This window comes from Tiliqua scincoides, chromosome 1 (assembly GCF_035046505.1).
Source record: "Tiliqua scincoides isolate rTilSci1 chromosome 1, rTilSci1.hap2, whole genome shotgun sequence".
NCBI classification, from domain to species: Eukaryota; Metazoa; Chordata; class Lepidosauria; order Squamata; family Scincidae; genus Tiliqua; species Tiliqua scincoides.
In genome coordinates this window covers 66,922,673-66,994,273 of record NC_089821.1, presented here as the reverse complement: position 1 = coordinate 66,994,273, position 71,601 = coordinate 66,922,673, and the positions used below count along the sequence as shown (strand labels likewise).

The 71,601-nt window shown below is 44.3% G+C and overlaps 3 protein-coding genes across 3 annotated transcripts in view; 2 read left to right on the top strand and 1 right to left on the bottom strand.

Annotated features, from left to right (window-relative positions):
* Positions 1-5,888, top strand: part of SMTNL1 (smoothelin like 1) — a 15,657-nt gene extending 9,769 nt beyond the window's left edge. The window contains exons 7-9 of the mRNA XM_066637993.1: positions 2,004-2,155; positions 3,027-3,235; positions 5,478-5,888. Coding sequence (XP_066494090.1) covers positions 2,004-2,155; positions 3,027-3,168 — 294 coding nt within the window. The 3' untranslated portion in view covers positions 3,169-3,235; positions 5,478-5,888. The remainder of the gene's footprint in view (positions 1-2,003; positions 2,156-3,026; positions 3,236-5,477) is intronic.
* Positions 5,889-13,127: 7,239 nt separating this feature from the next.
* On the bottom strand, positions 13,128-16,514 carry UBE2L6 (ubiquitin conjugating enzyme E2 L6). Its single transcript, XM_066635046.1, has 4 exons — positions 16,346-16,514; positions 14,437-14,532; positions 14,062-14,248; positions 13,128-13,929 (listed from the first exon to the last, which is right to left on the bottom strand). The coding sequence occupies exons 1-4, from the start codon at positions 16,373-16,375 to the stop codon at positions 13,775-13,777; spliced, it is 468 nt and encodes a 155-aa protein (XP_066491143.1). The 5' UTR covers positions 16,376-16,514; the 3' UTR covers positions 13,128-13,774.
* Positions 16,515-23,584: 7,070 nt separating this feature from the next.
* On the top strand, positions 23,585-58,351 carry SERPING1 (serpin family G member 1). The gene is made up of 10 exons (XM_066633196.1): positions 23,585-23,665; positions 24,045-24,117; positions 34,481-34,630; positions 46,573-46,698; positions 48,559-49,003; positions 50,424-50,561; positions 51,233-51,436; positions 53,673-53,812; positions 55,468-55,687; positions 57,737-58,351. The coding sequence occupies exons 2-10, from the start codon at positions 24,058-24,060 to the stop codon at positions 57,985-57,987; spliced, it is 1,734 nt and encodes a 577-aa protein (XP_066489293.1). The 5' UTR covers positions 23,585-23,665; positions 24,045-24,057; the 3' UTR covers positions 57,988-58,351.
* The last annotated feature ends 13,250 nt before the right edge of the window (positions 58,352-71,601 follow it).

The following is a 71,601-nucleotide window of genomic DNA, read 5'->3' as shown; positions in this document are numbered from 1 at the left end:
AACAACAGGAGCTCAGTACATGCCCCTCTTTAGTTCATGACCCTGCTGTTTCCCAGGGGATGAAGGTAGATAACTTTATTTTCCTGGTTGCAGGAGAGGGAGCACAGGGAAGGCTGCTGGAGACAAACTTGAGTGAATCAGCAGCTTTTATGAGACACTGAGGCCACAATCCTATGCAAACTTACTTGAGAGGAGGTTCCATTGAACTCAGTGGGACTTGTTTCTGAGTAAACAGGCACAGGAGCAGGCTTTAGAGTGTTGGTTTTAACTGCAGAAGCTTCACTGTCCAGGGTTAAAGATGGTAGACTTGTGCCACCTCCTCACGCTGCCATTTAGATGCTGCCACCAATCTGTCTAGATCGGCTTTATCATCTTTGGCTTGGTTTTATATAATGTCGCAGGCATCACCAGGGACAGTTCTAGTCTCCGTTTGTCTTTGATGAGCAGGTTCTACCATGTTCATCCCAGGGTGGATCACCCAGTACATACAGGTGAGTTTCTAACAGTGGCAAAAGGCCTGGATGGAAGGTGTAGCAGAATAGCAGCTCCTGGGAAATAGGTGGGTATCTACCACTTTTTGTACCATCAGTATCCTTTCTTAGTGATAGAAACTAAGAGATAAACAAACAGCCGCACTGCAGGCCATTCTGATGATACTTTCTGCAGTTTTGGTCTGAGCTGCTGACAGCTCGTTGACCTCACAACAATGGGTCCTTCTGATGCTCATTTTCATCCTGAGAGTTAGTACAATGAGAATGGACCATAAATCAGGCAGATCCTGATCTGTTTCTTACTGTAACTTGTCAGTGCACCTTAGCCTCAGTCTTGTTGGGATAAAAATACTGTCTGTGCACAGCTGTTTTAAAGATTTCTAGGAGAACATACACAAAGCACTTCAAACACTCTAAAAATGCTATGCAAGTGCTAAGAATTACTTTCCTCTTTTCGTTACATCTCCACACAAACAGTGTTATAGTGGGCTGTCCCTCAGGCTGTGTTGATAACTGTCTGCTTGTCTGCCACCCTGAAATATTGGTTGCAGTTCCTCAAAATAATAGCACAATGATGCACGCACGCACACACAATATCAGAATTGTGCAATCACACCAAAAACAGCAGCAGAGAAAAATAAAACTATGAGCCAAGGATGTAATCCTTAGCACTCAGAGGCAACAGTCACAATGTCTGGTTCATGGTATTTCCAGCCACACGTTTCAAAATTAAAGATTGACATGTGTTGTTTTTATTATATTATGATGTGTTTTTACTGGAATGGAAAAAACTAATTACAAAGAAACATTCATGTATCTTTCGAGTTAGATTATTCTGTTCCAGGCTTTTGTTTCAAAGCAATAATTCAAGGTACTGTATTCCCACAATTGACTACCAAGGGAAAAGGGTTATTTGAAATGCTGCTTAAGTGCTAAAATGCTTCAGCAGACATTTAAAAAAATGACATTCCAGTCATATTCATGGATTTTAGACTGAGCTGTGCTAAGCAGCAATGTCACTTTGCATGTTGCAGTATTAGTAAGATCTCTCATCACTCATTTGTAACATTATGATTACAAATAAAGTCTGCCCAACCAGCATAGTTTTAACCACTGCATTGCCCTGCCCACAGCAATCCCTAGCTGTTCTGCTTGTAGAGAGATCCATGTTCATATGTCTCAGACCAGAGAGCCAGAGCGGTGTTGTGCGAGAGTGCTGGTTTGGATGTTTAAGCTCCCTCTCAGCCTTGAGCAAGCCACTTTCTCTTAACTCAATCTCCCTCACAGGATTGTTGTACAAACAAAAACAGGAGATACCTCCAAGCAGCTAAGGGTGGTGTATACAGAGTTAGGGAGGGATACAAATGTGATTATTCATAGGAATAGTGCAGCGAACAAGTGTAGACATAATTTCAGCAGTAAGGGCCTGTGGCAACTGATGTGTTTGAGGAAGCACAAGGAAAAGATCTAGGTCAGCCCTTCCCTATCAGTGTGCCTCTTCCTTATTTGTAGCACGTGGACATCCAGAACTTCTCCACCAGCTGGAGCAGTGGCATGGCCTTTTGTGCCCTCATCCACAAGTTCTTCCCAGATGCCTTCGACTACACCACTCTTGACCCAGCAAAGCGCAGAGAGAACTTTATCCTGGCCTTCACCACTGCTGAGTGAGTACTTCTGGTATTCCAAAGCCCCACAACTATTGGACTGGGCTGGCTGTCAGTGCCCATTCACACTTTACAGGGCATCAGATGGTCACTGCTAGCATTTTTGCTGCAGTAAACATGGAAAATGTGAAGGGGAGAAATACGTCTTGCAACAGAGTGAACATATGCCAAGGAACTATAGCCAACTGTGGCACCCTGGAGAGCATCTACTACTACTACTACTACTACTACTACTACTACTACTACTAATCTACTGCAGAGCATTTGGGGACATATCTCTCTCCTTCACATCTAACTGCATACTGCATCAAATGCTGGTCAACCACTGGAGTACCTGCAATGCTGCAAAAAGTGTTAATCTACCCAGAATTTCATCCTTCAAGAACAATTTTGACCTCTGAAGAGGTGTGCTGAAAATGAAGATAGCCTTTGAACAGCCAGCTTAGGGACCAATATTGGAGAAGACAGTGGTCAGCACAGAGCACTTTAAGAAGGAAAGATATCATAGGCAGGCAACTAAAAGCAAATTTTAGAGCTGCCTCTCAAGTGGATTAGAACTCCAGTAGAACAGATTAATTGGCCTCTCAAATGCAGAACAGTTCTCCTTGCACCTCCCCATTCTCTTGAGGAGCAAAGTGGGAACCGAACCAGCATCAAAAGACAAGGGGTCCCTATTAGGGCTTTCTGCTCCCTTACTGATGAGGAATCATGGGTTATGCAGCACTAGCACTCTCCTTTCATCTGAGCCGGCTCTACCAAGGTGGGGTTTCACTATTGTTGGGGTAGAGGGCTGTGCCCAGAACTTGCAGAATCCATGGACCTGAGAAAGGTATCCAGCTAACTCAATTGCTCTTTGACAATCTGCTTTTAGGCAGCTCGCTGACTGTGCCCAGCTTTTGGAGGTGGATGACATGGTGCGCATGAGTGTTCCTGACAACAAATGCATCTACACCTACATCCAGGAGCTCTATCGCAGCCTGGTGCAGAAAGGGTTGGTGAAGACGAAGAAGTAATGATGATACAAGGCAGGCTTATCCCCAAGTCTGCTTGGAAACAGCAGAGGAACGTTAGGTGGAACAGGTGAGGGGAACTCCATGGATCTCATCACTGAGTGAAGAGAGCTACCTAGAAATTCTATGGCCACATTCTATGGAGGATAGTAAGTTATATAGACAGGATGGTGGACAGAGCCCGTTGCAATATGCCTCCATGAAGAACCCTAGTCACTAAGGGTGCAAACCAAACCAACTTTCCTGCCCCAAGGTAAGGGCAATGCAGCCCCAAGGCAAAGGAACAAACATTACCTCAAGGAGACCTCAGTGTATGCCACCCTACTGCTGGATGCAGCATATGCCCCATTGGCACAGCTGTGTCCGTGTGGAAAACTTGGTTAGGATTTGGGCCTAAGTGCATGCAGAAAAGTTCATGAAGGACACCTCAAACAAATCAATGCTTTGATATAAGGCTGTCAGACGTTAGGCCTAGAGTTTTCAGGTCCTCAGTGAGGCCTGCATAATCCCTAATGCAGTACATGCCACACAAGTTGCTAGCTGCTGGGCCTACTACTCACACTCACACACATAAACTGGTGGGGGTTAATGCAGTGGCATCACTAGGATTCGTGTCACCTGGTGCGGGAGGCCTGTGTGTCACCCCATGTAGTGGGTGGGGCAACGCCCCAGATGGTGGGTGTGGGGATGTGCCATCGCCCCCAGGTTTTTTGGCTGTACCTTTTGTTATAACACAGATATTTCAATATGGTTTGTTTCATTGCATTCTGCATGAAATTACACATTGATTGATATATAACATGATGGTCTTATTCCTCCAAATTCTGATTTTAGTGATTTTGAAAACTTGTAGAGTCTCACACACACATCCATGTCAACTTACTAACACCTTATTGCAGCAATTCTCAAACTTTTAGCACCAGGATCCACTTTTCAGAATGACAATCTGTCCAGGACCCATTGGAAGTGATGTCATGGCCAGAAGTGACAACATCAAGCAAATTAAAATAAATAATTATAAATAATTAAATTAAAATAAAATAATTAAATAAGGGGGAGCCAGTTCTGTTCCACCAAGTGAATCTACTCTGAAGTAAGTCCTATTGTGGTCAATGGGGTTTACTCTCAGGAAAGTGTGGGTAGGATTGCAGCCTGTGAGCCCAAGCCTATGCATGTCTACTCTGAAGTAAGTCCCATAGTGGTCAATGGGGCTTACTCTGTAGTCTGCCTGCAATAACCCCCCAAAAAAGAATCAGTGAGATTTCCAGCCTTTCCCAGTGCCCAGTTTAAAGTTCTTCTATTTCAGGCATATCAGAATAAAAACCCACCTGGCTTTGCAAGTGTAAAATAGAAAATGTTCCCCTTACCATTCAAGCCTCTTTTTTGTTTTTTTAGGGGGGGGGGCTGCCTTCTGGAGCAGCTCCATCGGATCAGGACCCTTCTGGTGTCCTCACATTCCCCTTTGCCTGGCCTGACCACCAGCCAAGGCAGGTCTGCCTACTCATGAGTAAACGTGGCCATGAGGCTGCTTTCTTTCCATAGGGCTCCATAGACTGGGAGGGAGGCAGCTGGGAGGGAGGAACCTCCTTCTCCATGTTTTTGGGGGCTGCACTCATTGGATGAGGACCATTCTGACGTCCTTGGAGCCTCTCAGCCTGCCTCAACTAAGGCAAGCCCGCTTACTTGCAAGTAAACACAACCACGTGGCTTCATTTTGGGCTCAGACTCGCAGCTGGGAGGGGGGAGATTCTTGGGTGTTTTGGGGGGGCTGCATTCATTGGATCAGGACCATTTAGGTGTCGTTGGATTCCTCTCAGCCTGCCCTTTCTGACAGACTATGGCAAATACGCCTACTCATGAGCAAACGCGCGATATGGCTCACTTTCACTTTCCATAGGGCTCCATGCATTTTTTCCTTCCGGTGTTTTGGCCATAACTTTTGAACGAAAGGAGCGATTTCAATTCTGTCTTTTGCACTGCACTCTGCTGGCCATTCCGCTTCCAACAGTGTATAGCATGATGGGGTAGCTCCTAACCCCCACGGCATGTCATCCCCCCAGCGCGTCACCTGGTGTGGCCTGCACCCCCGGCACCCCCCTAGCGACGCCAGCGGGTTAATGGAAAGTTGTGAGAGTGGCTCCTGGGTTTCTGCTTGGCAGGGAGGTCACCCTACAATCCATTTGAGCTTGCAAGCTCTGCTCTAAGAATTACAGTATCACCTCAGAAGGTGGGCTTGCAACCATTTTGCTCTGCTTCTGTATTTCCTGTAAAGAAAGAGAACTCAAATTCAGGAATTTTTGTTTATTTCTCAGGGAGAAGAACATCGAATGTTTCTGGGTATAGACCCAATTCTGTTCTACCACTTCCTGTATACAGCATTGGATCACCACAGTAGTTTATTCCATCTCATGTTGCAATTTGGTGCATGCAGAAATTCTATCAGTATGCTTCTGAAATGGGCAGGGGAGAGACCATTGCTCTCATCTTGTAAGGGCTACCAGTCATCTTCAACAATCTGGCCTCCATGGAAACAGAACTCTCTGTCCCAAGCAGGCATAACATAGGCCAAAAAGTATTTCTGGTGTCTCTCCAGCTTACCAGAACCACCACTTCCACACCCTTTCCCCTGGGCTGCAAACACTGGCAAATTCTCCCCCAAGTTATGTTGCAATCCTGTTTCTCCTTTCAGAAAGCTTCCTTCATTAAAGCACATTTAAAGGCTACTGGGCTGTGTTTTGTTTTACCATGCAATGGTTCTATGCACTGAGATCCCTTTCTGTACCCAATGGTGAGGGTACCACGAGGACAGTAAGTACAGCTTTCCCTACAGATGTAATTAATCATACACACCTCCGAATGGTTTAAAACTACAAGGAAATGTGCAACCTGATTCTGTGCCTGGTTCTTCGAAAGTCAATCCCACTGCATTCAGTTGGTCTTGTCTTAAACCAGGAGCTGCAGTTGAGCAAGTCCTAGTGAAGTTTGAGTAAATATGACTAGGGCTGGACTGTTAACACAAGGGAAAGTTAAGATCACTTCAGCAAACAGTTAAAATTCTCCTTCATTAATAGCTTACAGGAAAAGATAGTGCAAGCATTTGCTAATGATGTTTTAGAGATGGGATACTGATAATAATAAGGCTGGGAGATATCCCAGCCTGGGCTTAGATTCATTCTGTCCTCACTAAATCCCGAATTCTGTAAGAGGATTTGGAGGAGATAAAAGATTGCAAGATCATTGAGATGATCATAATGAAGTATCACAAACAAGATTTGGGGATCTAAATGTTCCCCTCTTTACTCTCTTTTTAGTTAGGATAAATGCCTCAAAAATAGAAGCCTGCACCAATGTGGACTGAGAGCTAGGAAAAATTCTCTTTTCTCTTAAGCAGAAGATTAGTAGGTAGACATTCAAGCTACAAAATGGGGCATTTTTCTTCCATGACCAAAATTCTCAATAACCACTGCAAGCAGCTAATTTGTGACAGGCACTTTTTGTGCAACAAAAAAGTGAAATGGAAATCCCAGAAGAGCTGCACACTGTTGCTGAAGATTATATCCTGCTGCCAGATTTTGTTGGTAGTTGTGTTTATTCAGTACTGAAAGAAAGACGCTCTTTCATTACGATCGCTTCTCACATACTAGACCAGTGCTGTGGTGAGTTCTTAGCTCAAATTAAGCCCTGCTATGCGCCAAAAAAGCCTGGAAACAGCCAACTGACTGCGAAGACACTGCAGTTTTGTATTCCTTCTCACAGGATGAGGACAACTGTATCCTCACAACTTATCTCTCTGCAGGTGATGACCACCATCTCATTATTACCATCTCACTACCAAACATAGCCAGATAATTGTTGCAGTGAGAGGTGCAGCAGAGCTGTAACCGAAAGAGCTGCTGTCAAATGTATGCTGTCACATACATTTCAGAAGGCAGAAGAATACTTTTATAGGAAAAGAGGCATTCATATACACAAAGGAAAAAATAGACATACAGAGTCATTCTATGCATATTACACAGAAGCAAGACTGAGTTCAGTGGGGCTTATTTCTTAGCAAAAATATTTAAGATTACAGCATAAGACAGCAGCCCTAAGCAAACTTACTAGTATGTAAATCTCATTGAGCTCAGAAGGGATTTCCTCTCAAGCATGGAGTTAAACCATTAAAGTACACACACTAGTTCATATTTTTAGTTCCAGTTCATAGTTTTTAACTCTCCAATTAGACACTATGTCTAAAACTGTGGTTCACAGCTAGTTCAGACAGTTTGAACTGGTTTTCAAGCAGTTTCGATACTGGTACAAAATATATTTCATGATAATATCAAACTCTTTTGCTTGCAGTGTAACCCTATAAGATGTGGAACCACTAATGCTTAAATATAATTTTTCAATTTTTAAAAAGCTTAGAACAAAATGCATACCAGGAAAATGAAAACAGGAAAATAAAACAGTAACTATAAAAGTGCAAGCTGAACGCATGACTCACATCTCTGCTCTTCTACAAACAGTTATGGGACTGGCTCACCTTAGGCATTTCCCATTTCAAAAGCCCCAAGCCTCCAAGCAAAAGGAAGTCACTTGCATCTTTTCCGCTCTCTAACCATTTCTCTAGGAATGTTTACTGCAGGGCTTTTCAAAGTGCTGAACAACATGTTAAGAATCTTTGTGAGAGAAAAGAGGCAAGGAGGAAAAGGTAACTTTGATGCTCCATCAATAGGAGAAGAAGCAAACACTACACAAAGGCCAAGTATTATTTTTAAGATCATAAGCCAAGGTCTCCCCAGGGCTGAGGCCTATTGCAAGGCTGACACCAACATCATACATGTGAAGCACTTTGCTCAGCAAGATCATAAGAACATAAGAACAGCCCCACTGGATCAGGCCATAGGCCCATCTAGTCCAGCTTCCTGTATCTCACAGCAGTCCACCAAATGCCCCAGGGAGCACACCAGATAACAAGAGACCTGCATCCTGGTGCCCTCCCTTGCATCTGACATAGCCCATTTCTAAAATCAGGAGGTTGCACATACACATCATGGCTTGTAACCCATAATGGATTTTTCCTCCAGAAATTGGTCCAATCCCCTTTTAAAGGCATCCAGGCCAGATGCCGTCACCACATCCTGTGGCAAGGAGTTCCACAGACCAACCACACACTGAGTAAAGAAATACTTTCTTTTGTCTGTCCTAATTCTCCCAACACTCAATTTTAGTGGATGTCCCCTGGTTCTGGTGTTATGTGAGAGTGTAAAGAGCATCTCTCTATGTACTTTATCCTTCCCATGCATAATTTTGTATGTCTCAATCATGTCCCCCTTCAGGCATCTCTTTTCTAGGCTGAAGAGGCCCAAAAGCCATAGCCTTTCCTCATAAGGTGCCCCAGCCCAGTAATCTTAGTCACCCTCTTTTGTAGTAGTAGTTGGCAACCTTCAGTCTCAAAAGACTATGGTATCGCGCTCTGAATGGTGGTTCTGGAACAGCATCTAGTGTGGCTGAAAAGGCTGATTCGGGAGTGACAATCCCTTCCACATTGGGAGCAAGTGCAGTCTGTCCCTGGCCTGTCTCCCTGGCTATGGGCCTTCCTTCTTTGCCTCTTTGCCTCAGTCTGTTGGCCAAGTGTCTCTTCAAACTGGAAGAGGCCATGCTGCACAGCCTGCCTCCAAGCGAGCCGCTCAGAGGCCAGGGTTTCCCACCTGTTGAGGTCCATTCCTAAGGCCTTCAGATTCCTCTTGCAGATGTCCTTGTATCGCAGCTGTGGTCTACCTGTAGGGCGCTTTCCCTGCACTAGTTCTCCATAGAGGAGATCCTTTGGGATCCGGCCATCATCCATTCTCATGACATGACCAAGCCAATGGAGGCGTCTCTGTTTCAGCAGTACATACATGCTAGGGATTCTAGTTCATTTCAGGACTGTGTTGTTTGGAACTTTGTCCTGCCAGGTGATGCCAAGGATGAGTCGGAGGCAGCGCACATGGAAAGTGTTCAGTTTCCTCTCCTGTTGTGAGCGAAGAGTCCATGACTTGCTGCAGTACAGAAGTGTACTCAGGACGCAAGCTCTGTAGACCTGGATCTTGGTATGTTCCATCAGCTTCTTGTTGGACCAAACTCTCTTTGTGAGTCTGGAAAACGTGGTAGCTGCTTTACCGAAGCGTTTCCATTTCCACTATATCCTTTTTGAGATGTGGCGACCAGGACACAATACTCCAGGCGTGGCCTTACCATAGATTTGTACAACGGCATTATAAAATTAGCTGTTTTGTACTCAATACCTTTTCTAATGATCCCAAGCATAGAATTGGCCTTCTTCATTGCCGCTGCACATTGGGTCAACACCTTCATCAAGCTGTCCACCACCACCCCAAGATCTTTCTCCTGATCTGTCACAGACAGCTCAGAATCCATTAGCCTATATGTGAAGTTTTGATTTTTTGCTCCAATGTGCATGACTTTACACTTAATTACATTGAAATGCATCTGCCATTTTGCTGCCCATTCTGCCAATTTGGAGAGATCCTTCTGGAGCTCCTCACAATCACTTCTGGTCTTCACCACTCGGAAAAGTTTGGTGTCGTCTGCAAACTTAGCCATCTCACTGCTCAACCCTGTCTCCAGGTCATTTACGAACAGGTTGAAAAGCACTGGTCCCAGGATAGATCCTTGGGGCACACCGCTTCACACCTCTCTCCTGAAAATTGCCCACTAACACCCACTCTCTGTTTCCTGGCCTTCAACCAGGTCTCAGTCCATGAGAGGACCTGCCCTCTGATTGTGGGACTTTTTCAGTAGTCTTTGGTGAGGGACCGTGTCGAACGCCTTTTGAAAGTCCATATATATAATGTCCATGGGTTCTCCCACATCCATATGCCTGTTGACCTTTTCAAAGAATTCTGTAAGGTTCATGAGGCAAGACTTACCCTTACAGAAGCCATGCTGATTCTCCCTCAGCAAGGCCTGTCCGTCTATGTGTTTTGAGATTCTATCTTTGATGAGGCATTCCACCATCTTACCCGGTATGGATGTTAGGCTGACCGGCCTATAGTTTCCCAGGTCCCTTCTCTTTCCCTTTTTAAAAATCGGTGTGACATTTGCTATCCACCCATCTTCTGGCACCGTGGCCATGTTGAGGGACAAGTTGCATATTTTAGTCAAGAGATTAGCAACTTCATTCTTCAATTCCTTAATAACTCTTGGGTGGATGCCATCAGGGCCAGGTGACTTATTGATCTTTAACTTATCAATGAGGTCTGAAACATCTTCTCCTTTAACCTCTATCTGACTTAATTCCTTGGTCAGGAGGGGCCTTTCGGGCAGCAGTATCTGCCCAAGGTCTTCTGCCGTTAAGGCAGATACAAAGAACTCATTTAATTTCTCTGCCATCTCTAAGTCTCCTTTTATCTCCCCTTTCCCTCCCTCACCATCCAGAGGGCCAACCGCTTCTCTGGCGGGTTTCCTGCTTCTAACATATTTGAAGAAGCTTTTATTATTCCCCTTAATGTTGCTGGCCATGCGTTCCTCATAGTCTCTCTTGGTCTCCCGTATCACCTTCTTACATTTCTTTTGCCATAGTTTATGTTTCTTTTTATTCTTCTCATTAGGGCAAGACTTCCATTTATGGAAGGAAGCTTCCTTGCCCTTTATGGCCTCTCTAACTTGACTCGTTAGCCATGCGGGCACCCTCCTGGGCTTAGTCGAGCCCTTCTTCCTTTGCGGTATACACTTCCACTGGGCCTCTATTACTGTTGTTTTAAGCAGCCACCATGCACTCTGGAGAGATTGGACTCTTTTTACCTTCCCTTTCAACCTCCTTCTAACCAGCCTCCTAATTTGAGGGAAGTCCGCTTGTTGGAAGTCAAGAGTTTTTGTGAGAGATTTGCCCGGTATTCTTCCCCCAATGTGCATGTCGAAATGGATCGCACCATGATCACTGTTCCCCAATGGCTCAGTAACATTTACATCTCTATCCAGGTCCTGAGTACCACACAACATTAAATCCAGAGTCACCTGTCCTCTGGTGGGCTCCATGACTAGCTGCTCTAAGGCACAGTCATTTAGCATGTCAAGGAATCCGGTCTCCTTTTCGTGACCAGAGCACAAATTGACCCAGTCAATATGAGGATAATTGAAGTCCCCCATGATTACAATCCTGTCTCTCCTTGTCACCTCCCTGATCTGTTTCCTCATTTCAAGGTTCCCTTCCGATTTCTGGTCTGGAGGACGATAGTATGCCCCCAGTATTACATCACTCCACAGGCATGGTAATTTAACCCACAAAGATTCTACAGTGGAGTCAGACCCACCTTCCATCTCTACTTTGCTGGATTCTATCCCTTCCTTAACATAAACGGCCACCCCACCTCCAACACGCCCCTCCCTGTCCCTCCTGTAAAGTTTATAGCCTGGGATTGCGGTATCCCATTGATTCTCTGCATTCCACCAGGTTTCCGTTATGCCCACTATGTCAATGTTTTCCCTTGTCACTAGACATTCCAGTTCTCCCATCTTTGCTCAGAGACTTCGGGAATTTGCATAAAACCATTTGTACATGGAATGCCCCAGGATGGGCTGCTTATTAATTCCTTTATCCCTGCATCCTCTCATTGTACCAAACCATCTATCACATCCCATCACGCTACCATTCCCAATTTCTTCTCCTACTCTGCCTTTGTCTTGTTGTTCTCTAACCTCCCCATCCTCGTCCCATAGGATGAGGAGTCCCGAACCAGATGCCCCTCGGCTCCTGTCGGCTTTCCCCCAGGGATCAGTTTAAAAGCTGCTCTGCCACCTTTTTAATGTGCCAGCAGTCTGGTTCCATTCTGGTTCAAGTGGAGCCCGTCCCTCTTGTACAGGCCCCGCTTGCCCCAAAACATTCCCCAGTGCCTAAGAAGCTAAACCCCTCCTCCCTACACCACCATCTCATCCACGCATTGAGACCCCTGATATCTGCCTGCCTAGCTGGCCCTGCATGTGGAACAGGTAGCACTTCCAAGAATGCTACCTTTGAGGTCCTGGCTTTCAGCTTCCTACCTAATAGCCTAAATTTGGCCTCCAGGACCTCCCGGCTACACTTGCCCATGTCGTTGGTGCTGACATGCACCACAACTGCTACCTCCTCCCCAGCACTGTCTACCAGCCTGTCTAGACGAGAAGTGATGTCCGCAACCTTCGCACCAGGCAGGTAAGTCGCCATGTGGTCCTCATATCCGTCGCAACCCCCCCTCTCTATGTTTCTGATAATCGAATCCCCCACTACAAGAAGCCCCCGAACCCCCTCCCGCTGAGAAGTATCCTGAGTGTGTTCAGATACGGGCCTGTCCCCTGGAGAAGGGGTTCCCCCAAGGGATTGTTTCCCTCCTCTCCAGGATGACGTCCTCCAGCCCTGAAACTTCCCACCCGGGCAGCTGAGGAGCTGCATGCCTGAAGGTGGGACGAAGCCTGATTGTCCTCGGAAGTCTCCCCACGGTCCTTCTCTGCCTGCCTCCGCTTCTCCAGATCAGCCACCAAGGCTTCAAGGGAGCGGATGCATTCCCTGAGTCCCTGGAACTCCTTGCACAGAGGACACACCCATGACTTATGCCCCAGAGGCATATAGTTATACATGTGACACTCAGTGCAAAACACTGGATAGCCCCCACCCTGCTGCTGGCTATCTGACTGCATAGTTGATTTTGTTAGTTTGTTTAGGATTACTTAAAAACCCTTCACTGGTTTGCTGCCCTCTTCTCAAGGGAAGAGAAGGGCAGTGTCTGGGGCCCTAGCTTCCTCACCCTGCTGCTGAACTCGCACAGAGGCTGAATTCGCTGTGCCTCACCTGGTACTTTGTTCCCGAGGCACTTGGTTTCGCAGAGGCAACGCACGCTTCTTGCAGAGAGAAAGAAACATACAAAGAAAGAAAGAAACATACAAATGTTTATTATCATTAACATCATCACCATCCCAAACCAAAGTCTGGCCCTCTCAGGCCTGTTTCTCAGCTGATGCAGAGTTTGCCTCAAGGGCCTTCAGAAACCCAAGATTCCATTTGCTGATGTTCCTTTGCTGATGTACACTTGCAGGAATGGCTGACTTGGTCCAATTCATCTACTAATCCACTGGGATTGTGCATAAACCCAAAGTTATGCATATTCCCAAAGCTCCCCAGACAGCTAGGGGCACCGGCAGATACGCCAGTTGAGCATACAGGGCAGAAGGTCTGGTCTAGAGGGTAGAGCCTCCGTTTGCCTGAAGATAACAGATGAAGGTCGCCAGTTCGAGGCCATGGCAAGACCTTGAAGCAGCTGACAAGCCGAGCCAAGTTTTTCCATCTGCTCTTTGGCCGCCCTTCAAGTGAGATATGAAGGATTGTCAGCTTGCGTGGGAGGAAACTGGAGGCCAGAATGTGATACCAGATCATAAAAGGATCCATCTGAAATGTTGTAGTTCTTGAAAGACAGAACCTTTGTCACTTGTAAAAAATCCCTATAGGGATTTAGTGTAGCCTGCCTGTGTAAACCGCCTTGAAATAAAGTCTGAGGAGAAATCTGAAGACCATGAAAGGCGGTATATAAATTCCTATATTATATTATTATTATTATTATTATTATTATACACTGGTTGGAATGGGGGGGGGGAGTCACTCGCATGGCCGCTTCTCACTGAACATGCAGGTGTGATCTTCAGCCTTAGACAGGAAACGTTTCTTGTCCTTGTCAAACTCCTCAGCCAAAGCGGCACGCAGCGGATAGGCTGGCTCAGGCTTATTCACCAGCATTATCAGTGCCTGGATCACTGTGAAAGAGGGTCAAGAAAGTCAGAAACATAAACCATCCAATATCTTCAAAATCATCAGAGCTAGCAGGAAAGCCATAAGCTGACATGGCTCTCCCCCTCCCCTGTTAGGCATGTTCCTCCTCCTCATACCATGGTTTATCCTGGTGGTTGGATTCCAGTTCTCATCACTGATGATTGGCAAGCACACATGGCCCTCTTCATCCACATTGGGGTGGTAGATCTCAGTCTTGAATCTGACCTTAGGGGGCTTCAAGGGATACTCGCATGGAAAGCTGATCTCAATCCGAAAGGCACCTTTATTATATGGAGGCTCATCCTGGACAAAGGAAGGGGCAAGAGCCACAGTAGTAAAAACACACAGTGCTGCTCTTTAATAAGGCTCTAAAGATGTAGCATGAGGCAACAGCCTCACTCTACCCAATGTGATGCCTGACACACCACTGGCCATATATCACCTCTGAACCTATTCCAGCTCTCCTATATCCACAGCTTCCCAAGACTCACCGGCACTAAAAGTCCTTTCCAAAGGAGGACATTGGTCTTGTCCACTTCAATATTACGGAAGCAGCGGAACTCAGACCTCCTTATCTCGTCCAACTCCTAAAAAATGACAAAAGGCATGAGATATCTCCCAGCCCAATAGCGACAGCTGTTTTGCAAAACAGATTTCCACCAGTGCAGGGTCATCCATCCAACGAGTCTAAAGGATGCTTCTCTCTGGGCAGGGGTTATTTTTGTCTTTGTAACTTTGTTGAGCCCTGTCTCTTGGTAGGAAGGTCACAATGCCTGAATGGAATGTCCAACAAACACTTCCAGTTTCATCTTCTCTCAACGCGGCCCAGTCACACAAGGGAAGAAAAGTCAATAGAAGTTAGGCCTGTCTCTTCACCTCCACATGTCAAGGTGACTGGAGCCCTGTGAGGATGCTGGGTGCCCAGGGAAGATCTCTTCCCAGTTTAGCATTTGTCTATGCATAAAACACTGCAAGGGGTGTGTGGGTGCTAAAGAACACTGTGGTCGTGGGGCTTCCCAACACACTCACTGAGCTTCTCTTACAATGAATGTTTTTCACAGTTAGAGAACATCCAAATTGTTACTTGGGTCACTTGTCCAAAATGTTTTTTGCAGTATCTGTGTTTGAATACTGTGTTGTGCACTTCATGAAAATCAGTTAGATTATTATGCTTGCTAAAAATATATACCTGTACTGCTTTTCAACAAGAGTTCACAAAGCAGGTTACACAGCAGAAATGAATAAAAAATAGTTCTGATCAGATACTCTGTGAGGCCCTGCTCTATAGTTTATGATTTCTGTTACTCCCTTACTCAAGCCAGGTCCCTGCTGATTTATGGAAAACACATTAAACGTCTCCTAATCAAGAGAATTAGGAGGTCACTGACTTCTGAAAAGTATTCCAAAAGGAATGAGGCCTCTCTTAATTCAGTCCTGTCTCTACAACCTCTCTGAGTCTTGCTTTCCTTTTCTCCTCCACAAGCCTCCAAGCTAAGCATAATAGAAAGTGAAAGTATCAGAGAGCTGTTTTTCTGTAACTGGGGCTAATCTGCTGGCTGGCAGCCTTTTCTCATTCCAACCTTTTCCCTTCACACAGTGTCACACAGGTCTAGAATTAAAGCCAGCATCTCATGTACTAACTGGAGCTTTCTGAATTTCTTCTCCAAAGCAGCAGATGATTATCAAATTAACCCATTTTTGCCCAGGCTACATGTGTACACATTTGATCCCTGTTGCGTATATGCAACGTTGGGCAGAAATGGTTTAAACATGGTTGGTGAAGGATGCTTGTCAATGCCACGGGGGCTAAACAATTCAGAAATCAGAGCTGCAACTGCCACAAAAATTAACCACAGAAGATGCACCTAGGAATGCGGAATCCACAGCCCACCCCTCCCATTCATTAAAGATTCTCTCTAATGGGGCTTGGTTTTGTGGTGGATCACCTATTGGGGAGATGAAGGGACACGCTTTGGCTGCAATCCTGTACACACTTTCCTGGGAGTAAGCCACACTGGACTGAATACAGGACACTCTCTTCATCCCTGGGACAGAGCTGATGGTGCGACCCCCTTTTTTTTTCTGGGGGTCCCTCTATCCTGACCAGTGCCTGGCAAGCCACAGGTGAAACGTGGCATTCCAGATGCCCTGCGAGAAATGCATCTCCTGTCACTTCGCTGCTCAAGGCACAGGAGCCCTGCCAGGCAGAAAGGTGGCCACACGAGGCTATGATCGGGGATGGTTCCTGGGCCAAGCAAGGCGCCCGCCCTCTAGGAGCTGCATCCTCTGCCTGCAACTCCTTCCTCAACCGCATCCTCCTGCCTGCCCGCCCCCGGCACGCTCCTCTCCCCGCACTCCCCCCACTCCTCCGGATCCAAGGCTCGCTCACCCCCCACTTACCCTCGCCACTCGCCTGCTCGCCGTCGCCATCTTCCTGGGCAGCCTGGCCCGGAGCCGGCGGCGCAGAACCCAGCCCAGCGCAGTGGCTCTCCAGGCCACGCCCCCGCGTGTCGCTGGCCGCGGTGCACGCAGCCCCGCAGAGGCCAGGAGGGAGCGGGAGCAGCCTCCGTTCTCTGTCCCGGGCTCCAGAGAGAGGCTCCTGGGAGGGAAAGGGGGGGCTGGATCTCCCCACAGCCCGAAGCCAGGGGGCCTTTGCACCTCTTGCCAGTTCTGCTGCCTAAAGCCTGAATAACTAAACCTGGGCTAGAAGAGGTTCCGCACAGTTGTGAAAGCTCTTATGTACTATAGCCATTAACATCAGAGCTGTACTCTGTGTTAACTACCCCTGGATAGTTACCTATAGATAGCTAGATACCCCTGGTACCCCTACTACCGGAATTCCTACATCCCAAACCCATAAGCCTGGAAAGGGCAGTGAGGTGCCTTGGCTGCAATCCTATCCACACTTACCTGGAAGTAAGCCCCATTGCCTATAACGGGACTTACTTCCAAGTAACTTACTTACTGGGAAGTAAGCCCCATTGCCTACAATGGGATTTACTTTTAAGTAACTTACTTACCTGGAAGTAAGCCCCATTGCCTATAATGAGACTTTCTCCTAAATAACTTACTTACTTTGAAGTAAGCCCCATTGCCTATACTGGGACTTACTTCTAAATAACTTACTTACAGGAAGCAAGTCCCATTGCCTATAATGGGACTTACTTCTAAGTAACTTACTTATCAGGAAATAAGCCCTATTGCCTCTAATGGGATATACTTGCAAGTAGACATGCATAGGATTCAGGCCCAATCCTGTCCAATGTTCCAGCACTGATACAGTTGCAATGCAACCCCAAGGTAAGGGCAAAAATGTTCCTTTACCTTGAGGAGGTCTCTGTGACTGCCCCCCACCATCACAGAATGTGAACCCTGTTGGCATGGCTGCATCAGTGCTAGAAAATTGGATGAGACTGGGGCCCTTGGACCACTCATTAACATCGAACATGTTGTTAGTTAGTTATTGAAAATATGTCCCATTTTTTGACCATCAGGTCCTCACGGCAGATTGCGACACTTAAAAACACAATTTTAATCATTCTACAAGAGGAGGGAGGAGCCACATGCTCTCCGTTTGGGGGCCTTGGTCAGAATGTGAGTATGAGAAGGTGGTGAAGGAAATTCATCTTTCTCCGATGCATATTCTTGGTTTTCATTTCTTCAGTTTCCTTCTAGGAAATTAAACATGAGCAGCTCTTTCAAAGAAAGTTTCCAGCCCTTGTGAAGTTGACACCATTCCTTCTTAAGTGAAAGCAGTGTGCGTATGCTCTGAAGTCAGATGCTGTGAGTCAATAGAGAAAGGACGTGTGGCTGTGCTAGTCTCCCCAGATAGACACTTAATGCATTTGTGTGGATCCTGCATGACTTTAGACTTAGGCACCCACAAGTCACCCAGCCTGTGCAGAAGTAGCTATTCCTCAATGACAATGAACTGAGCAGAACACTTTATTGTAGCATCTTTCTGGATAAGTGTATGAAGTTGTGTCTATGTTTTTCCCAAAAGCCTCCAAAAGCTGGCTGTGAAGCAGTTTGAGGGATACCTAACTCATCCCTTCCCTCCCACCACTACCACCACAGTCCTTGGTTGAGCTGTTCTTGCCATTGTGTCTTGTCCTTGTTGCTACCTACATATCAAATGCATACAGAACAGTGGGGAACATGTTAAGGGTTGTTCCTCAAGGCTGCTACATTGTAACCTAACTTTGTTTTAAACTGTTTAGCAGTGTTGCATATTTATACAGAAGTACATGTCACTGAGTTTAGTGGGGGACAGTTTACTCACTGTCCTTCCAAGTAAGACCAATATCCTTAAATAGCATGGCTTCTAACAACAAAATTGTAGCTTTGCAAGGGTGTGAAGAGTGGTCTTTTTTAGTGAGATGCAATCCAATCCTAAACATGTTTCCTAAGAATTAACCTCGAGTAAGTTCAGCAAAATGTAGTCCTTGGTAAGTAAATACAAGTGGGAGGGGCCTGTCCCTCCTAGAAATACAGTTCCCAGAGTTCCTAGAAAGGATAGCTAAACCACCAGCATCCTGAAGACATTTCCCATACCTATGGTGTCATTACAGTCTCCCCAGCCTACGGCCATAAATGCCACAGGAGGAGTTGGGCACTGGCTGACGGACAGATCCTTGGGGCACACTGCTTTTCACCTCTCTCCATTGTGAAAATTGCCCATTGACACCCACTCTCTGTTTCCTGGTGACTTGTTGATCTTTAATTTATCAATGAGGTGTCCCCACTGTCTAAGATGACATGGGGGACATGCCCCCCAGAGAGTAGGGGATTATTTACTTCATTTCTTTGAATAAGGGGCACCAAGAAATACCAGTTTGATTCTCCCATTTCTCTGCTTGTTGGGGGAGGAGGATGAAATTATTGATCTTATTAAGAATAGTTCAATGCTACTTTTCAAATCAATAGAACAAAGTGGTTTGCAGGAAAAAAAATTCAAACTAATGATTCATTCAAAAGTGAATTCCCTCAGCATTCAATAGAACTTACTCCCAGGTAAACTGTAGAATTGCAGTTTTAAAGAAGAATGCACATGAATGAAAAAATTTTCAGTTGATATTTTGTTGCATATAACTATGCACTGGGATGTGGCTATCTTTACTATTACTGCAGGTTATAATGCAGTGTCTGCCCATCCAAATGCAGCACTATACCACCGCACTCGTGCAAGCGCATTGTAATCCAGAAGTTTTTTGAAGAGCTTCCCACATGGCAGCTGCAACCTAAAAAGACATGGAGGTATGCAAAACAAGCTGACAACACTGAAAAACTGTTGCCACAGGACAATAGCTGAGAACCAGCATAGCAAATCTTCACTTCTAAAAAGAGAGGGACCAGGGCATGAATGCCTTCTTTTTAGAATTTAAGCACTGCCCCCACCTTTTCACACAGCATTCTGAGAACACAAAAACTCTTCTGAAATTTTAAAAGCGCTGGTACTCATTAAGTTTCACCATTATGTTCAGGAAGAAAAGGGAGTTTGCTTCGTGTGTGTGTGCATGTGGGTGTGGGGAGACTGGCATTAATGGAAACCTGAGCTTTTGAATAAAATTATACTTCATAACATGAAAAACCAATGTTTTGTCAGTTTAGAAAAAAATGAGAATAAAACCATGAGGGGTCATAGTCCTGCATCTCTACAGATAGAGATAGCATCAGAAATTGACCAGGTGGGGCACTGGCCAAGGGTCCAAACCCATCAGAGGGACCATCTAGCTGGGTTGACCCCTGAAAGCTTAATATCTGTGGCAATGGTAGCACACAATGCACCATCAGGGGATAGGCATGGGTAGCTTGGGGAGCCCAGTCCAGGATTTTTCCCCAAGGCCCTCAGCATCCTGGTGCTGGAACTGATTATAGACAGCCACAGTAGTCTCATACATGTCTGTTCTGCTTACTGACAGGGCATCGTAGGGGATCTGGTAAGAAAAAGGAGTTCATACCAAAGCGTACAAATAACTAACAATGACCTCTTGTTAAACCATCCCACCTCTCTGTCACCCCATTTCCTTCTTGTCTGCTGTGTTTACAATCTATCTCTTTACAGTACAAAACAGGTTCTCGTTAGATACTTTTTTGCAAAGTCTACTGTAATAGATGCATCTCAACCTGTCCTCATTCAGGACTTCAGTCACAGGACGGCAGGTGGTTTAATTCTAAAGATGCTGGCTCTTTTAAAGCATGCTCTTCTATGCTCTTCTATGCTCTTTTGAAGCATAGAATAGAAGGTGTATAAAACTATATTCATGTTGTTCTTTTGCTGGCAAGATATTTGCCCTAAGGTCAAGTCAGGTGCCTCCATAGAAAGCAAAGAGCCACACATCAACCTTACACCATCCAGACACAAATGCCCTTACTGTCCCAGGCAGCAAGATGCATGTAGAAAAATGCATACAACTTGCACTTGGGTAACAATGCACATTTGCTTCCAATCGATTATTCCACAGATAAATAGAAATATATTTTGCTTCTGCCACACAATGTCCCCCAGGACACACTGTCACTTTCTTCTTCCAGAAAATCCAGACAACATGGTCTTTGGAGAGAAAAAATGTACCACAAACATAAAATCATGTAGAACAAAAGGCTAGAAGAGAACCCTTCAATCCCAGATTATTAGATCCATGATGGCATTTGCTGGTATTGTCATATTTCAACTATTAAAGTGAGGATGAAGTAAAGCTGTACGATTTTAGCAAGAGTCACTTTCTACAGTTCAAATACCACCAAAGACTGCTGGCTGGAAAGACTACCAGATACAGCCTTATAATCTGTTTGATCATCTCAGAGGTCTCATTATGGGTGAAATGTCTCCTCTAGGCTTGCCAGTGTGCCAAAATGGATTCTGTCCCTCCAGTTTCTTTTTCAGGCCAGCGGTAGCCAAAGTTAATCACAGGCTATCCTGAGGCTGCTGTTGAGCTCCATCTCTACATCTCTGAATTGTGCCCCAGTACCAGACGCTTTCCCTCCTGTTTTCCAAGGGTTTGCACTCTTGTGTTATCACTAGGCCATACCTAGTGATAACCTTGGGTTTTGGGATACATTTAACCAAGCCGCCCTAATCACAACAGTGCAGTACACATTTTAAACAATTGAAAGCTAGTTATAGCAAACATGCTTGCTTTTTTAAGGCACTCCTGAAATGCCACACAATGCCACACAATGGGGTGGCATTTTTGAGAAGTCTTTGCAAGATCCAGAAGGTGAGCCAGAATGGCCCTGCAAGCATGAAGATTCTGTATGTAAACACAGCTGGTTCCCAGCCCACATCTGCATTTGAGGTGCAGTTTTTCCTGGTCTGAAGATGAAACAAGAAAGCCCTGCCTGTTGAATTACTGCCTGTCACACCCCTTAGAGGCAAAGGAGCCCTAGCTGAGAGAGAACTGTCTCAGGGCCTAATCCTATCAAATTTTCCAGCATTTTGCAATGCAGCCCCAAGGTAAGGAAACAAATGTTCCCATACCTTAAGGAGGCCTCTGCGACTGTTGCCCCACCACAAGATGCAGTGCATGCCCCACTGGCATAGTTGCACTGACATTGGAAAATTGGATAGGATTGGGTCCTCAGTCCTCTGCATTCAGCACCTCTAATCCTTACAGCTCCCATTTTATGAGCATTCTACCCAGCATTATGACTTTTGCGGGCACTAGGCACTTTTGCCTTTGTGGCCCCTGCCACCATAATATCAAAAATATTTTTGATTCAACTATAAATACTTCAACTTTTTCTGTTTTAGGCAAAATGTAAGAAATTTCCATGGACCCTAAAAGTTTCTTTTTTTTTCCTGATGTGAGAAAAAAATTAAAACATTTTCTTTGACCCTAAAGTTTGTTTTGTTTTTTTTAATTTTAAAAGAAATTAAAACATTTTAATGGGCCTCTAAAAGTATCATGAACCCTAGGTACTGTGCCTACTGTGCCTCATGGGTTCATCAGCCCTGATTTCACTCACCTCAGTCCCTTGCTGCTCTGCACAATAAACAGGGACAACCTGACTCACGGACACAATGCTAGTTGGCCAAGGGTCGTCTCACGCCATACCTTCTTTTGGAGGTGGGGGGGGCCTCCCCTGAGCTTCCTGTTTGATTCCAAAGTGCTGAACTGAAAGGAGAAGGCATGTCCCCCGTGCAGTGTTTATCTCCCAGAAAAAGTTCTTCAAGTTCGGCAGAAAACAATACCCATTAATTTGAAAGTTCACCTCCTGAGCCTGGGAACTACAAGGAGTAACTCTCTGTAATTAGGGGTGAGAGGAATGCACCTTCCAGATGTGCAGGGGCCACTTTGAGCAACTGTTACTCCATACTTTGAAGAATTCATCCCTGAGGCGGAAACTGAGCACAAGTGAAGCCTGCCTGAGTGGCAATTTATTGATTTGAATTAAAATATTTGACTACTGCAAGGCAGGCACTTGAAGAACCCAATATCATATTAAAAGAGCACAATAAAACTCAGTGAAAATAAATTCAATAGTATGAAAAGAAAATTCACTGCACTAAACAGTATTAAAACAGTTATGTAACTAATAGGGAGTAGAATAGCAGCCCAATCCTAACCAGCATAGGAGCGGTGACTCCAAATGGTTACCCCTGGATTCTGTGCTGGATCCAAGCAGGCTGGAGGTCTTCTTGGGGGAAAGGGGCATTAATCCCTTTACACCAAGTAAAGCCCCAGCCTGATCAATGGGGCTTCTCATCCTGGGCCCATCCCTCCCCTGTTCTGCCCTCCCCCCACCCTGAAATGCCTCCCCATGCCCTCCCGCCACCTTCCCCATGCTGCTTGGCACTAACCTGCTTGGTGGCGGCAGCCAGGGGTTGATCTGCGATGTCAACAGGGAGGCGCAGGCCTCTCCACCAGCGCTGGAGCTGCAGTGCCGGCAGTAAAGCAGCCTAGGATCAGGCTTCTCATCAGCATAAACGTAGGTCCCCAAGTTTAAAAAGAATAACTACCACCAAAACAGCAGAAGTAATAGAGCCAGTCAGTCTTACCTCTGGGGCAAAGTATTTCCATAACTAGGCTGACACAGCAGAGAAAGCCTCACATGTCACCAACAAATGCACCCCCTGCCAAAGATAGTATGTGAAAGGTGGTACATGCAAGAAGGCCCTCTCAGTTGTTCTCAGGGGTGGTCCAGACTAGTATCTTGAACTGCACCTTGAAACAGACTAGCAACCAACGCAGCTGACAAAGCAGAGGAATGGTGTACTTTCCATGCATTATGCAAGCCTGCAGTCCTAGTGGGGGAAATGGGCAACTTCCAAGCATATGCAAACCGTGTATACCGCACACTTGTGGTAAACGTGTACCACACAGTTGTATGATCACTACACTAAACCCATGATCATTGCATGGGGTTCACACAGTTATTTCCAACCATGGAAGTTACTTCCAACACATGTGAAGTGGCTACTTGTTTGAAAACTTGTCATCAGACAGGCATGCTGTGCCAAAGTTATCTTTCTTTCCTGTTTTAGTATCTCCTCCAGTCAGGCCTATGCCCATTGTCTCCCCCCTCCCCCCCCCATGATTTACGGGAATTCTCATCTAATCAGCAATCAATCCTTCTTAATTTTTAACTGACCACTGCCTGCAGCCAGCCAATGGGATGTAAGCCCCCCCCTTCCTTCCCCTTTCCCTGAAAGCAGCCCTAGATAAGGAATGTCACAACAGCCTGGTGCTACGGTGTGAAGAACTTAGCACATAGAAGGTAATTTCTTGGTCTCTTATTTTTCTTAAATTTAAGCATTTCTTATGCCTTTTTTTCTTTTTGGGAGTTTTTCTTATTTCATCACATCTTCTAAGCAGCTGGAGCTGGGAAATGGAATTCCCCTCAAGATACTGAAAGTAATGTTTTGCTAAGGCATGTGATCAGAGATTGCGAAAAAACGGGAGAGTGGAATCTGCAAAGGAGCCAGAGAAGGAGGGAAATTAGTTAAGTTTGGGACTAAATACATTTCTAGAGTGGGCATTCTTCAGAATTCCTCCAGTGAGGAACTGCCTGAGGACCTTACAAGAAGAAAGGCTTGGGAACCAATAAACATAGTCACTTTCTCTTGGGATTAAACAGAAGTATATTTGTTTGGCAGGCTCCCTGCCATCATGAAGACCTGGCTGATCCTCATATACCTGGCCATTTCTGTGATACCAAGTATCTCACAGGTAAGTAGCACTTATTTGCATCCCATTACACCCCTTCCAAATGAAGGCTTTCCCCAGGAATGAGAGGCATGTTTTAAACATTGCTTAAACTCAGAGCTGTGTGCATGGGCTTGGTAGTCACTAGTGCATTGGCTTGCCAAGCTATGGACATCTGAGTTACAGAAGGCTGCACTGGCATTTTTGCACAGGCCAGTATATCCTTCAGTGGTGCTTTCATGCAGGGAAGATAGTGCTGTGGCCAGCGAGAACCAGACATTTCAAATTAAGTATGTTTTTACTTAAGTACAGACCCCTAGAACCTAACCTGTACTTAAGTAAGGGATTTCTTACTTGTGTATTCTAGAATTCTTCTCTATTAGAATTCTAGTATTCCTGTTTTTTGGTATGATAATTAATTCTGTGTCTGTGACACACAGAGAAATGACTGCCCACAAGGCCATGAGATCAGCTGAAACAGTCACCAGACAGCAGATTGGTGGGGGGTGCCCATCTCTGCCCATTTGCTTGCCTCCACGGCTCCTCCTTGTCCTTCTACTGTCTGGACTGGAAAAGGAAGCAGGGCTACAGAGGAGAAGCAGACGTGAAGGGGAGGAGAGTGCTGAGCTAGAACACTGGGGAGTGGAAGGAGCAGAGGTTGGCACATCATTGAGTAAGAGGGGCCAGCATTTGACATGCTGCCTCTTAGGCTAGACTTGATGGTGCCATATCAAGATATCCTGGGAAAAAATGCCCTCCTTTTCCCTGTGAGAGGGCCCCTGCAGGCATCGCATAGCCATCTTGTAATTAATAAATTATATGTAATTAATTATATGCCCCACATTTTTCTTAGATGTCCTACATTCGGGGGTTCTTCTCCTTCTTTGTGGTTATGACATCTGGTCATCCTGGGAGATATGCAGAGCTAAGTGATGTGGAGGTCTCCAGTTCAGGGACCCTGCAATCACCAATACTGCTTTGCTGGCCAGGAAAGGGTGGACAGTTAGGCTTCTAGAATTTATCTAGCCCTAGATGTTTCAGTAGCTTCAGACTCCATGCCAATAACTGCAGGCCAAGCACCGGGACTGATGTTATATCCTTATCTACTCCTTGTATCTAAATCAAATTTTGTAGTACAATGCCAGCACCAAGCTGCTGGGAGCCGTGGGCAAAGTGGCACTCCCCTGTCTGCCTGCTGATGGTACACTGAGTGCTACTACTGCCTACTGCCACCAGTACTGGGGGTTCAGGAATATGCCTGGCCAGAGGGACCCACGATCAGTGCCCAGTTACCCATCTTCTGATGCCAAACCTCCTGTGGCCTACCTATGGTCCCAATGCAATCACATGCAGACCCATAATACAGTCCCAAATAGCTCACTGGAGTTGATCCAAGACTTAGGCCCTGAGGTATACCCCGATATTTACCATCTCCTGTCTCAAACTATAAGTAGAATATTTTCTAGGATGGGGTAAATCACAATGCTAACCAACATTCATTTGCCTATTAAGGGTGGCAGGTATCAACTGCTAATGTAATCCATTGCAAATTTAGGTAAAAGAACCCCCAAAGTACTGCAAACTCAAATGGCTTATCTGTAGGCCACCAGATTATTCCTGCCTTCTATTAGCCTTCGGCATCTTATGGCTCAATCCAAACCTGCACTGGAGCAGGCAAGCCAGGAGGCTTGCACTGCATCCAACGCAGGTTGGTTGGGTGCAGCGGCTCAGCCACGGGCAAGGGGAAACTCTTCCCCTTACCCCTGGGTAAGGGCTGCACGCCCCAATGGGTCTCCTCAGACCTGCACCACCTCTGGAGGTGGCACAAGTCCGAGGAGAGTGGAGCGGCTGGAAGCATCTCCATTCTCTCCAGGGACGGAGGTTGGGATCCGGCATAACCGCCGGCTCCCAGCCCCGCCCCTGGCTCCCCGTGCACCCACCCCTGGGGCCACCCATTGCCCACCCTCCCCCACCCAGAAACGCCCCCTCCTGCCTCCTCCCTGCCCCACGCCTACATTTGCCACTTGTGTCGACACAAGCACGCTGACACAAGCAGTGGTGCGGGAGCCGCCGCGGAGGCTTTTGCCTGCCTCCGCGCATCGGTGCATCTAAATGCACTGACGCGGCTCGCATCCACGGAGGCACAAACGTGCTTTACGGCAAGTTTGTGACCCTCCTGTGCCGTCAGGCATAAAGCACCTTTTGGATTGTGCCCTAAGAAGCTACAGCCAACAAGAGCAAGGAAACTTAAGTTATGCTTATTTTTCAAAACCTCAGGGCAGGTTAAGCTGCAGTGGCAGCTCATCATTCAGCAGTCTGAGCTTGCCGTCATTTATTCGTCATTCTTGAAAAGGGCAAAAGAAACCCCCCAATCCATCCTTAAAATTAACATAAAAATGCACAGCCAGGCATTTGTTTTTATTCTTAACTTGATTTTGAGGTTGTGTTTGAAGCCAGGACCACTGCATTGGCATGGAAAACAATTCAGAGCATCAAACAAGCAGCTGCACTGTGACAAGCTGGAGAAGAGGTGGTGGTGGAGGCAATCCAAAACTGGCTGGCTGGCTGGCTGGCTGACTGCTGGGGCACGGATTGGGCAGTCGCAGGAGTTCCTCATCAGCCTTCTCTTCTGTGCCATTTCTAGAGTCAAACTGCATGTTACTTTAAAGATGTGCATTTTAAGTGTACACTTGGGGTTTTTCTTTCTTTTCTTTTTTTAATGTTTAATAGCAGCCAAAGCAGTCCTTTCCTCCTCCTTCATGGAGACACTGGTGTGCACAGAAAAGGGCCTTAACATGCTATAGACAAGGGGTGCCCAAATCCCAGCCCAGGGGCCACTTGCGGCCCTCAGGGATTCCCAATGAGGCCTGCGGGGAGCCCCCAGATTCCAATAAGACTCTGGCCCTCCAGAGACTTGCTGGAGCCCATGCTTGCCCGACGCGAGTGCTCTCAGGATGAGGGTGACTGTTCAACCTCTTGCATGAGCTGTGGGATGAGGGCTCCCTCCACTACTTGCTGTTTCACATTTGTGATGCAGCAGTGGCAGTGAAGGAAAGACCGGCCTTGCTTTGCACAAGGCCTTTTATAGACCTTGAGCTATTGCAAGACCTTCATTCATTCATAGAAGTTCCATCTCTAATATACTAATTTATGTAAATTTATTCAAATTTGAAATGTGAATTAATTCTTTTTTCCCCTGGCTCCCTACACATTGTTAGAGAGATGATGTGGCCCTCCTGCCAAAAAGTTTGGACACCCCTGCTATAGACCAAACCCAACTGAGCCGCCCCACAGCAGATATTTGCTCAAGAAGCAACGCTCTTGTTGGTGCTTGCTGAGACACTGCTAGCCAGTCAGGTCAAAGAATTCCTCCTCTTTAAATTGCAGGGAGGATTGGGTTACACTGGGTGGGCAGGAATATAAGATAGAATTGTGGGTGCTTCTTATGGGACTGAGGAGAAATGAATCTTGTGGGGAACTGATTGAAGAATAATGAATTTGGGGGAGGGTGTGGTTGGGTAATGAATTTGGAAGAATTGATTTAGGAGGATAAACTGATTTGAAGATAATATGGAGCAAAATATGGATGAAATATTAGTATGAAAAAATAAATGAATTGAAAGGATATTGATGTGGGGTCGGATATGGATGGGATAGTAATTAGTAGTGGGGTGTAAATTCATTGAATAATTTTGGGGGGATGCCTTAAATGGGAAACCAATTGGTTTGTCTTCTGTGGAATGGGGTTCTGGTACAACAGCAAATTAGGATGAAAAAGAATGATTTGGTGTTTCAGGAATCTTACCCAACTGAGCCTTATAATGTTTCTTATGTAAGTTACTTGTGACATCTGTGAAATGGGTATTCTGTTGCAATAGCAAATGTGCCATTAAAGGAATGATTTGGTTTTTGGGGGATCAGATCCCATCCCTGCCTTTATTTCATTTCTGGCCTTTAGTAATCCACTGAAGCCACAGAGTCCAGAACTCTTTTTCCAACAGAGGTGAGCTAAATGCCTCTGGGAAGCAAGGCATGAGAGCACCACTATTCCTGTTTTTGTCCCCAGCTTCTGCTATTATTCAGAGAGGGATGTGTGTTATATATGGTTATGCAAATGCTATCTTTCTGCATGAGAGAAAGCAATGAGTCATCATCTGTAAAGCTTTGGTATTTTGTTCCCCTTATCTCAGTGTTTCTCAACCAGTTGTAGTCATATCTCTGGTGATACCTAAGATGGCATCTGGTGGTACTTGTGGGATCCCCAGACACCTACTGCCTGGCAGTGAGACCAGCAAAACAATGCAACAAGCAGCGATAGGAAGTTTGGCTCAGTACGCAGAGCTCAAGTATGCACTTTTTGCATGATCAAAAATACCCTCCTGTCCGTCCTAAGCCTGGTGTTGGTTGCATTGTATCTGATCCTCCACTCCAGAAGTAACTGGTGATGACATCATCGCCAGTAACGTCCAGTCATACTTCCAATAGGTAAATGATGTGAAGTGGTACAGCAGGGGACAAATGTTAAGAAACACTGTCTTATCAGATATGCTGATGTTTTATAGAAAGTCTTCTACATGCTTAATTCCTTTATCACATATTGTAATATGTATCATACATGACATGACATGGTCTGTGGCTTGACTCATGTTCTTAATGCATCTGCTCACTCGGTATGTAGGTTATTTGCTTTTTGCCTGTGACACAGATGTAGTCTGGACTGTATTTGTCTATGGGGACTGATACCATGTATGAACAGTATTGCTCGGTGGCAGGGAGCTTCTGTCAGAAAATGCAATAGCTGTATACCTTAGATCAAGAGGGAGTTTTATGTGGGTTCCACCTCTCCATCTATCCAATTCCATCTGGATGGATGGATTCAAGTGATTTTTTGAGAGAGACTGGAAGTGCATAATGCATACCAGGTGAATCTCCTGCATGGTCTTGCTCCTTGATTGTGCCTTCTAATGGTCTTTGATAGACAACTGGCAGCAAATACATTTACTTGAAGGTTTAGCCTCCTTTTTGCCATGCTCTCCTGTATCAAACAGGTGATAGATAGTAAAATAACTGGGTTTCTTCAGTTAGGAGTGTCTGGTGGTCCAGATTAGTTTGCTTTTTCACCTGGAATCAATAGCACATCATTTTTAGATGGAAGTACTTGCTGAATTAGTTATTTGTCTTAAAGCAAGAACCCTAATCAGAACACAGTTTCTGTTTAAATAGATTACAACACACAGTTGTAATGGAGATTAATCTAAAGGAGATGCATTTCTCTACAACCTTTTGCATGAAGAAGGTGGACTATGACAGAACAAACGAAGCTGGGACCCCTCTTCCCATTCAAGATGCTGAAACTGAAGAAGCTGAGGAGGAGAGGACCATTGCCACCCATAGCCAGGATTCTGAGAAGGGAGTGCTGACATGGTTCTGGAGCTTTGTCAAAAAAGTGTGACTGGTAATCTGGATTAGATTGGAAATTACTTATTTCACTTTCATGGCCAGTCCTATGATGCTTTTTCAAAGCATCTAGTTCCAAAATACATCTTTAAAGGTTGGCTGCCAACACCGGTTGACTAATGTATTCATCCAAGAGCTAGAAGCCAACCAGATAAAAACACAGTTCCTGGTTCAATTAGTATATTTATGGCTATGGGAGACAGCACTACAAAGATGAATGGTGTGATGGAGGTTGATTTCACCACAACTCTGTGTATCAAAGAAGTGGTAGATGCCAGTATAAAGGAACCTGGATGGATCCCTTCTTCCTTTTCAGAAACCTGACAGAACTGAAGACCCTGAACATCAGAGAGCTGTGGGCACCGAGAGCAAGGCTTCCAAGAAAGGAATGCTGGCACGGTTCTGGAGTTTCGTGAGCAAGGTGTGACTGGTAATCTGGATTAGAACAGCCATCACTTCACTTTCATGGCTAGTCAGACAATAAATCTTTAAAATTTGGCTGCCAGCATCTGTTGACTAATGTATTCACCAAGAGCTAGACTCCTACCAGATCAAAACACAGATTCATGCTTATGGCAGACAGCACTACAGAGATGAATGATATAGCAGAGATTTATTCCTCCACAACTCTGTGCAACAAAAACCGGTAGATGCCAGTCTAAAGGAAGCTGGATCCCTTCTTCCTTTTCAGAAACCTGAGAGGACTGAAGACCCTGAACATCAGAGATGTGGACACTGAGATTGAGGATTCCAAAAAAGGAATGCTGTCACAGCTCTGGAGCTTTGTCAAAAAGGTGTGATTAGTGATCTAGATTAGAATGGGAATTCCTTTATTTTCATGGCTAGTTCCAGAATATATCTTTAAATCTGGGCTAGTCCCACAACGCATCTTTGAAGTTTGGCTGCCAACACTTGTTGACTAATGTATTCACCTGAGAGCTAAAGCCCAACCAGATCAAAACACAGTTTCTGGTTAAATGAGGAGGGTATTTATGGTTATGGCAGACAGCACTATAGTGGAGATATATTTCTTCACAACTCTGTGCATCAAAGAAGCGGTAGATGCCAGAATAAAGCAAGCTGGATCCTGTCTTCCTTTTCAGAAAACTGGGAGGACTGAAGACCCTGAACATCAGAGGGTAATGGAAACCGAGAGGAAGGATTCCAAGAAAGGAATGCTAGCACAACTCTGGAGTTTTGGGAGCAAGGTGTGACTAGCAATCTGGATTAGAATGGGAATTGCTTCATTTTTACAGCTAGTCTCAACAAGACATCTTTTTTAGCTGGAATAATATAATATAATATAATATAATATAATATAATATAATATAATATAATATAATATAATATAATATATACAATATTTACAGAATATATACAGAATCCCTTCTTTCCTGGGGATTTAAAAGCTTTCCTCTTCCTTGAAGAGTTTCGGTGCAGAATAAACTCAGGAGGTCTGGTCTAGAGGGTAGAGCCTCCATTTGCCTGAAGATAACATCCACAAGGTCGCCAGTTCGAGGCCACCGGCACCGTGCGACCTTGAAGCAGCTGACAAGCTGAGCTGAGCTATTTCCATCTGCTCTGAGCGTGGGAGGATGGAGGCCAGGATGGAGGCCAGATCAGAATGAAACATCTGTATTTGTTGTGGCTCTTGAAAGATAGAGCCTTCTTTCAATTGTAAAAATCCCTCCGGGGATTTAAATTAGCCTGCCTATGTAAACCGTCTTGAATAAAGACCAAGAAAGGCAGTATATAAATACCTGTATTATTATTATTATTATTATTATTATTATTATTATTATTATTATTATTATTATTATTATTATTATTATAAAAACTTTTCAGTTTTGTGTAGCTTTTCTGTGTAGCTAGGGCAGGTAGAAAGAGGTGGACTCACTTTTAGAATGTATACTGCTTTCTGGCGGCTGCTTTCTCTGCCACTTTTATAGGTGCGAATGGTGTTTTCCTTATGAATGCTGCTTGCACATTCACCAGAAAACTACAAGCTAGTCAGCCTAACATCTGTTCCAGGTAAGATTATGGAAAGCCTCATCAAAGATAAAATCTTAAAACAGATAGAAGAACAAGGTTTGCTGAGGGAGAATCAGCTTGGCTTTTGTAAATGTAAGCCTTTCCTTAGAATTCCTTAGAATTTCCTTAGAATTCTTTGAAAAGATCAACAGGAATGTGGATGTGGGCAAACCCGTGGATATTATATGTTGGATTTTCAGAAGGCATTTGACACAGTTTCTCATGAAAGGCTGCTCAAAAAACTTCATAGTCAGGGAATAAGAGGGCAGATCCTCTCATGAATTAGGAACTGGTTGAGGATCAGGAAACAGAAAGTAGGTGTCAATGGGCAATTTTCACAATAGAGAGAGATGAAAAATGGTGTGCCTCAAGGATCTGTCCTGGGACTGGTGCTTTTCAACTTGTTCATAAATGACCTGGAAACAGAGTTAAGCAGCAAGGTTGTGGACAACACTAAACATTTCTGGGTGGTGAAAACCACAAGGGATTGTGAAGAGCTCCAGAAACTGGGAGAATGGGCATCAAAATGGCAGATGTGACATTTAGTGTAAAGTAATGCACATTGGGGCAAAAAAAAAAAAAAAAGACAATACAAAACTTCACATATAGGCTAATGGGTTCTGAGCTGTCTGTGACAAATCTGGAGAACTTGGGGTGCTGGTGGATAGCTTGATGAAGGTGTTGACCCAATGTGAGGCAGCAATGAAGAAGGTTAATTCCAGGCTTGGGATAATTAAAAAAGGGATTGAGAATAAAACAGTCAAGATTATAATGCCATTGTACAAATCGATGGTAAGGCTGCACCTGAACTATTGCGTACAGTTCTTGTCACCACATCTCAAAAAGGATATAGTGGAAATGGAAAAAGTACAAAAGAGAGTGACTGAAATGATTACTGGGCTGGGGCAGCTCCCTTGTGAGGAAAGGCTATGGTGTTTGAGTCTCTTCAGTAAAAAGATGCCTGAGGGGGAATATGATTAAGGCTGCAATCCTAACCTACTTTCCAGCACTGACATGACAATGCAACTCTAAGGTAAGGGAAGAAACATTGCCTTACCTTGAGGTGGCCTCCATGACTACCCCCCAACTGCAGGATGTAGCACATGCCCCAGTGGCACAGCTATGCCAGTGCTGGAAAGTTGGTTAGGATTGCGCCCTAAGACATACAAAATTATTCAGGGATGGATAGAATGGATAGAAGGATGTTCTTTTCCCTCTCATATAACACCAGAACCAGAAGACATCAACTAAAATTGAATGTTAGGAGAGTTAGAACAGACAAAAGAAAATATTTCGTTACCCAGCATGTAGTTAGTCTGTGGAACCCTTTGCTATAGGATGTGGTGGTGGCATCTGGCCTAGATGCCTTTAAAATGCATTGGACAGTTTTGTGGAGAAAAAGTTCATCACAGGTTACAAGCCAAGACGTGTATGCACAATCTCCTGGTTTTGAAAGTAGGCTACCTCAGAATGACAGATGCAAGGGATTGGCACCAGGATGTAGGTCTCTTGTTGTCTTGTTTGCTCCCTGAGGCATCTGGTGGGCCACTGTGCAATCAGGAGGCTGAACAAGACGGGCCTTTAGTCTAATCCAGTGGGATTCTTCTTATGTTCTTATGTTCCAATGATAAGTAATAGCGCAGCATTTCTAACTGAACTGTAGTTATTTAACAATGCAGTGAGACAAGACATGTTGATTTTGTTCAAGCCATTCAAAGAGAGTCAGTTTTTCTGATTAATTCTAATCACTGGATCCAGTTGCCCTAGAATCTCCCTTTGTAACTCCCTTTGTTGTAAAATGATTTTCTGGTCATCTGCAGAGTGTTTTTGGAGCCTGATATGTTCCCCCACTGGTTTTTGGATGTTGCAGCTTTTTATGTCAATTTGTGCCCATTTATTCTTTGTATTAGAGGTTGACCTGTTTGTAAGCCCATGGGAGGTAGAGATGGCAAAGGCATTTGACATACCTGGGTCAGTCAATTCCAGGGCAGTACAGTACCATTTACTTAGTCCAACAGAAAAGGGAGAGGGGGTTGGCCCTCCCGCCCAAGTTAACAGCACCCTTTCTCTGCCCATCTTCCAATACCCAAGGGAGGAGCATTCCATTCGACCACCTACCATCAAGTGGCAGGAGGTTGACATTCAAACATATAGTGAGATGATTCCCAAGTAGCTCTTAACCTTTAGCTCCCCTTAAGGAATCATCAGCCAAGCATCATGGGGTAACCAGCAATCCATCTAACTAGGGAAGAGTCAGCCAGCTGTGTGACTGTATTTACTGGTTTCAATAGACAGGAGAACATATTTTTCTGACCCAATTTTTGGTGGGTCACGAATCTGTCAAGCTGATAGCTCACTAGGAAAATGTATAGAGCCCTATGGAAACAGAAACAGAGCAGCAAATGAGCATATTTTCATGAGTATGCAAGTGTGCCTCAGTCCATTTTGAAGGACAGACTGAGGGGAATGCAACACCATCAGAATGGTCCCAATCTGATTAACACAGGCCTCAAAAAACACTCAAGAAGGAAGTCCCCCCTCCAAGTTGACAAGGAGATGTATTGAGAGCTCTATAGAAAGTGAAACTGAGCCACACATGCATGTTTACTCGCAATTAGGGAAATGTGCCTCTGCTCTTATGAAATGCCAGGCAAAGGGGGTTGCAAGGCCACCAGAATGGACTCAATCCAATGAATGCAGAGCTCAGCAAATGCTCCAGAAGGTGCCCTCCACCACAATAAAAAGGATTTTAAAAAGGGATTTGAGTGGCTGGTAAAGTGACTTTTTTTTTAGTCTCATGAAGCTAGATGGCTCCCAATAGAGTGTTTCAAAGAGTTGGTACCAGTGCTAAAATGTTTGGGAACCACTGCATTAAACTAATAAAGATTTACTTTTCCAGGACTCCTCAGATGGCAAGAAAATGGAAGCTGAACCCCTTCTGCCTTCTGAAGCTCCTGGGATTCCCTCTCAAGCTCCCAGGTCTGAGAATCAAGAGGCCATAAAGTGGAATATTCAGCGGATGAAGCTCCTCAAGTTTCATGTATTCCAGGTGTGCCTGTTAAACCAATGAAAACTGATATTTTTAAGAATACTTATGGTTTATTGCTTTTCAACAAAAAAGTTCATGAAACAATTTACACAGCATAAATAATCCCATGTTCCCAAAGGGCTCACAATCTAAAAATATGCAATCTAAAAAAAAAACAGTTACCAGAAGAGACCCTACGCTGGGATGTACTGGGACTAAGAACATAAGAACAGCCCTGCTGGATCAGGCCATAGGCCCATCTAGTCCAGTTTATCTCACAGCAGCCCACCAAATCCCCTAAGGAGCGCACCAGATAACAAGAGGTCTACATCCTGATGCCCTTGCATCTGGCAATCTGATATAGCCCATTTCTAAAATCAGGAGGTTGCACATACACATCATGGCTTGTAACCCGTAATGGATTTTTCCTCCAGAAATTGGTCCAATCCCCTTTTAAAGGCATCTAGGCCAGATGCTGTCACCGCATCCTATGGCAAGGAGTTCCACAGACCAATCACACGCCGAGTAAAGAAATATTTTCTTTTGTCTGTCCTAACTCTCCCAACACTCAATTTTAGTGGATGTCCCCTGGTTCTGGTGTTATGTGAGAGTCTAAAGAGCATCTCTCTATCTACTCTATCCTTCCTGTGGATAATTTTGTATGTCTCAATCATGTCCCCCCCTCACGCGCCTCTTTTCTAGGCTGAAGAGGCCCAAACGCCATAGCCTTTTCTCATAAGGAAGGTGCCCCAGCCTAGTAATCATTTTAGGGCACAATCCTAACCCACTTTTCAGCATCAACATAAGGGCAATGCAGTTCCTAGGTAAGGAAACAAATATTGCCTTACTTTGAGGAGGCCTCCATGAGTGCCCCCCAACTACAGGATGCAGCACACATCCCATTGGCACAGCTATGCTGTTGCAAAGTGTTGCAAGGTTCAAAAGCAAGACTCAGTAGTCAAGGGTGATCATCTGCAAGCTTTTATTATGTTGCCAGCAACGGGCATCTCAAGGGACTCCTGTCCAGAGTATTGAGAGCGAGTATCAATCTTAACCAGACCCTTTATAATATTTTGGGTCCTTTGTTTGAAGATTTGAACTTCTCATTGGCTGAAGTTTGACATCATAGATGGGGCTAACTCTTAATAGACTGTAGATAGCGTTAGAGACACTTGAAAGGTGAGCTTCAAGTTACAGGTTTCCAAATAAGGTAAAATTATACAATTAAACATATTGAATACAAAGTTTTTAAGAACCAGTAGAATGTGCTATAACCTTATTTTATTCAGAACTGGCCTTTTTGGCAAGACTTCAGACCTATTTCTTGGCATACATCTCCTCTCCTGATTAGGATGGCCTTGCATGAGCCACCTGTCTTATCTCTCCTACATTCCTTCTTCTTTTCTCAGCAAAACACTGTGGGGCTCTCTGCCAACCTTTGTTAAGCAAGGTCCTTTGAACTATCCTTTAACAGTTTTACTCTATGTACTTTGAGTAACCAAAGTCTATAGAGTCTATAGTGGTATACTTTTCATATATTTTAACATAAAACAAGCCCAACTTTCACTGTATATAGGATTTCTCTTAAGAAATCCTTCTCCCTTTTACCTTTAAACACATTACATGTTCTCCATTTCAGTTGCAACTCAAACAGAGGCTTTCTCAGGAATGTTTTTGCTTATCTAATTAAATGTATTCTTTTCTAAACTCTGCAGGTGTCTGTGTCCCGCTAGCTAAAACCCTATTTCAGCCTGCCAACTGATAAGCTTTCCCTGGAATACTAAGGCTTCTTACTACAATGTTGCATATATGTGTGTTTTTCCCATCTTGACTGGCCATTTCTGCCAAGAAGGAGTTTATCTAGTTCGAGATACAACTCCCTTTTCCAAATTCCACAGTCTGTGAAACTAACAAAACAGCTTACTAAGCAGCTTCTCTGTGAGACTAACTATGATTTTTAGCTGGAAATGGCTTTCACTATTCAATGTGTTTCTATGTTTAATCAAACCTTTAATAAAATCAGACATTTAAAACTTACTTTAATGGCTACCATATCTCCATATATGTTGGTTACACTTTAAGGACAAAGACTATTTTAAAGCTTGGAAGTATAACTGACAGGCAAACATGGTGATATCCTTGGTACTTCTGTGAGACTTCTGTGAACATAGCAAACAGCTTCTAAAATAATTCTTCCAGTGTTTTAATGTAATGCTTCTAGCTAAGACAATAACACTGACTTTTGTTCTAAAAAGCATGAAAGAATTACAATTTTAAAACTAAACTGTCTTTGCTAAGATGGGTATCCTTCTACCAAATAATGCCCATCTGCTGTTATCTGTTTTAGTTTGCCATTCAAACAGAAAGCCTCAAAGGCAGGAGTTTCCCTAGTATTTCTATTCCTTTCTTTTATCTCCTCCTCCTCCTTACTTTCAAAGAGAATAGCCTAGTCTAAAATATGTGTTGTTCTTCCAAAATTTATCTCTTGCCAGTTAGTAACCTTGACATTTAGCAGAGCTTGCCAATTCAGCAGAGCAGCCAGTTTTCAATTTTTAAGCTTTCCTCTAAATGAAAATGGGGTGGCTTTTAAGCTTTTAAGCTTTTGCCCTAAAGGCATATTACCCTGGTCATTCTGTCACCTTCTATCAATGCCAGTGCTGGAAAGTTGGTTAGGATTTGGGCCTTAGTCACTCTCTTTTGCACCATTTGTACCTTAACTCATCAATCACTCTCCAGACTGACAGCACAACTCCTTCAAAGACTGCAACATGTCTTTTCAGTAGTTTATCTAAACAGCAGAAGCCCAACTGACAACCCAATCCTAACCTGCACTGGCGCAGCCAGGCTGCATGGCCTGCACTGTATCCAGTGCAGATTAGGAGATGGCTGGTGGTCTATTTGGGGTAAAGGGATCTTTCTCCCCTTATGCTGGGTAAAGCCCCAGCCTGCTCTACGGGGCTCCTCAGATCTGCACCAGCTATGCAGCTGGCACAAATCTGGACAGCCTGGTATAACACTGCAAGGCCCAGGAGGGAGGATAGGATATAGCAGAGGAAGTCTCCGCTGTTCCCGCTCCTTCCCAGGCCTTTCCCCCTACCCCAAAACACCCCTCCCTACCTATGAAATGCCCTCCTGCCATCCTCTCCCTGACGCTGCACTGACCAGCATGCAACTCACCTCTGCAAGCACCCTGAGGGCCTGGTTGCAGTACTGGCAGGCCGGTGCAGGCCGTCCTGCTGGCACTGCTTGCTAGCCAGTCACCATCAAGCACTTTACAGTGCTTTTACAACACCTCATGCTGGTATAGTGGCCACCGCGCCATCACTGCTCTGAAATAGGACTGTGCTCTGAGCACCTGCGTATTGGACTGACCCTGTTGATTAAAAAATTTTATTTATCCAGGGAATTTTTTTTTTTTTTTGGCAGTCTAGTATGCTTATTATTCATTCATTTTATTCTGACATTTGCAGTCTTCTTGGAATGATACTCCAAGCAGTGAAACGCAGCAGCCCTGTAAGTGCTACTTTCCTGGAACAATACATGGAGTAGGTGGAGCAAGCTCCAACGCCAACTTCATGTTTCTTTTAAATATGCCATTCTCAACTAAGAACTGATTGTCATTGTAGTGTTCAGTTGGTCTCACCTGTAAGGGATAGGAACATTTCTTTATTTTTAAGACCTGGTTTATTTATTTATTTATTTATTTATTTATTTATTTCCTGCTTTTCCCTTCCCCATTGGGAGGTGCCCAAGGTAGTTTACAATATGTTTCCCTGCATATTAGTAGAATATAAATAGAAAAGGTGGGGTTTCTGGCTTGTGTTTCTGGCTGTTTCTTTTCCTCCTCTCCAGGGAGTTGCTATTTCTCCATGTTGGGGGGGGGGGGAGAAAGAGAGAGAGAGAGAGAGAGAGAGAGAGAGAGAACACAATTCTGCTTATAAAGGAGCCCTTAGAGTGACTAACAACACTTAAAACAATCAACCCAGTATCCAATAAAAACAGTTCATTAAAACAAGAAAAACATGTGATCTGGGTGCTATGTTCTAGTCTGACCATTAGAACCCACTCAGATCAAAATAATGTTCCTCATTGAATAAGAAGCAAATGCATACAGGACAGCAAGCAAACTGTTGATTTCGTAGTATGATAAATGAGAATGAGTATTTGGATAAACAATCTTGGTTCGATAAAGATTGCGAGAACCTGAAAATCCATGTCAGAGAGACATATTGACTATTTAGAGATTCTAATTCTAGTATTGTTTGCTCTCAGTATCTCTTTTTGAAGAAAAAAAAACTGAAAAGCCCTTATCAGAGACAAAAGAAATTGTTATGTCCTAGACCAATGGATGCCTGAGACACAGAGACCCCTGCGTTGGCTCGGTCATGTTGTGAGAATGGATAATGGCCAGATCCCAAAGGATCTCCTCTATGGAGAACTCGTGCAAGGAAAGCACTCTACAGGTAGACCACAGCTGTGATACAAGGACTTCTGCAAGAGAGATCTGAAGGCCTTAGAAGTGGACCTCAACAAGTGGAAAACCCTGGCCTCTGAGCAGCCCGCTTGGAGGCAGGCTGTGCAGCATGGCCTTTCCCAGTTTGAAGAGACACTTGGCCAACAGACTGAGGCAAAGAGGCAAAGAAGGAAGGCCCATAACCAGGGAGACAGACCAGGGACAGACTGCACTTGCTCCCAGTGTGGAAGGGATTGTCACTCCCGAATTGGCCTTTTCAGCCACACTAGACGCTGTTCCAGAACCACCATTCAGAGCGCGATACCATAGTCTTTCGAGACTGAAGGTTGCCAACACAGACCAATGGAATAGCCTGATACAATCCATCTGTCTGAAAAACTCCAAAAAAATTCTGGAGTATTGTGACTAGTGCCTTCTATAAGCATGGGGATGACCTTGCACTAATTCTCCCACAAATTTCGGCCCAACACTTTTCTTCCCTGTTTTTTTTGAGAGAAACCAAAATATTAATCCCATAATGGACTCAGTATTCCTAGAACTCCCTGAATGGCCCCTGGTTTTCATTGAGGAGACCAGAGAGCTTATTAGCCAGTTAAAAGTTGGTAAAGCGCCAGGTCCTGATGAAATACCTGCTAATTTATTAAAAGAAAAACCGAGTGGTGGGCCACACTGTTGGCACACCTTTTCACTGCAGTTGACAGAACTGGTATATTATCTGATTGGACAAAAGCCATAGTTATCCCAATTTATAAAAAGGGTGACTGTAGCACACCATCTAACTTTTGCCCTTTGAGCCTGTTATCACTTCTAAGGAAGCTCAATAGTAAACATCTTTTTAATAAACTGATGGGATGGAGCAATGATAAGGCCGTTTTAGGCACTGACCAAATTGGATTTATACAGGGAAAATCTACACTAGACCATTGCGTCATATTGTCTTATCTCGCTGATAAATTGGTTAAGAGAACTCACTCTAAACTGTTTGCTGCCTTTTTGGATTTTAAGACTGCTTTTGATTCTGTGGACAGGTCCATACTAACTTATACATCTAGGATTAGAGAGAAGACTTCTTCTCCTAATAAGAAACCTATATGAGAATACTACGTGTCAGGTTAGGGTTACCCAACAAGAACTATTAGAGCCTTTCTCAACAAACTGGGGTGTTAAACAGGGTTGTATCTTGCCCATCCTGTTTAATCTTTTCTTAAATGACTTAGAGCCCGATCCTGAGGTCTGCGGCGTGGCTCCGCGCTGCGAACCTCAGTTGCAAATGTGCCGTAAGGCACATTTGCGGGGCTTACCACTGGGCTCCCACCGGAGCTAGCCCAGCTCCGGCCAGTGCTGGGCTAGCGCGTGGCTGTTGCCCGGGTTCTACAGCTCCATGGTCTCCCGGACCACCGGGCTGTGGAACGGGAGGCGGGGGCGAGGGGGGAAGCCAGCGGGAGGCGTGGCCAGGGGCGGGCAGGAGGCGTGTTGGGGGAAGGGGAGAGGCAGATCCACAGATCCATGGGAACTGGAGCTTTTCCTTTTGGTCAGCACTAAAGTGAGTAGCCCCATTTCAGGGCTGCTTCCCTTACTCGGGGGAAGGGGAAGAACTCCCCCTTCTCCCAAGGAGCCTCCCGCAGTAGCGCGGGAGGTACAGGATCTGGCGGGAGCCCGCCATGGAGCTGCCGGACCTGGGAGCTCTAGGCAGCCCAGAATTGGGCTGCTCGCCCCCACTTAGCAGAGGTTCATAAATGACCTGGAGACAGGGTTGAGCAGTGAGGTGGCTAAGTTTGCAGACGACACCAAACTTTTCCGAGTGGTGAAGACCAGAAGTGATTGTGAGGAGCTCCAGAAGGATCTCTCCAGACTGGCAGAATGGGCAGCAAAATGGCAGATGCACTTCAATGTCAGTAAGTGTAAAGTCATGCACATTGGGGCAAAAAATCAAAACTTTAGATATAGGCTGATGGGTTCTGAGCTGTCTGTGACAGATCAGGAGAGAGATCTTGGGGTGGTGGTGGACAGGTCGATGAAAGTGTCGACCCAATGTGCGGCGGCAGTGAAGAAGGCCAATTCTATGCTTGGGATCATTAGGAAGGGTATTGAGAACAAAACGGCTAGTATTATAATGCCGTTGTACAAATCTATGGTGAGGCCACACCTGGAGTATTGTGTCCAGTTCTGGTCGCCACATCTCAAAAAAGACATAGTGGAAATGGAAAAGGTGCAAAAGAGAGCCACTAAGATTATTATGGGGCTGGGGCACCTTCCTTATGAGGAAAGGCTACGGCGTTTGGGCCTCTTCAGCCTAGAAAAGAGATGCCTGAGGGGGGACATGATTGAGACATACAAAATTATGCAGGGGATGGACAGAGTGGATAGGGAGATGCTCTTTACACTCTCACATAATACCAGAACCAGGGGACATCCACTAAAATTGAGTGTTGGGCGGGTTCGGACAGACAAAAGAAAATATTTCTTTACTCAGCGTGTGGTCGGTCTGTGGAACTCCTTGCCACAGGATGTGGTGCTGGCGTCTAGCCTAGACGCCTTTAAAAGGGGATTGGACAAGTTTCTGGAGGAAAAATCCATTATGGGGTACAAGCCATGATGTGTATGCGCAACCTCCTGATTTTAGAAATGGGTTATGTCAGAATGCCAGATGCAAGGGAGGGCACCAGGATGAGGTCTGTTGTTATCTGGTGTGCTCCCTGGGGCATTTGGTGGGCCGCTGTGAGATACAGGAAGCTGGACTAGATGGGCCTATGGCCTGATCCAGTGGGGCTGTTCTTATGTTCTTAGGTTGATGGTTACAGCCCCGAACTGGGCTCATCTCCTGTCCCCCTTTTGCTCTATGCTGATGGTGCAGTAATTCTCTCTAGGGCACTCAAGGGGTTGAAACGATTGCTATCAAGTTGTGTGGAATATCTAAGGATGAATGACCTTCAACTCATTTATGACAAGTCAAAAATTTTGGCTTTTAGCAAATCTAGAAAATTATCTAATTGGACTTATGAAGGCAATAAGATTGAACAAGTGAAACCATTTAAGTACTTAGGAGTCCTCTTTCTGCACATTCTCTCTTGGACCTCCCATCGAAGAGCAGTTAGTGCTAATGCCAAAGATACTGCTTTAGCTATTGCACGATTCTTCTAAAACAGAAGAAACTCTTATGTTCCTGCAGCTATTGAGGTATTCAATTCAATTTCAGCAACCTTTAATGGCATAGTAAAAAAGAACAAAGTGCAACATACATACAACATAAATAAATAAATAAATAAATAAATAAATTACACCAATACGAAACATCAATTAATTATAAATGACCACAGGGAGATTGCACCCACAAGTACACCAATCAGGGCTGCTTAGAACTGTTAGCAGTAAGGACCTTTGTGAGGAATTCAGCAACGAGAGATGTAATATTGTGCGAGAAGTCGTGTAAAAGAAACACTGCGAGAAGATGGGGGGGCAGAATAACTAGAAATGACGGGGCCCAAAATGGAGCAGTGGAGTTTATTAAATGTTGGGCAGACACAGAGAAGATGAGTAACAGAATCAGGCTCAATACCACACTAGTTGCAACACCTTTGATCGAAGGGAACCCGAGAATAGCGGCCATTCAACATTGCAGAGGGAAATATGTTAAGCTGAGCTAACATAAAAGCCCTCCTCTCAAGGGGGTTCACAAGAAGCTGGAAACAGGAATGGCCATTGGCAAAGGCGGGAGAGATTCCATAGTAAATGGGAGAACAGACCCTGTTCAGGTTAGAAAATATCCACCGGTGTTCAGACTCCCAGAGTCTCTCAAAAATATCGGATAAAGCCTGATCAAAATTGCAATTGAAAAGAGAATCTAAGGGAATGCCAATAGAGGCTAATTTAGAGATACAAAACACAGACCAAGAGGATTGAAAAGGGTCTTTAAGTAAATAAACAAGAAAAGAATCAGAATCAATCTTAAAAAAAAGACGTAACCAAAATTTGAAAGTAAATTTCCAGGCCAGAGTAGAAGGAAGATGTATACCAAGCTCAAAAGCCAGAGTGGACAGCTTAATATAGTTGGGGACCCCAAGGATCCGCCTAAAGAAAGAGGCAGCCAGCTGGTCAATTTTACTGGACATGGCCTGGATCCAAATTGGGACCCCATAAAGCAATCGACTGACCATTTTGGCGCTAAAGATTAAAAGTGCAGCTGGAACGTACTGATTGCCTGTTGAATAATGGAATTTGGAAATTGCACCAATTAGGTGAGAGGAAGAGGCAGTCACATAGTTCCTATGAAAAGACCATTTGAGCGGGTAGTGTAAAAAAATTCCAAGGTATTTAAAGGTTTTTACTTGTTCAATAGGGCGGTTGTTGATTGCCCATTGAAGTGGCCTCCATGATTTGGAAAAGACCAAAATTTTGATTTTATCCTCGTTAATGGCTAAATTATTGCGTGAGCAATAAGATTGAAATAAAGCTAGGAGATGACGAAGACCCACGCTAGTGATTGAAAGAAGAACAGCGTTATTATACACGGATGACGTTGAGGTATTCAGAGCTCAAATCATTCCTCTAATTCTTTACGGAGTGCCAATTTGGTAGGACATCTGGGACCATACCTTGGAGCAGATCCAGGGTATGTTCTTATACAAAATACTTGGCATGCCAGGATGTGTACTTTACGCTGCGCTTTGCCTTGAAGCAGGGTTAGGTCAGCTTGAGATAGTGGCCTGGTTGAGGTTCTTTAAATATTGGCTTAAAATCTACTATACGCCCGACCAGAATAGCCTACTCCAGTGTTTCTCAAACTGTGGGTCGGGACCCACTTGGTGGGTCGCAAGCCAATTTCAGGTGGGTCCCCATTCTTTTTAATATTTTATTTTTAATATGTTAGACTTGATGCTACCATGCTGTGTGACTGCATTTGGGGAAATGTTACAGACTTGTACTTCCAACAAGCTACTACTGCAGACACTCACCTATGTCACAGATAAGTCGAGGGCAGGTTTTGAGCCCCAAATCATGGAATTCTCTATGACCCTCAGATAAGTTGGGGGTTAAACTTAGGGGGGGTCTGACTATAATTTTTGTCTGATTTTACCTGAAGCCTGATCCTGAAAAATAACCTTCCAGTAATTATAACCTAAAAACTGTACAGTTTCTAATTAATTAAAAATAGAATAAAAGATCATAAGATGCATTTTTGTTCATTAACTTTTAAATTCTGGTCTTCACAACATTTGTGTAAACACTGTCAGAGTAAGTGCCTGTAAACAACATACCAGTAGAACCATTAGTGAAATCCTTCTTGAAGGTGCCTGGTGTGTTAAGCCAGAGGCTCTACATATAACATGCAACATAAAACATGCAATTGGGAGTGTGCAGTTCAGTTCACAGCAGGGAGACAAGCAACAAGGACTGAGCTGCACAGAGTTGCAACCCTATTTGCTCAGGAGCAGACCCACTGCTTTCCATGGGTGTTACTCTTAAGTAACGGTGCATTGAATTGTAGCCTGGGACTTTGTTTCAGAGGGAAATGAGGATCACATCCTGGGGTCTTAAAAACCAGACCCCTAAACTTGGGGGGGGGGAGTGGAATTCTTTACAAATGACTTTCCAGGAATGTTCAGAGGCAGCAGCATAAGAAAAGGGGGCATTTCCCTTCTCCAACTGGAAGGGAGACAAAGGGGTTTAAGGGAATTGTGGGGAGGCTTTGTGGGAGTATGTGCTGCACTTCCATAGCAGCAGCCCATACAGACTACAATTCTCAGAAGTGCCTTCACTTCTCTTCCTGTCTGGAGAAGAGGCTGCCTCTGAATACCGTAATTACTGGTAAAAATTCTCCTTTTTCTCCACCTGCTCCCTGCTTCTCAGGCCATTTTCATGCCTTCCCACCTCACCAGACAGCTGCTGAGCCTCCGTAAGCTTCCCAGAAGCTCCCAGAGGACCCTGCCTCACCCACCACATTGACCCGGGTTTAAGTCAACCCAGGATCTCAGGCTCTATTTTTAGGCATACATTTTTTGACCTATAGGCGAGTGTATATATTATTTTAACAATGGTAGTAAATGGGACTTACTCCTGGATAAAAGTGAGAAGGATTGCAGCCTAGGATTGTTAAAAATTTTTCCTGCTTGATGATGCCACTTCCGGTCCTGACAGATTCTGACAGATAAAAAGTGGGTCCCTGTGCTAAATGTGTGAGAACCACAGGCCTACTCGTCTCTTACTTGAACCTGAGCATTCAAGAGAGATGCTCCTCTTTAAAAGAAAAATTAAAACTATAGGGGAGTTTAAAAATTAAAACTATCGACACTGACATTATAGGTGCACTCCAACTGGAGCCAGCATTTCATCTGATCAAACAAAGACTCCAAGACATTGAGCAGCAGAACCTGTGGTGTCTGGTCAATACGATCTGCTTACCCCTATATTTCAGCTTCCTGTTGGTTTGCATTGCCCCCACTATAAAGATTTTCACCCAGCATATTTAAAGGAACTCCTCAAAATAAAAGGAGGGTTGGGCTGATCAAGAAAAAAATCAGGTTTCTCCTTGCGGATGTAAATAGCGAATTAACTGAGAAAGTGGCAATATTTTTGAAATTAGTTATTAAGAGAAGGACAATATGTTCTGCTGTAACTTTATCTAATGTAGTTGAACCTTTTTAAATCTGTTGTTTTTTAAGTTATATTTCTGTATCTTTATGCCAATAAAGGTATTCTGAATTCAGTAGCTGCATGCCCTGTAATAGTTCTAAAAGTTAGATTCTAATTGTTAGAAGATATAGCTTACAATCAGTATGGAGGAATTACAATCCAGACCTAGAAGTGGCTTCACAGTCTCTGATCTCCCTGTCAGAGATATAGTTCAAGTTACAATGATATCATTCACTGAGCAGCTGCTGTCAACTGAAGATGAGGATGGAGTGGTGAACCTATGGCATGCCTGCCCAAGGTGTCACGAGAAAAAATGTTGTTGGCACGTGGCGTGCAGGCTCACTAAATGCAAGCAGGAATTGGATCAGCCCATCCCCATGTTCCATTCTCTCACAGTTGGCTCTGTCCATATTCTGCTGGGCCTTTAAAGTTTAAAGGGAACTTGTCCTGTTAAACATTAGATGCTGGGCAAAAAAGGAGCACTTCACAAACCTCCCCTAACTGCATACTTGCACAGCATTTAAAGTTTAAAGGGACCCTGTATAGTCTAAAGCCCCTTCCCTTTCTCTGCCTCCACATTCACATTGTTCGGCTACAAATGTAGAGCTTGAGATCCTAGGTTTGCTGGATAGCATCATCTGTTTCAGCCTTGGCAATGCTACCAGTTCAAGACATCTGGGCTAGGCTAAGAACTGACTTCTAACAGGAACTGATAATGCATAGTGTTTATATCACACACCAGGTGAATTTCTGGCATGGCCTTGATTCTGCCTTCTGACCTTGTTCAATGAATCGCGGATAACAAATATCAGTTGGCTGACTTTGTGTCTTTATTTTCTTCCTAACCCCTTGTACCCAGGGAGATGCCCCAGAGAATGTTGATCTGAAAAGCAAGAACATCAGCAGCACAGGCAATGAAAAGAGAACAGAGGAGACACATCCCTCAAGTCCCCACCACAACCACACCATCTCCTTGCATTCCCAGGTATTCAGGATTAGAACGAGAAAGAAGTATCCTGTGGACATCACAGCAGCAGGATGGGAGCTCTGATGATTGTGTGGGAAGGAGCAGCACAGTTGGCTCTGCCCATATGTTGCTGGGCCTTTAAATGTAACAAAAGTGTTATGAACTGGCTCAAGGAAAAGCAGCTCCCATCTTGCTGTGTGATATCACTGGTGTAGCACAGAGATTGAGGTATGAATCAGAACTTCCCCAGTTCAGTCATCTCTCTACCATGAACTTGCTTAGGTGAGCCTCTCCACTGGAACAGGGGAGTAATATTTGCACACCATACAGGATTGTTGTAAAGACAACATCAAGGTAATACAACTGAAGTGTTCTACATACTTAGAAGCACTATAAAAATGTTAAACATTCTTATTCCGTCTAAAAGTCACCTTCTGGACTCCATCTTTAATGTTGCTGTAAAGCAGGGGTCTCCAAACCCCAGCCCAGGGGCCAGATGTAGCCCGCAGCGAGCCCCTATCCAGCCCATGACAAGCCTCTGGTCCCCTGCAAGTCTCTGGCCCACTGAACTCAATGTGACCAGAGCTATGCTCCAATCGCATCTGGAGGGTGTTCTGAGGGTCACAAAGACCACACCTCAGAATGCCTTCTAAAGGCCTAAAAACATCACTTCCTGGTTTTCCCGAAAAACTAGAAGTGACATTTTTGGGCCCTCTAAAGGCCATGGCCCTCAGAACATGCTCCGGATGTTTCCTGTGATGTGCTTGTTCTGAATTATTTACTCCTGTGCATGTAATAAGCTGCCTGTAGGGCAGGCGAATGGGAGCCCATTGGAGTATGTGCTTTATTTCTGTGGTGTGTGTTGGTGCTTGGAGAAATCCTGGAACTTTGAACCCATTCACCCATTTTTCCATTCATCTAAGTTCCGTCTCTAATGTACTTATTTAAGGGCACAAGCCTAACCAGGTCTACTCAGTTCTATTTTGTTCAATGGGGCTTACTCTCAGGAAAGTGTGGTTAGGATTGCAGCCTATATTTTATATTTAAAAATTTATTTTTACAGTCCTCAACATAGTGCCAGATATTTGATGCGGCCCTCTGGCCAAAACATTTGGAGACCCCTGCTCTAAAGCTGATCTTTACATCTTTGCTACCTTTAGTTTCTGTAGAAATCTATATTGTATGTTTTATTTATGTACTAAATATTTACAGTACAGTATTATTAATGTTTCTCAGAGCAACAGAACTCTGAAAATATAGTCATTCTGATTTAGAGGTTTGTGTCTTAATTATTGAGACTGCAACTAAAGCCCAAATCCTAACCAACTTTCCAGCACTGGCATAGCTGTGATAGTGGGTGGTGTGCTGCATCCTGTAGTTGGGTGAAACTGGGTGAAAGAGAGTGAAACTGGGTGGGGAGGGGGAAGGAACGGGGGCAGGGAGACCTGTGCAGTTAAAGAGCTGGCACAGATCCAAGGAGACCCATTGTAAGGTGGGAGGCTTATGGAAGGGAAAGGAGATTTAAATCCCCTTTCCTTTTTGAAGCCTTCCACTCCACCACCACCCCGTTGGATACAGCATGCACTTTTTTTGGCGCATCTGCACCAGCTGGGGTGGGGGAAGGATTGGATTGGGCCATAAATCTGCCTTCCCCATGGCTGTTGTCTAAATCAAGAGCTGCCATCCAATTAAAAAGAAAAAGAAATCGGTGGGGTGCCTGATCACAGATTTCCTGCCATCACTCCCAGTTTGGCTCTGTATTGCAAAACCCTATTCAGGCATTCAAAATGAGCATGCATGGGAAAGCTGGGAGTCCCACCATACAGCAGAATATCCTTAGCCCATGCTAATTACTTCAGTATGCTATTTATATAACAGGATGCTGCCACTAACAAGAAAGAAGATGGTACTGGAAAACTTATAAGCACACCGGCAGAAAAGGAAGAATTAAACAAAGAGCGTCATGAAGAAGAGGATGGCGGAGGGGAAGAAGAGGATAACCGTTTCACGAATGTAAATACACAGCTGAGTTTCTCCAGAGATGACTGCCAGAAATGTCAGAGTGCCACAGAATCACCTCCTAGAGATTCAACCACAGCAAAGCCTCTCACAACAACAGAGAAAACAACTCCTAGTGTCCCACCACGCAGGAACCCATGGGCCACGTGTGATCATTCCACACCAGAAATGGAAGGGAAAGTGGCTGCAGCTCTAACTGAATTTGCAGTGAATTTCTATAAAAAAGCAACTGAATTTGATAAGGATTCAAATATCGTCTTCTCACCCTTCAGCATCTCAGTGATGCTCTCCAACATCTTGCTAGGTAAGGATGCCCCTCCTATGTATTTAACTGTGAGGCCTCAACATCTGTTAGCTTTTTTCCTGCATGGAGTAGCCACTGTGCTGTACCAGCTGAGGAGATGAAGAGACGGAGCACTAAATCAGGCTTTCTTCATTCAAGAAAGGGTTATCTCTGCCAATAACCTTCAGCGCAATCCAAATTTGCCTCTCCACTAGTGCAGCAGTCCCTGCACCACCTGAGGGTGTCACATATGTGCCATAAAGCACATTTGTTGCACCCAGAGAGTAGGCAGCACCAGCAGGGAGGTCTGTGCCACCCCACCAATGCTGCATCCTTATGAGTGTATTGAAACTCATATTGGGCACCATGTGGCAGTGGAGGACTTCCCCCTCCCTGCTCCCAGGGCAAAGGTCCATGAAGCTACCCCTGCAAGATGCCACTCCCTGCCTTTGAAGCGCAACAGAGCCCTGCGTAACTTTCAGACCAACTAGAGAAGCATTCTAACACTTCCCTGTGGTCTTAAACTGCACTTCTGGAAAACCAGAAGTGCAATTTCTGACCACATCAGGATCCTCACTGAGGCTTGCCGCATGGTCCTAGAGTACCTAGAGCAACCTGTTTGCCCAGCACTGGGTCCACTGCTGCCATGTGGTCCTATTCCCTCCCTTTTCTTTTGTTACATTTCATTTTTAGTCTGTAAGTCTTTATTTATTCTGAGTACACAAGTGAATGTTGCACATCTTGCCCAATGACATATGCCCTTCCCACATTCATCCAGAGAAAGCTACTATGGTGTTGTGATTAGAGCAGTGGTTCCCAACCTTTAGGAGCTCATGGACCACCCAGGCAAAAATTGGAATCATTGTGGACCACATGCAATGCCAGCTATGGGCAGTCTGTTCTCCACCCTCTCTGGTGATCCAGGGGAAGCGTCTCCCAAGTGAGCACTCCCAACAGACCACCAGAGAGAATGGAGAACAGACTGCCCACAGCCAGAGCCTTCAGTGTCTCCACTCTCTCTAGTAGTCTGTGGAGAAGCATCTCCCAAGTGAGCACTGCCCCATGGACTACAAGAAAGGGCAGAGAATGGACCACTTGGAGCTGGCACTTCAGTGACGGCTGCGTACACTCCATTCTCCGCCCTCTCTGGTGGTCCATGAGGGAATGCTTGCTTGGCAAGATGCTGGAAGTGATCAAAGGTGTTTTTTTCCTGAGACTTCACAGACCACTTCTCAGGGTCTTACTGACCACCTGTCCACAGACCACAGGTTGGTAACCAGTGGATTAGAGTGTTGGATGCAGACCAGCAAGACCCAGGTTCAAACCCACTCTCAATCATGAAGTGAGGTGACCTCAGCCCAGTTGCCATTTCTCAGTTTCCTAATCTTCTTCACAGGGTTGTTGATACACATCAGTAATAATTTATGATTTTGCCAAATAGGAGCATGTGATGAGACTAAAGTACGTCTTGAAAAGCTGCTCTCCTATCCTGAAGATATAGCATGTGTCCATGCTGCACTGAAAAATCTCCAGAAATCAGAGGCGCTGGCCTCAGCCTCTGCCATTTTTTACCAACCAAGTGAGTAAACTTGTCAATTCAAGATTCCACCACATCCGTAGTTCATATCAAGTAAGGTCTGATTCACAAAGTGTTATGTTTCAAGACAGAACAAGTACATTCTGCATATGTGAAATACAACTGAAATTCCAAAACCATGTACTTCAAAGTATAGTATTGAATTCATTGGAAATTACTCTCTCCTTATAATTATAGGAGAGAGAAAGAAATCAAATGAACAATCTCTTTGTATATGTATATTCCTATATGTGTGGACGTGCTCCATGGGAACTGGAGCTTTTCCTAGCTTGATTCATGATAAGGATTACTATCCTAGACTACTTCCTGTAACTGATGACAGATTTTGACCGTGGGAAATCACATGGATAACCGATACCCATGTAACATTTCCAGTCATATTGGCATACAGGGGCTCCCTTTCAAAATGAATCCATGAACACAAAATGTTATCACCAAATTAGCTGTGCTTGTCAACCACCAATTTGTATCTTTTAAATTTATGGGTGAATTCTAAAGTTTCTTCTTTGATCTCATCTCATGTGATCTTTGATTACATCATTGAGGAAGCATTTCAGGTTGTATGTCCTTGCTTTTTTTGATACATGTGATCTTTGATTACATCATTGAGGAAGCATTTCAGGTTGTATGTCCTTGCTTTTTTTGATACACAGCACTCACCTTGAATGATGAATTCCGTAACCTGTCAGATAAGTTCTATCAAAGCAGGATACAGCACCTTAGTAATGACAGCCACCAGGATGTGACTGACATCAATGCGTGGGTGAGCAAAAATACTGACCACAAGATCAAGAAGCTCTTGGATGACCTGGATCCAGATGTCCAGATGGTGCTTCTGAATGCTGTCTTCCTCCGTGGTAAGTAACAGTCCGTAAAACCTCCCACTCTCAACATTTGACTCACAGCATAGCTCAGCCAACAAGGAGTAACTTCAAAAACTCACCTCTGGCTTCCCTACCCTTGAGCATTCACCTGTAAAACACTTGCTTGCAGACAGATTCCAACCCACCCCCTTTTCTTACCATGGCATTTTTCAGTGCTGTAATTCCACACATACTTTCTGCTGTGGAGGTATCTTTCAGAGCTTCCCAGATCCATTGAAACATAAAGCTACCTTGAAGTAGTAGCAAAGGGGGCACTGAGGCAGCTGTTGGTTTGCTTTCTCTTTGTGGTTGAAGGGATAGCTTGTGGTATTTCATTTTCTTTCCAGAGTGAATGTGAATTTATGAAGAAAAAAACAGAGCAACTTGGGGGGAGGCATATATGTTGCTCACCATTACTGACATTGTGGGGGGATCAGCAAATAGGTGCCCCTGTTGTGACAACTGGCCACAACACTTCTGCAACTGCTACACACATTCTGAAACAGAAGGACCAGCTGGAGAAGAAAGTACTTGCTCAAGTCCCTGGTATCCACTGAAGGGATGTCTTCAGGGGAAGCTGTGGGAACGCAAGGGACAAAAAGACACAAATGGGTACTGCACACAGCAGTTAGGGATGACCCTGTGGCTGACCTCTCTGCAAAGAACTGATACCAGGCAGGCAATAAAGAGCAAAAAATAAGAGATTAATAAAAGACTGAAAAGACAAGTGAAGGAGCAGCTGGTAATAGGAGGTAGGCAGGGGCACACATCCCCCATGTCCAGTTGCCACCTAAGTTGACGACCTCAGTCAGCATCATGAACAGGCCAGCCATAATTCATTTGATTGATTGATTGATTTAATGAACTTATATCCTGTTTTTCATTAAAACTCCAAGTAACCTAAAAAATAATTGTAGTTTTCACTTCAAAAAGAACAACGGAAGCCCTAATTTTTAAAATGTTGTCTGTGTATTTGAAAATAAATCAGTAATAATTGTGCTTGGCAATTGCAAAATTACCCGTTTCTCGTTCTGGGCCCATTCCTGTCCAACTTTCCAGTGCAAATGCAGCCATGTGAATTTGGTGCATGCTGCATCATACAGTTGGGGGTCAATCACAGAGGCTTCCTCAAGGTAAGGGAATGTTTGTTCCCTTTCCTTGGGGATCCATTGTGGCTGCATCTGAGCTGGAAAGTTGCATCAGATTAGGCCCTTACAGCCCAATCCTGAGCTGCCCGGAGTGCCCAGGCTTGGTGGAACCAAAAAGGGCTGCCACCGAATCCTGCGCCTCCTGCGCTATCGCGGGAAGCTCCTTGGGAGAAGGGGACATTCGTCCCCTTCCCCTGAGTAAGGTAAGCAACCCCGCAATGGGGCTACTCACTTTACCCAGGAAAAGGCGTTTGTGTAGGGCGCACAGCCCTCCACGAGCGCCCTGGAGCTTGAGGAGCACAGCTCTGCAGATCCTCCTCCCGCCCGCCCCCCAGCACGCCACCCACCGCCCCTGCCAGCTTCCCCCCTCCCCAGAACACCTCCTCCACACCCCTGTCCACACCCCCACCTCCCGTTCCGATGCTCTGCGGTTCAGGAGACCGCAGAGCCACAGAACCTGGGTGACCACCTGGCACTAGCCCAGCATCGGCCAGCGCTGGGCTAGTACTGGCAGGAGCCTGGCGGTGAGCCCCACGAACATGCCTTACGGCATGTTTGCGACTGTGGTTGGCGGCACAGAGCCATGTCGCTGACCATAGGATTGGGCTCTTAGTCTGCAAACATGTGTATCTCACTCTTCATCCGTACAGTAAGGCAGTGTTTCTCAAACTGTGGGTCGGGACCCACTAGGTGGGTCATGAGCCAATTTCAGGTGGGTCCCCATTCATTTCAATATTCTATTTTTAATATATTAGACTTGATGCTACCATGGTATGTGACTGCATTTGGGGAAATGTTACAGATCTGTACTTTTAACAAGCTACTATGTATATTCTTTTAACAATGATGGTAAATGGAATTGATACCTGGGTAAGCGTGGGTAGGATTGCAGCCTAGGTTTGTTAAAATGTTCCTGCTTGATGGTGTCACTTCCGGTCATGACATCACTTCTGGTGGGTCCTGACAGATTCTCATTCTAAAAAGTGGGTCTCAATGCTAAATGTGTGAGAACCACTGCAGTAAGGCATCCTGTATGACTAAATAAGTCCATTCCTGCTGATCCCAGTTCTTCCTCTTTCCAGCCAAGTGGAAGACCATGTTTAGGAAGAACGTTATTGGAGAAGAGTTCTACCGTCCAGGCCTTCCTACCATCATTGTGCCCATGATGACTAGTAAGAAATATCCAGTGGCTTCCTTTGTGGATAACAGCTTGCAGGCTAAGGTAATGTCCATGGAGGGGCAGGGAGAGTGGGCTGGAAAAGGCTCTCTTTCCAATCTTAGGGCTGGTTCATACATTGTAGAGAGTGGTGCAAGAAAAGAAGTGGGGATAGTTTATTTATTTATTTATTTATTATTATTATTATTATTATTATTATTATTATTATTATTATTATTATTATTATTATTATTATCAACAACAACAACAACAACAACAACAACAACAACAACAACAACAACAGTATTTTTATACCGCTTTTCAACAAAAAGTTCACAAAGCGGTTTACAGAGAAAAATCAAATAACTAATGGCTCTCTGTCCCAAAAGGACTTCACAATCTAAAAAAGGGCTCACAATCTGGGCTCACAATCCATAGTTACTTTGCTGGTTTACAACAAAGCAACTGTAGAAACCAGTTCTCAACACAAAGGCCACCCCATGTAGTATAGATGTATGTATTTATTTTATTTATTCAACTCTGTTTTATTTCCCCAAAGGGCATTCAAAGCATAAACCGTAAGTATAACACTAGTATAAACCAGTATAAATGCTAGGGTTTCCACCCAGGGACCCTTGGGAGTTGTGCTTCAATGAAGAATGTAAAAGTAAACATGGTGCCCCTTGCAAAACAACAGCTCTCAGGGTTCTTAGGACCAAGGTATGCGTGATAATAAATGAGTCAGTGTGTAGTTGCAGGCTGAAGTCAACTCATGCATAGCAACTGTGCAAGGTTGCAGTTTGGATCAGGACCATAGTGCTCTTAACCTACACACTATTTTCCCCATGAAAGTTGCCTCTTTGAAAAGGCTATTTAATCTTTAAAGTGTCGTATGCAACACTGGCATTTTTAGGGTTAAACAGCCTCTTTGGAAAGGCAATTTTTCAGGAGGAAAATAGTGTGGAGATAAAGAGTTCAATGGCCTCCAATTCTGCACTGTGGTTGTGATCAAAACTGCAGCCCCCTCATGACTGCTATACCTGAGTAGACTTCAGCCTGCAAATGCACCCTCACTTATTTTGCATCACATGTAATTTGTCTTTTAGGGAGAAGCCATAGAAGTTAAACTCATTTCACTTTAGTTAGATCTGTAGTGTAGGTATACTCCCAGACTCCCATTAAGATGTTCTTTTTCTACAGTGTTCTCACAAGTAGTGAACATACTGCCTTATCGTTGTCTCAGTTGGACCTGTGGCCCATCTGAATCAATACAATCTAAAATGACTGGCAGCACCTCTCCAGGTTTTCTGGCAGATACCATTCCCAGCCCTACTTGTAGATGCCAGGGATTGAACCCGGGACATTCTGCCTCCAGAGCATGTACTCTACAACTGTTCTGTGGCCCCTCCCAGTGTGCTGTGCTTGCCTTGTACAGTATCAGTTTCTGCTGAGCTGGGCCAGATCTATAAATCCATACAGTCTCCCCTATGAACAATGATTTTCTGAATTTATTAGGATTGACGCTACCCTGTTGAGTGCAGACAAATCCCTTTGACAAATGTCACCGCAAGAGGAACAGGAGCAATAAAAAAAGCACATTGAAGCTTCAATCTGTGAATGCTGAGCTGCAGATTTACGTCATTCAAAAGAAAAACTTATCCAGAAGTAGGGTGCGTACATGAGAATATGGGCTAGAGGGCTGACGGTGTTTGCTTTTCTAGGTTGGCCTGCTGCAGCTGTCCCACAACTTGAGCATGATCATCATCATGCCTCTCTCGCTGTCGCAGAATCTCTCTGAGGTGGAGAAGCGACTCGATGCTGATGTCTTGAAGGCAGTAATGTGGACACTGGAAAGAATGCCTTTCAGACCCACTATAGTGAATCTACCCAAGTTCAAGGTGGCCTCCTCCCTGGACCTCATCTCAATAGTGCAGAGATTGGGTAAGAAGAGTGAAATTGGGAGTGGGGAGGTTAGAGACAAGATTATTCTGTTTGCCAGTTCTATATTCCAACTTCTGGGTACTGACACTAATGGGATCTCAAAGCCTCATTTGGAGGGTCATGGCAATCTTTCAACGCCTGTGCAAGAGACGGTGTGGATCCAATCCAATAATGGCCCTGCCTTAACAAAACTGAATTATTGATATAATCCTGCACTGCCTCTTCTCACTGTCTTGCCCCACAGCTCCTAGGTCTGCCCCTGCTCAAACTGCTACCTCACAGGGTTGTTGTGACAGCAGAAGGGGAAATAGGGGAAATCAGGTCCCAGGAGGGAGGCAGGACTGGCGGCAGGTCCCTAGTTTCATACTTTATTTCTTGGGGTTGTGGCATGAAAAGAGTTGAAGACCACTGCTATACGCAAAGCACGTGAAAACAATGCTTTCCAGTGAACAATGGTCCCTTCCCTATGAACTAGGAACTGCCATGTGTTTTACAACAACCCCCTCTATTTTGGCAATCCCAAATCAAGCAAACATTCCAAGAGGTTTATTGAGCTCCTGATAGGAAACATTTGGCTTAATCCACACTGGTCAACAGAGTGAACATCCTCTGTTCACTCACTTTGTACAATAAACCCACACCACATCATTGCCAAATTGTTGCATGCTAGGGCTTCGCTGTGATGACCTTCCATGTTTTTTCAGACCTGATGGGTTGGATGTTGGCTTTTTTTTGTGGGCAGGGGTACATTAAAACATAAATTGCAGCAATAACCTATCCAATATGGGCAGGCAACATGGTATTGAGGCTTCTAAGGTATACAGTATCTTTAATCAAATGCTTCCTGTTTGTAGGTTATTTAACTTCCTGAGAGCCAGGTGTGTTAAATTAATGATTTTCTTTCTTTTTTTCTTTTAGAAATAGCATTAGGCCATTTTTTTAAAAGGGAAAGAGTGAAGCAACAGATAGAAACCAGTAATTTAACATACATATACACACACAGGGGCCAATCCTATCCAACTTTCCAGAGCTGATGCAGTTGCAATGCAGTCCCAAGGTAAGGAAAATGCTTCCTTACTTTGAGGAGGCCTCGCTCCGTGACTGCCCCACCACCACAGGATGCAGTGCACACCCCGTTGGCATGGCTGCATTGGCTGAAAAGTTGGATAGGATTTGGCCCACAGTGGGGAACTCACTCAAGCAAATTAAAAGGGAAACAAAGGATATTAATTTATCACTAAATCAGTGGTTCTCACACTTTTCGTACCAGGACCCACTTTTTAGAAACAGAATCTGTCAGAACCCACCAGAAGTGATGTCATGAAAGGAAGTGACATCATCGAGCAAGAAAATTTTTAACAATCCCAGGCTGCACTCCTACCCACACATACCCAGGAGTAAGCCCCATTGACTATCATATAAAAGCATATACAGTGTAGCCTATTAAAAGTATAGATCTGTAATATTTCCCCAAATGTAGTCACATACCATGGGAGCATCAAGTCTAATAAATTAAAAATAAAATACTGAAATGAATGGGAACCCACCTGAAATTGGTTCGCGACCCACTAAATAGGTCTCAACCCACAGCTTGAGAACCACTACACTAAATGCTCAGCTGTGCTGAACAGGAAGTAATTAAATGGGCTGAACCTGCATACAAGAATTCTTTAACATTGCTGGGGCACCTTGCTGAGTGAGATTTACTTGTGACAAATTAACATTGAGAGACCACAGGAAAGTGCATCACTAATTATGTTAAGTGAGCAATATTCCTAGCACAGTATTAAACACCTTGAGAGACTTCCACTTAGTTCCACTTTCAACAAATTGTGAAAATGCAGTGCCTTATCAGTGCTCAAGGGCTCTAGTGATCCAGGATCACTTGAGGGATTCAGGTTACAAGTTGTGCAGGCCTGTGCTGGGAAATCTCTTGTCATATCATTCTGGTTTGGCTCTAGCTACTGCCTTGCAAATTTCCCAAGAAAAGAGATGATTCATCTTCATCTGAGCTGGTATTTGTATATTTAATCCAAACTTCTCTTCTAGACTATGGTATTTTCTTTGATGCCAACCTGTGTGGGATCTCTGAGGATGAAGAAATAGCAGTGACAAGTGCGCAGCACAGGGCTGTGGTGGAAATCAACGAGAAAGGCGTGGAGGCAGCTGCGGCAACTGTCATCTCCTTGGCACGCACAGCCAATTTTTTCAGTGTGCAGCAGCCCTTCATTTTCATGGTGTTGAAGGATAATGAGTTCCCAGTCTTCCTGGGACGCATCCACAATCCAAAGGCATCCTAACTCCTTGCTCCTGTCACCAGTGGGGAAGCAGCACTTCCAGGATTGCCCCAGGCTCATCCTGCACTATTTACGCATGATGCTTTGTACAGGTGTAGAGGTGTGCACACGTTTCTTCAGCTCCCTCTTTTGTTTTTAACCCACTACAGTATTCTTTTATCCATCCGCCACCACTTTTTATAAAGCTGAATTCCCCTCCCTTTGTTGTTTTTCCCCCTCAAATCTCATTTATGCAGTATAATAGACTGAAAAGGAGCTCTGATCTATACGGGGTCCATTTCCTATTCCATTTAGCCGCTACAACAATCCCTTCAGCCTCTTCCATTTCCTTCTGCTATAATAAGGAATAAAAAGGTGACTATACTGACTTACTGTACCATAACTTTTGCTTCTGAGGTGGGCTTTGCTGGGGGAAATTTTTGGGTAAGAGAGTTTTGTCTGTTATTAAGAATATTTATATATTTCTGACTTTCAACTAAGGAAGTTCACAAAGTGATCAAAGACTCAATCCTGTCTTACTTTCCAGTGCTAATTCAGCTGCAATGCAGCCCAGAGGTTAGGGAACAAATATTGGCGCAGCTGCATCAGTGCTGGGAAGTTGGATAAGACTGAGCTCTTACATAGCAAATGAAACAGAATACAATAACTATTGCCCTGTTGTTACCTGAATAAGAACTGCAGCCCAGGTTTTAACAAGAAAAGGCTCAAGCCTTTGACATCACAGTTCTCTCTCCCTACTGTAACTAAGCTTAGACTAACTGTAACTATACAGCTGAAACAACTGTATACATTTCTGCTGGACCTTGTGTCCATCTCCCTCCCCTGTTGCTTCTTTTATATTAATAGCTAGGCTGTAAGCTCTTTGGGGGAGGAACTGTCTTTTCATTACTTGTGAAGTGTTGTGTACATAGATGGTAACAGACAATAATAACAGCATAGAGCCAGACAGGAAGATCAGTGATGGTCTCAGGTCGAAGATCTACCTGACGGTCATCCAGCTGGTTGCACTCTATGGAGCTGAATGCTGGCCGGTGACAAGAGAAGCTGATTGTCACCTTGGTGTCATGGGGACAAAGATGCTGTGTTGGATCAGTGGTATCACTCATTTTGACCACGTCTGCAACGACAAAATCCGGCAGCAATATGGCGTCACTCCAATCACCAACAAGTTGAACTAAGCCCGGCTTCAATGGTACGGCCACTTTCTGCATGCCAACAGCGATATGCTGGTGCAGAAGGGCCGTCAGTTGGAGGTCATTGGCAAATGATCAAAGGGCTAATCAAAGCAGCACAGGCTTGACACACTGTACGGTGACATGAAAATCACTCGCCTACATCCAGACCAAGTCTGCCATAGAAAGAAATGGCAACTCCAATCCAAAATAGCGGACCCTGCCACCACATGAGACAAATACTAAAAAAGAAGAAGAAGAGCCAGACAGGAACCTATTGCTTCCTTGGCTCACCTGGGCTGAACTCTGGCTATTATAAGGGTGTTACTGTAGCACAGCAGCAATGCCCAGTGACTCTTTCACCCTGAACCTGCTCTAGTTGTGCAGGAAATAAAGTGCTTGAGCCCTGGTGCCAGAGCCTCCAACATCTTACAATATCATCTATGTGGACTGGCAGCAGATTTTTAGGATTTCAGACAGGAGTATTGCTCAGGTCAGCTGGAGATACCAAGGGCTGAAGCTGAGACTTTCTGCATTCCATAGGTTTTCTACCAGAGGGCTGTCCCCTTATAGCAGGGGTCTCCAAACTTTTTGGCCAGAGGGCCGCATCAAATATCTGGCAAGGTGTTGGGGGCTGGTAAAAAATTTAAATATAAAATGTATATAAATAGAGATGGAACTTAGATGAGTGAATAAATGAATGAATGGGCTCATTCATTCAACCTCTCTGGCCCTTAGAATACCCTCCAGATGCAACCAGAGACAGTTCCAGTCATGTTCAGCCAAGTGGGCCAGAGACTTTCAGGGGACAAGAAGCTGGCCATGGGCAGGATAGAAGCTTGCTGTGGGCCGCATCTGGCCCCCGGGCCGGGGTTTGGAGACCCCTGCCTTATAGAGTTTTCTGTATACAAGGGTGTGCATGTGTGTACATTCAATCAATGTAAGCCCCCACCCGCTTGCTATTCACTAGTTTATTTGCTGTCTACAAGAAGCAACATGTCTCACAAGGATGAATTACATGGTCTGCAGTAATTTTCATAGGGTGTTCTACTCGTACTGTAAATAATAAAATCAAGTCCAGTTTGGGAATTAAGGGCCCAATCCTAATCAACTTTCCAGCTCTGATGCAGGCACAATGCAGCCCTGAGGTAAGGGAACTAATAATTCACTTATCTTGACTTATCTTCCATGACTGCTTCCCCCATCACAGGATGCAGCACACACCCATTGGCACAGCTGCATCAAGTAGGACAGAACTGGGCCCTAAGATTCCTTGGGTTAAAAAAAAACTTCAGAAATGATCTCCTTGGTTTACTTCCTGGAGACCAGACCACTGCATTCTAAAAATGTATTAAACAAAAAATAGAGTAAAATAGAGTTTTGATTGGTTAAAGGCAGAAGCATATAATACAGCAACATTCTATTGTGAAAACTATTCAGTAAGAATGCAGTGATTACATAAATGAAGCAAGCAGTCTGTGAACAATTATTTTTCTCATTGTTTAAAGCCATTTCTGCCCAATGTTGCATATGTGCAACAGGGACCAAATGTGTATACCTGTGGGCCAGACAAAAATGGGTTAACTAATGTTTATTTATTTAAGCCAGGGGTGGCCAACCTTTCAACTTTAGGGCTCCTAGACTTTTAACAATTGTGTAGAATAGGGAATTTCAGCAGGTGCAGCTTCTCGGATGCAGGGCCTCTGAGAGGAATTTTATCAAAGTTTCTTTTGGGCCCCTTTGCAAAGTGAAACAAAGTGAAACTGAGTTATCAAAAGATAAACAGAAACAGAGTTATCAAAAGATAAAACAGAATTTTATCAGGAGATACAAAGTTTCTTTTGGGCCCCTTTACAGAGTGAAACAGAGTGATAAGGGTGGTGTCGGGTAAGCAGAGTGGGGGTAGGGAGGGACAAAACAGGGTGGGTGAAGGGTGGAGACAGCTGGAAAAGGCTTTAGAACCCAGGTCTACCCGCCCTTGTGGGATCAGCAGCTAGATACAGTAATGCAGGAAAGCAAACACACTCCTAAGTCTCGCTAAAATATTTTAAATATAGAAAATCATGCAGAAAATTAGCATCATCATATTTAGGCTCATACTAGAATGGAACATGTCCTATGTGTACCAAAACTTGCTTCTGCAGCAGCTGTAGTCTTGCAGCTGTGTCCCTGAGCTCCTATACACTCCTTCTTGATAAGCAGATCCACAAGCCAAAGATATACTGTAGCCAGTGGCTTCGCTAGGGGAGTGCAGAGGGTGCAGGCCGCACCGGGGGGGGGACGTGCCCCGGGGACACACATGCTAAAATCGCGGCTTTAGGAGCTACCCCATTGTGCCATACACTGTTGGATGCGGAATGTCCAGTGGAGTGCAATGCAAAAAACAGAATTGAAATAGCTCCTTTCCTTCAAAGGTTATGGCCATAACACTGGAAAGAAAAAATGCTTGGAGCCCTATGAAAAGTGAAAGGGAGCTGTATCATGCATTTACTCATGAGTAGGAGTACTTGCCATAGTCCGTGGGAAAGGGCAGGCTGAAAGGAATCCAAGGACACAAGAATGCTCCTGATCCAATGAATGCAGTCCCCAGAAACACCCGAGAAGGAGGTTCCCCCTCCCAGCTGCAAGTCTATTGAGCCCTATGGAAAGCGAAGCAGCCTCACAGTCGTGTTTACTTATGAGTAGGCAGACATGCCTTGGCTGGTGGTCAGGCCAGGCAAAGGGGAATGAGAGGACACCAGAATGGTCCCGATCTGATGAAGCTGGAGTGCAACAAATGCTCCAGATGGCAGTCTCCCCCCTCCCCCAATAAAACAACAAAAAAGGAAGCTTGAACTGGTAAGGGGCATGTTTTGTATTTTGCACTTGTAAAGCCTGAAATAGAAGAACTTTAAACTGGGCACTGGGGAGGGCTGGAAATCTCACTGATTCTTGGGGAAGGGGGTATTGAAGGCAGACTACAGAGTAAGCTCCATTGACCACTATGGGACTTACTTCTGAGTAGACATGCATAGGATTGGGCTCACAGGCTGCAGTCCTACCCACACTTTTCTGAGAGTAAGCCATTGACCTCAAAAGGACTTACTTCAGAGTAGATTCACTTGGTGGAACAGGACTGGCTCCCCCTTATTTAATTATTTATTTTATTTTAATTTAATTATTTATAATTTTTTATTTTAATTTGCTTGATGTGGTCACTTCTGGCCATGACATCACTTCCAATGGGTCTTGGACAGATTGTCATTCTGAAAAGTGGGTCCCAGTGCGAAAAGTTTGAGAACTGCTGCAATAAGGTGTTAGTAAGTTGACACGGGGTGTGGGGCAATGATACATCACCACCACCCACCACCTGAGGCGTTGCCCTGCCCACTGCATGGGGTGATGCGCAGGCCTCCCACACCGGGTGACGCCACTGACTGTAGCAGGCCAGTTTCCTCCCAGATTTGCCACTGTGTTATATGCATTACTTGGTCCAACATATATGGCTTGGCAGTAGCTGCAGCTGCACTTTCGTGGATGTGTCCCCAGCATCCCATGCGGGAAACAAGTCTGCATAGATAGGAAAATGTTTAATGCCAATAAAGGAAAATGTAAGATCCCAGGAAATTTCTCCCCCCCCCCCCGGGTTTGGCTCCTGGACCCCCTTTTTGACCATGGACCAGGGTAGAAATTACCCCCCTCTCTTAGGCCCTGCTCGGATGACAACCTGCACCCGCTGATATTCCCACATCTACACATTTGGTAAAGATCCAGGAGCCCTAAAGTTGAAAGGTTGGCCACCCCTGATTTAAGCAATTGATATCCTGTCTTTTGAGTGCTCAGTCCTCCAATAGGGTTTGAGAAGTTTGTAGGAAGTAAGATGGAACAAACATTCTGAGACAGATAAAAAGCACAAAATCCTGAGCAAAGGGTTCCATTGTATTTATTTATGAATTTATTTTAAAATACTTCTAGGCCACCCTTGGTCCCAATGAAGGGACCACCAAGGCATCTTACAGTCCATAATGTTCCAACAGAACAATTAAAAATATCCAATAATAAAAGCAATCAATGCAACAAACAATGAAACAAAAGGCACATAATTTTTGGGATGGGAAGAGGAATACAACACTTCTTGTAGCACTCCAATGAATTATCCTGCAAGCACTTCTATCACCTTTCTGGTGAAGTCATCAACTGAGGTCACTGGAAGGGTGGACTGGGAATGATCAACAGTAACTGACCAACCTACAAATGGAAATACTAAGCAAGCCTTTCTGTCTCATTATCAGAAAGTACAGTGAGAGATGTAGAAAAGTGTTACTTAGAAAAAAAAAAAGCATTAAAAAAAAATTCCAGCATTACAAAACAGAAATGCTGGAGATCACAGGAAGTACACAGTGAGACAATGGACATCGTATTATTAATATTATTATTAGCATCTTTTATTATTTAATTAAATATTTAATTTAAATTAATTAAAATAAATTTAACAATTAAAAAATTAAATATTTAATTTAATTAAATAATTATTTAGTTAAATATTATTATTTAATATTATTATTAGCATCTTCCCCTGGGAGCTGGGGATAAGAATAGGCCCTCAGTCTGGCTGTACTTGTCGTAAGAGGCGACTAAACAGCCACCAGGTAGATGGGACTTGTCAGCCTGGGAAGGCAGCTCATCTGAGAGAAGGAAAACTCTGATCCCAAACCTCCACTGCCTTGTGGCTACATCCAGTTATGGAAAAGGCTTCAGGAGTCAACCTCGAGGCAAAATCCGGAGCCAGAGTCCCTGAGGCAGTTCATGACTGAACACAGTCACGTTCTGGCAACTCCTGCAATGCCACTGGAACCAACCGTATTGGCCTCTGCCTTTCCATTGGACCGTTTCAGCGACGTGGAGAGGGGGGATTGGCTGCATGGGTAACAGTCTATCCCCCATATCTTCTTTACCCAGAAGAGGACACTTTGTTCCAGAACCACCATTCAGAGCGCGATACCATAGTCTTCTGAGACTGAAGGATGCCAACAACGTATTAGCATCATATATAAATAGAATAACTACATTACGCCACTGTGGGGAGGGACAGGCAGGACTCAGGCTGCAATCCTAACCTCACTTTCCTGGGAATAAGTCCCACTGAACACAATAGGACTTACTTCTGAGTAGACCTAGTTAGGATTGTGCCCTCAGTTCCTTTCTCCTTATCTGGTCGCTTCTTAGTGAACATAAGAAGCTAGCGCCTTGCCCTTACGTTCCCACACTGCTGCTGCACACATGCTCAGGAGGAAGACATGTGCAGACAGAGCAGGAAGTGGCAGAAGGCTTGTTGGCATTTAGTGCCAGACTGTAGGTCGAGAGGGATAATCTGCTGTGCGGGCAGCCGAGCAGAGGAGAGGCAGTTGAAGGTGCAGCAGTCTGGTGATGGCGCGCAGGGAGTGGTGGTGGGTGCAGTAGGCTTGCAGCGCCTGCCTCAAAGACAGCTGCTTGACACCTCTTTGTCACATGCAGACTGGTGCTCATACAGATGGCATTTTGGGCGGAGGCACATGTGCTTGCAACACCTCCTCTGCATACAAAGGCACTGTTGGTATCATGCAAAACTCTTTGTCCATCCCTCCATCCATCCATCCCTCCCACCCACTATTTCAACAAAGCCCAATCATGTATGTACAGGCAGGCACTATGTACTACATAGGGACATGGCAGCCTCCAGTGTCGGAAAGTTGAATTGCTCCAAATATGCTAGAAGCTCCTGGGCTAGGAGGGATCCCTTGGTGATCTCATCCCATGTACTGCTGGCGAAGGACCAGGTGACTCTGCAGAGTGTTGTACACAAGGATGAGGGCTGCAGCTAGAGAAAAAAACAAAGCTATGAAGAAACAGTAAATGATCCAGTCTCAACCATATAGTCCAGCATCTTGTGTACATGTGAAATTCTATCTTTTTCCAGCTTAAAAGAGTCCACTTGGGAACGACAGGGTATTTTGCTTTTCTGATTTGTTTTTTCCTGATGATTAAAGCAAACTACTGCAAGGACATGAAATTTGATTGAGAAAAGTTCTCATAGTTGGGGCAGGGGAGAAGATGACAATACAGCATTTGGTTGGGGGGAAATGTCAGACTTTGGATGTTTTGTTCGGCCAGGAAAAAAATCTTCTGGCATCAGGAAGTTGTAAAGGAGCTATAGCTATTGCCTGTTTTACACGCTCAGTTATCCAATAGTAATTGGATACCAATTACTATTTTTGCTTTAAATTCTCTTTTGTTTACATGTTCAAGAGATGAATGGTATATTGGTGGGAGTTGAAAGAAAGTAAAAAACTGATGTAAGATCAGAGGTGTCTGATTCACTTCTCTTTCATTTAATGGCAACAATAGCATCAAATTGTATCTTTATAGTGATTCTTGTATGTGCTCAAACCACTTTTATATACATTATCTCAGTAATTCAACATACAGTACACCACAGTACCATTTTCCCAGTGCTGCAGATGGAGGATGGGCAGTTCAATCATAACCTATGCTGGAACAGGCAGACTGTCTGGCCTGCGATGTATCCAGCGCAGGGTAGGTGCAAACTGGAGCGCAACTTGGGGTAAGATTTTTTACCCCTTACCCCATGTCACACAACAGCCACCCCTATGGTGTTACTCAGATTTGCACCAGTTATTTCACTAGTGCAAATCCGAGCAGCCCATGCAAGACCAACTGAGCAGGGCCAGGTTTAGGATCCAGCCTAAGGTACTAAACGCTCCTGTTCTGCCCTCCTGACACCCTCTCCAACCCCCTGCACTGGCCTCTGTAGGCTGGCGTAAGCATACTGGGTTCAGGTGGTATGAGGCCTGGCCTCCAAGAGCAGATGCACATCTGTATGCTGGCTCAGCTGGCTCTAAAGGAGGTGTGAATGTGCTTTACAGGATGTTAGTAACACTCCTGGGTTCGCACAAAGGACTTGCACTGGCCCATCTCCTCCTCTGGATTGTGCCCTGAGGCTGAGACAGTGGCTTCCTAAGCAAGCCTGTACCCAACATGCTTATGACTATTCTGACATTTGAACCAGAAGACATGTTCATGCTTGTAACTACTATTCTCTCTATGAGGACATAAACAAATATAGAAGCATGACAGCCCAATCCTATCCACACTTTCCTGGGAGTAAGCCCCATTGACTTTAATGAGACTTACTTCTGAGTAGACATAGCTAGGATTGGGCTGTGAGTCAGCAGCCTTTTTCTGCTGGGGGTGAGTTCATCTTTCCCACTCCTTTATTCTTCTCATTACCCATTTACTTGTCTCCAATGCTGGTTTCCTCTTCTTCTTCACCCCTCTTCCATGCCAGAAGTCAGCTAACAGGATTTTGAATGATTTTTTTCAAGCACCTTGCAAGTTTATCTAATTAAAAGTTTGTTTTATACATTATTTGTGTGTGTGTGTGTGTGTGTGTGTGTGTGTGTGTGTGTGTGTGTGTGTGTGTGTATTCAACTTAGAAAATTGCTCTGGGAAGATGGACATGCTCTGTGATATCACAAGACACAACCAATCAGTGCACTGCACAGCTGAACCAGTCTCCTGCACTTGTTCTTGTAGGAAAGATTTTACATCTGACTCAAATGGGATAAATGCAGCTCCAAAGTAGGTTGATCACTCTAGTTATGTTTCTTTGGATGTACTCTAAAGGGAAGAACCATCATTTTTTCTAGCAGAGTTCTGGTGCCTTTAAGAGCTATATGTCAGCAATGTTGACTGAAAATTCAGCAAGTGACACTTTCCACACCATTGTATATTCAGGCTGAGGAAGGCTACACCTGTCAATTCTTTCTGTTTGTCATGCAGCTCTTAAAAGTGCAAGTAACCTGTCAGAATAAGGGCTGAAAAGTTGAAGCCTTACATAAATTCCACAGCAAAAAATAGTATGCCATTCATGACCCAAGGTCATAAGCATCTGAGTTTAAAATCATGTAGCTTGTAGAGGTGTTCTCTCAGCAGAACAGCCCTGAGATAATTAGCTTCTGAATCGTGATTGTAGAAAGCAGCCATGAATGAATGGTTTGTTTACCTTCATTTTCTTAATGATGTTTTCCAGATCCTTGAGCTTCTTTTGGCAAAAGGGAATTTTTCTGGTGATGCTGGATGCCAATAAGCTGATCTCTCTGATGTTGTCTGAAAAATGCTGAAAGCATTTGGCATACTGGCACAGTGTAGTACTAATGGCGTCCTGTGACACAAGAAAGAAAAGGCACTAAGCAGATGCCAACCATCTATTAATACTTTTGCTGACAACAAGAATGGTTTTAATTAAACAACTACTGTACATGCAAAATGGGTAAGGAGAATGCAGTTTTGTTTCAGAAGCATTAGCCACAACATGTTAATGGTCAGTTAGGACTGTCAGCCAGGATAAGACAGGGTTACTATGCCATTAAGCTGAACCTAACTAGCAGGAAGAGGGATTCTGTTTTTCTGTTTTAGAATCCCAGCTTTTTTGTTGCCATGTAAATTGAATCTGTTGCTCTTCAGATCCTTCACACCATCTCGCAATCAAATCAGGGATAATGCTGCTTGGTGGGAGATATTTATTTATTTTGCACATTTTTATACCGCCCTTCCTCCAAAGAGCTCAGGGCGGTGTATGCAGTTGCTCCCCTCCTTTTGTCCTCACAACAACCCTGTGAGGTAGGTGATGCTGAGAGAAAGTGACTGGCCCAAGGTCACCCAGGAAGCTTCGTGGCTACTTAGAGATATTTAGTTCTCTGCCGGAAAATAAGACATTCAATTGAGTTTGCTGCCCAACAATTGGTGTGAGAATTTAAAACAAGACACATGTATAAGCTCTTTATCATTGCTTGGAATTCTGATCTCATGAAAAGTCACTGGTTAAGCAAGCACTGCTATTCCCCCCTTCCATGCTCCATTATGCAATTTCTAACCAGTTGTGGAGGCATGATAATGGTTGCTACATCACATGGCCAAGGGCTACAGATGATTGCCCTTAATGTGCTTGGGGTTATTGTGAGTTTAAGCAGCCACACAAATCTCAAATGGTGATTTGAAACCGCTCAGAAACTCTGCAGATATTATGAAATCCTAACAACAGCTGGCTACGAATTCATTAATTACATACATACATACATACATACATACATACATACATACATACATACAAATTAGGGGTGTTTTTTGTGCAAACTTCTAAAACGTGATTTTTTTCCCCACCCAGACTTTGGACTATCCAATGTTTTGAAAGTTCCTCGCATTATTTATATAAATGACAATTTGCTTGTCTGATTTTTGGATTCTCAGAATGAATGAAAACTTTGCTGTTGAGGTCTGTAAGGCTGCAATCCTATGCACACTCTCCTGAGAGTGAATTAATCAGCGTACTTCTAAGTAAACCTGCATTGGCTTGTGCTGTAAGAGGAGTCCTAGCCAACAGCAACTATCACTCCACTAGGGTAGCTCTCCACCATGCCAAAGACTTCCTTACCAGGCCTGTGGACTGGTCCCTGATGCCATTGTTTCCCAGGATACACACAGGTCCTGTAAATTCCCTGAATCCATAACCTTCATCCTGCAAACACCACAAAGACATGGGCTGTATTTTCAAACTGTCACCGACCAATTTTAATTGTGAAACGAGCTTTAAAAAAAACAACACTTGAAATATAAACATTTCTTACAAATGGAAAAATTAGACTAAATATTTTATTACAGTCTGGTGTTCAGAACTGATGTTGGGGTGTCACAGAAAGTTTAACACAGCAGAAAAAGCATTATAGATACACAACAAATATTGATGGAGTGTTGAGATTCAGTGAAATCCAATACTGTATAAGTACTTTGTACATGAAAACCAGGGATGATGGACTGAGGGGTGAGTTAGTATTAACACTGTTATGGAAGTTGTGCACACCAAAAGACACTAGTACTGGGCTGCATATGGATCCCACGTGTCATGTAGGCAACCTTCAGTCTCGAAAGACTATGGTATTGCACTCTGAAAGGTGGTTCTGGAACAGCATCTAGTGTGGCTGAAAAGGCCGATTCGGGAGTGACAATCCCTTCCACACTGGGAGCAAGTGCAGTCTGTCCCTGGTCTGTCTCCCTGGCTATGGGCCTTCCTTTTTTGCCTCTTTGCCTCAGACTGTTGGCCAAGTGTCTCTTCAAACTGGGAAAGACCATGCTGCACAGCCTTGGATCCCACAACTTGGTAGCATATTTGTGCTTAAATTAATAAGCTAGATGCTTATTTATACCCAACTAGATGCTGATTTGGGTATAAACTAAAGCAGTGACTTAAAAACCAGTTGAGCCAAAATGTCTGGATTTAACATTCCGGTCCTCAGCTTTTGCATTGTGATGATGGAGAAATGTTATGGTTTGTTACTGATGTACTGCATAACAAGAGATCTTTACAGAATTTTCCAGAATTTTTACAGAAATTTTATTTTATGACAAGCCAGTCTTACAGATCTTAAATCTTTGCTCTGCCTGCCATGAATCTCTGCCTGTGATGAAATGCAGAAAAAGGCAGTAAAACAGAAAGGGTTGAAGAAGGTAAATGCTCTTTAAATTGGAAGTGGCCTCACCAGCTCTTCCTTCTTACTGTCTAGGTTTGGGTGCATGGGAGCAACCATTCATTTAGTCAAGTAAAATTTCAAAGATTTATTGCAGATTAATTTAGCCAGACAATAGTTACTCATCCACTCCCCCTTCATCATTTTTACCCTCTGATCATGGATAAAATTCAAGTTTAAGATGTGCCTACTCAACATCTCTTTTTGTTTTTGACTTGCAATATCTCTTTTGAACTTTGTGGTTTCAAGATCCATTCTGCCAGCATCACTATTGTCCTTTTCTTACACCAACTGTTTTGTTATCAGTTTTTATGCTGATTAGAAATATTTTCATGCAACCATTACCTACAAGTCTGCAAGCTCACAAGCTCACACCTCTACAGTCAGCTTGACCAGACTTGAAGCCCATCACAGTCTTTCTTATGATATTAATATTGACAGAGATGACCACTTGTTCTACGTACCACGTAAGTCTTGAGAAGATCCTTCAGACTCTTCTTCAAGTGATTGATCATTGGGATGGCATTTGGCAGCTCTTCTTCGCATGTGGGTCCAGGCACATTGGGGCATCCATGACATAAGCTCCAGAGCACAGTCATCATTGACACCAGGGTTGCAAATTTATGCAGTCCTGTAACAAAATTGGGATTATGTCATCAGAGTTGCCTTTAACTTTGCATTAACTACAAAAGAGACTGGGATGTGAAGAGGACTAAATTCTTAGACTATGGAATGTAACCAATTGGGAGCTGCAAAAGAAACAATTCAGCACAAGATATTTGGATGGGTTGCACAGATAGGTAGGTGTACTGTATTTTCCCAAAATACTAGAGTGACTGATCTGCTTCAATCTGATAGTGATTCAGATTTTCAGCACCAGCACAACTGCAATGCAACCCTGAGGTAAGGGAACAAATGTTCCCATACCTTGAGGAGGCCTCTGTGACAGCCTGCCCACCACAAGATGTAGTGCATGCCCCACTGGCACAGCTGCACTGGCACTGGAAAATTGGATAGGATTGGGCCCAAAATCACCACAAAAGGTGCCTCCCAACATAGCTAACAGGGGTTAAATTATCTGAAAGTTTCCTCCTGACTCCTCCTCCTGCAGAAGTCAAGATTTTGAGTTGAAAGTACTGCTGTCTAACATCCTGTGGTTGAATTATTTTCTGCCTCATTGGACCTTCTTACGACATACCTCTTCTGAAAACAATATTCATTCAAGTAGACAGTCAGTACTCAGAACAGCTTTCTGGGTAGAGACATCATTCAGGAAGTGAATTACAGTATAAGCTTAAGAAAAAAAATTCGACTTCTCCACAAAGTTCAGTAGGCTATGGGTTTTATGCATGTGTATGGCAGTTTTGTTCAGTGCTGCTCAGCATGAGAACAGAAACTCATATATAGCGACTGCAACTCCCCCAGGTGATATGTTATCAATATGTTTGTTGTCTCCATTTACATTATCAAAATTACTGGCATTTTGAACTATTTTTCCCCTGATTTATTTCTTAGTACAAGATTTCAGAAAACATAAAGGTGATCAAGGCACATTCCTGGCCCCAATCCAAAGAAAGCTGATTGTACTTAAGTTTTCTTGAAGTTATTTTGGCAGGTTAGTTATGAGTTAAGCTGCAGTCCTAAACACACTTACTTGGGAGTGAACACCGTTAAACTCAGTGGAACATGCGTATTAAATTTTTGCCCAGTTCACAGGTGTACACATTTGGTCCCTGTTGCGTATATGCAATGTTGGGCAGAAACAACTTACATTACGTTTCATTGATTTTAACAGGATTTAGCTTAACAAATGTAATGGAGGTAACACATTTCCCTCAACATGAGGTAACTTGGCTGAAGGCGGCAACAATGATTATCATAAAATA

Excerpts from the sequence above, each read along its gene's own strand:
- SERPING1 (XM_066633196.1), top strand. The coding sequence starts at position 24,058 with ATGAAGACCTGGCTGATCCTCATATACCTGGCCATTTCTGTGATACCA. Across the intron at positions 34,631-46,572 it reads TCAAGTTTCATGTATTCCAG|GGAGATGCCCCAGAGAATGT; the intron begins GTGTGCCTGTTA and ends CCTTGTACCCAG. Across the intron at positions 50,562-51,232 it reads TGCCATTTTTTACCAACCAA|CACTCACCTTGAATGATGAA; the intron begins GTGAGTAAACTT and ends TTTGATACACAG.
- UBE2L6 (XM_066635046.1), bottom strand. The coding sequence starts at position 16,375 with ATGGCGACGGCGAGCAGGCGAGTGGCGAGG. Across the intron at positions 14,249-14,436 it reads GGAAAGGACTTTTAGTGCCG|GATGAGCCTCCATATAATAA; the intron begins GTGAGTCTTGGG and ends TCCTTTGTCCAG. Across the intron at positions 13,930-14,061 it reads AACCACCAGGATAAACCATG|TGATCCAGGCACTGATAATG; the intron begins GTATGAGGAGGA and ends CCTCTTTCACAG.